Source organism: Taudactylus pleione, unplaced genomic scaffold (assembly GCF_031769625.1).
Source record: "Taudactylus pleione unplaced genomic scaffold, aTauple2 ptg000115l, whole genome shotgun sequence".
Taxonomy (NCBI): domain Eukaryota; kingdom Metazoa; phylum Chordata; class Amphibia; order Anura; family Myobatrachidae; genus Taudactylus; species Taudactylus pleione.
Window position 1 is genome coordinate 1,847,137 of NW_028284517.1, and position 72,089 is coordinate 1,919,225.

Below are 72,089 nucleotides of genomic sequence, written 5' to 3' on the forward strand. Positions count from 1 at the left end.
AGGTCTTATACAATGCCCACAGTAGTAGTTACCCTAAAACACTAAATGCCCACTTATAATGGTGCCCCTTATGCAATGCCCACTATAATTATGCCCCTTATGCAGTGCCCCCAGTAGTAATAATGCCCCTGTAGTAGTGCCCCTAAACGTAGTGCCCCCTGCAGTGTCCCCAGTAGTATAGGCCCCTGTAGTGCCCCAGTAGTATAGGCCCCTTGAAGTGCCCCCAGTAGTAAGGGCCATTTAGTGCCCCAAGTTGTAGTGCTCCCAATAGTGCCCCCAGTTGTAGTGCTCCCAATAGTGCCCCCAGTAGTAAGGCCCTTGTAGTAAGACCTCTGTAGTAAGGCCCCTGTAGTGCCCCCAGTAGTAAGACCCCTGTAGTAAGGCCCGCAATAGTAAGGCCCCTGTAATGCCCCAATAGTAAGGTCCTCTGTAGTGCCCCCAGTAGTAAGGCCCCTGTAGTCCCCCCTAATAGTAAGGGCCCTGTAGTGCCCCCATTAGTAAGGCCCCTGTAGTCCCCAATAGTAAGGGCCCTGTAGTGCCCCCATTAGTAAGGACCCTGTAGTAAGGCCCCCGTGTAGTGACCCCAATAGTAAGGCCCCCTGTAGTGACAATAGTAAGGCCCCCATAGTGGCCCCTATAGTAAGGCCCCCTTTAGTGCTCCCAATAGTAAGGCCCCCATAGTGGCCCCAATAGTAAGGCCCCCTTTAGTTCCCCCAATAGTAAGGCCCCCCTAGTAGCCCCAATAGTAAGGCCCCCTGTAGTGCCCCCAATAGTAAGGCCCCCTGTAGTGCCCAAAATAGTAAGGTCCCCTGTAGTAACCACCCCTCCCCCCTGCGCACCCACATATACACATTAAAAAAAATTAAATAAAAATAACACTTACAAAAACCTAATCTACAATCATAGATCAACAAAGTAGCGCTCAAAACCTGTTGAAAAATGGGATGCGTTGTTTGTAGGTGTAATAAAAGCTGACGGGTACAAAGAGGATCTAGTATTTTAAAGCTTTATTTCCGAAATAGGTAATCAAGGGCTAAAAATTGCTAAATATAAATAGAATTCGGTGTGTGACCATTAGAAAAAGAAAAAAAGATAAAAGGAAACACTAGGGTTAAAAGTTAATTGATGAGGAAGCAGGAACCGGAGACCATGAAGCTCGCAGTTAAATGGCAGATCTTTTGAATAATGTCAGTGTTGGTGCGGCGTCCCGCACTTAGAGTGTGGATAAGGCTGCTGATAGATGTAGACAGCAGATAATGTTGCTTGCGTGTTCCCGGGGTAAGTAGTACGGACCCTTGCCTAAGTATACAGAGGTGTGTGTCCAAACCCGTGTGTGACCACGGAATACGTCCGCAGACCCCCGCCAGTGCTAGGTGGTCTACGGTGCGTCCCGCCGGCCTGCAACCTGGTATGCAGTAGGAGGGGGAGAAACGGCTTTGGTGCTGTTTGCCGACCGCCGTAATCCCTGCCTCCACTGTGGACTCACCTCTCAGAGACTCGGCAGAGTCCGCTCTTCCCCTTGCCGGCGTCTTGTATTCACGTCCTCTCTTCTTCAGGTTTCTCTCGTCAAGTACAGCCGCTTCTGGATTCCTCGTCGGGCGCCGTGTAGTTAAGTACTGGACGGCTGCGGTGTTCGGTTCCTTCCTCCGTGGGTATGTGTGGCCAACGCGTTTCGACCCACGTGGGGTCTTCCTCTGGGCGTGATTGGTTGTTTGTTTATGTCTCTGGTTCGTTTATATCCGCAAGTTCTGGGTGTACCTCATACCTGATTGGTTTTCAGGAGGTGGGGTGTGTTTCAGAGGTAATGAGCTTTAAGAATCCACAGGTTGGATAAGCTGTCAGTCTATCAAATTCTTGTCTCCATATAATAATAGCATGTCCGTGTTTAGCAAGATTTCTAGATGGTCCTTTAGGTAGTGTTCGGTTAGGGGGTGAATACTGCACATATGTGGTGATGGAATCTATACCTAATGGAACAATATGTTTAACGGGCATGGTCACATATTAAAGTGACAGTTACATAACTAATTGTCCCTATATCATTTAGATCCATATATAGGTGTCAGTATATTGATGCATTACCTTTATTATGGATCTATTTGTCCAAAGTTTGTTTTCTCTAGTGAGCCCTGGAATGTTATGTTGTTGGACTGAGAAGTGTATTCATAGTGGGGCTCAACCTAATTCCTAGCATCATGGATAATGGTGATATGGACATATTAAGCATCTGAGTCAAGTAGTTGGTGGGGTCGTGATGAAATTCATTCCTCTAGGGTAATGTGTAACTAGTGTCTTCAGGTGTGGTCACTTTTCAGTTTGTCCTCATGTATTCAATTGTGCCAGCAAATTTAATTGCATTCAAAAAATTGCCCCTTATAGCCATTAGTCACATACAATGGACTTAATTTCATTATCCAAGTTAAGTCCCTTGGGATGAAGCGTACCCATCTGGATCATTGTTTTCAGTTCCTCTTTATTTATGTACTTGATAAAGTCACCTCCCCGCCAGTTGTGCCTCACTAATTTTAGTGCGCAGAACTCCAAATTAGTTGGGTCTGACTGATGGAATTTGTTAAAGTAATTGCTCTTGGTTATGTTATAGAGATGTTCCTGTAGTCGCGTTTTAAGTGGACGAATGGTCTTACCGATATATTGCTTACCGCACGGACACTGTAGTAAATATATGACCCCTTTACTATTACACATCATCCTGTCCTTAATTTTCCACAATGTGTTGTTACTTGTCGATTTCACAGTCAATTTTGGTTTAGTGCTTCTCTGTTTAGTTACCGTACATGCTTTGCATCTACCACAAAAGAAAAAACCTTTCGATCCCCCTAGTTGTTTCTGATGCCATATGTTTGTCAGCGTGTTATTTCCAAATTCTGTATTTTGGGGGGGGTATGTGGTTGTTGGTAATTTCCATCTTGATGTCAGATGATTTCCGGAATATTACCTTGGGTCTCGATGGCAATGTTTTGCTCAGAATCTCATCACCGAGTAGGATGGGCCAGTGTTTGAGTACCAATTTTTAAATTTGGTTGGCTTGACTACTATATTCGGTAATAAAATAAATGTCATTGTCTCCCTTTCTGTCTGGCTTTTGTTTGTATGTTAACAGAGGATCTCTGTCACATTCCAGTACTGTCTGGAAGGCTGACTCTACTTTCTTTGTGTTATATTTCTTCTCTAGAAATTGTGATTTGAGTTGGTCACTTTGTAGTATGAAGTCTTCTGGTCTAGAGCAATTACGTCTGAGTCTTTTGAATTGGCCTGTTGGTATATTATCGAGCCAGCTTGGGTTGTGATTACTAGTGGCTAAGATAAAACTATTAACATCAACTTTCTTGTGATGCATACTGGTATGTATGTCATTGTTATCTATAAAGATGTTCAGATCCAAGAACTCGATCTTGGTTTTACTGTACTTAGTTGTGAATTGTAAATTGTAACTGTTGTTATTGATATATTGGGTAAATTCTATGAGTGATTCTTCATTCCCCTGCCAGATGAATATTATATCGTCAATGTAACGAGCCCAGAGGACGAGGTTTGCGCCAAAGTCACTGTTTGCCCAAATATATTGGTCCTCCCAGTGACTCATAAAAAGGTTTGCGTAACTTGGCGCAAACCTCGTCCCCATCGCCGTGCCCATGGTTTGTAGATAGAATTGATCCCCAAACCATAGGTAGTTATGTGATAAAATAAATTATATGCCGGCCAAAATGAAATCAGCTTGTATTGGGTTCATTTCAGGATCGTTTTGGAGGAAATATTTAATGCTGTCTACACCCTGGGTGTGTCTAATCACAGAGTACAGAGATGTGACGTCGCTAGTCGCCAGCCACAGATTGTCATTCCAGTTTACAGTTTTTAATATATTGAGAATACTTGTGGTGTCCTTCAGGTGAGATTTCTGGAGTTTTACATAGGGTTGTAAAAATGTATCCAGATATTGTGAAAGGTTTGATGTTAGTGATTTAATCCCTGATATTATCGGTCGACCAGGTGGGTTAATGGGGTCTTTATGGACTTTTGGGAGATGGTAAAATACTGGAATGATGGGATGTTTACTGTCTATAAAATCATGTTCCTTCTGATTCAGGATTCCTCTGTCCAGACCTTCCTTCAGAAGTGCCCTAAGTTCATATTGATATTCTGCGGACGTATTCCGTGGTCACACACGGGTTTGGACACACACCTCTGTATACTTAGGCAAGGGTCCGTACTACTTACCCCGGGAACACGCAAGCAACATTATCTGCTGTCTACATCTATCAGCAGCCTTATCCACACTCTAAGTGCGGGACGCCGCACCAACACTGACATTATTCAAAAGATCTGCCATTTAACTGCGAGCTTCATGGTCTCCGGTTCCTGCTTCCTCATCAATTAACTTTTAACCCTAGTGTTTCCTTTTATCTTTTTTTCTTTTTCTAATGGTCACACACCGAATTCTATTTATATTTAGCAATTTTTAGCCCTTGATTACCTATTTCGGAAATAAAGCTTTAAAATACTAGATCCTCTTTGTACCCATCAGCTTTTATTACACCTACAAACAACGCATCCCATTTTTCAACAGGTTTTGAGCGCTACTTTGTTGATCTATGATTGTAGATTAGGTTTTTGTATTTAACTCAGGAGGAAAGGCACCCATCCTGAAAGTGCGGCTCACCTCTAGTAATCACCCTTTATCCGGTGCGCAATATTTATTTACCATTTTTTACGTAAAAATAACACTTACCTTAAACCTCGTTCCGGTGCCTGCTGCTGTCCGTCCCCGGCGCCCGCTCCTCGGCACTATGGCAGTGACGTCATGATGTCACTCCCATAGTGCACTGCGGAACCTGGAAGACGAGCTCACTCTTGAGCTCCGTCCCCGGCATCCGCTCCTCGGCACTATGGGAGTGACGTCATGATGTCACTCCCATAGTGCACTGAGGGAGCCGGAAAACGGAGCTCAGGAGTGAGCTCCGTCCTCCGGCTGCCGCCAGCATAGGGGGCGGCGGAGTAGAGGGGTAAAGAAGAAGCCGGGTGCCCGCTGGTAACACAATCTCAGCAGGCACCCGGCAAATGGGGGGAGAAGGGGTGATCGGATGGACGGGCGCCCTCTAGTGGCCGGCACCCCTAGGAAGATGCCTAAACTTGCCTAGTGGAAGCACTGGCCATGGTTGCACCATGGAAACTTGCAGCAGCTCTAGGGCAGGTGCAGTGTCTCCGCCTGACCATGGCCTCTTATGCCTGCGGCTGTGCGTCTGGGTACGCAGCCACTTGCACTGACACGCCCCCGACACATTCCCATAACACACCTACTGAATCTGAATGGATAATTTTTGCATGCACTAGTACTAGCCACCTCCCATCACTTTTCCACAACACTTCTGATACCATCTGTCCCAATTTCAACATCATCGTTTTCACTACACCCTGTGTAACGCATGCACCTTGGGGGTTATCGGAAATTTTCATATACGTTTCGAAACACGGTGCTGACAATACAATCTGCTGTAACTCCTAGTTAAGATATGTCATCTAAACCGGTAGGCAGTAGGGAAGCCGGCGGAACTAATCCCGACAGCCGGCTTCCCGACTGCTTAATCTTGGCGTCTAAATCTAGACGCCTGTCATTTTACCGACGCCGGGAGACCGGCGCCAGGCATCCCGATCGAAGGGACGGCAGGCGCGGATAGCCACGCGCGGGAGGTAACACTGTTAGATTTAGGGCTCCAGGGGGGGGGACAAGGTTAGGCACCCCCCCGGGAGGTTAGGTTTAGGCTAGGGAGAGGGGGGGTTAGAGTTAGGCACCCCCAGGGGGAGGTTAGGGTTAGGCACCCCCCCGGGGGACTTAGTTTTAGGCGATGGGGAGGGAGGGGTTAGGTTTAGGCACTTAGAGGGGGGATTAGGGTTAGGCGCTGGGGAGGGAAGGTTAGGTAACCCTAAGGGAGGGTTAGGGGGTAGAATTAGGTTAGACAATACTTACCTTAGGGACATTCCTCCTCTGCCGGGATGCCGTTGTCAGGATTCCATGACCGGCGGTAATTCATACCGATTCCTCTAAACCTCTCCAGCATGACCTCCACAATAGCTGGAGATCCTGCTATCCTCACATAAATAGTACTAGAACACATAAATAATAATAATAATAATAATAATGAGTAAACATAGGATTACCATACTATCCCTTTAAACCGAGACACTCGTGAATTACATAGGATCTGTGGCTGGCTGACTTCAAGCCTACATTTCACCTGGTTTTAATGAGCCACAGAACACGTAAAATCCATGAGTATCCCGGTTTAAAGGGATGATATGGTAAGCCTAAGTATACAGGTAACTATAATAAAGTGCAAACCTGTGTGAAGGCATGAGGCAGCGTAGCCAGGGAGGGATCAGAGCGAGTAATAACGGGGGAAAGGAGTAGAGGGGTGCAGCAGTCAGTATTCCCCCAGGACCAGACAACCTTGGCCCTCCAGCTGCTGTGGAACTACATATCCCAGCATGCACTGCCACCTTTTTGATATAACAGCATGCTAAAACTATGGTAGTGCATGCTGGGACGTGTAGTTCCACAGCAGCTGGAGGGCCAAGGTTGAAGACCCCTGCCTTAAGGAGCACCCACAGCCTGTGACCCTTACTCCAGGAGGAGAATACAAATGAATAATAATCTCATCCACTGAGGTCAGAGCCTGGCGCCCTGTCATACTCTACACAGCTGGCATGTTGGGACTTGTAGTTCCCCACCACCACGACCTGGATGATGCCAGACTCCAGGTAAATTAGCGCCCCCTAGGCGTGGCTGCTGCGCCTGCTGGTCGTCACATCATGCTCTTCTTTTGGAGTCGGCGGCGCGCACTGGCTGTGTCACTTGTGTACGTGCTCGGCCCCGCCGCCTGTGAGAGACGATGATGATGGTTGTGGGCGCCGGTAGCAGCTGCAAAGACACGTCCGGCTGCGGGTTAGCAACGGGTGAGTCCAGTACCCAACCGAGTCTCCGCCCCCACCGACGTGACGTCACCGGGTGACTGACGGGGGTCAGCTTCTTCTGTTAGGGACAGGCAACAGCTCAGGCCCCGCTCCCTAGTTGTGGGGACCTCCTGAGATACCTGTGGTCATTATTCCAATTCACAGGGTCATATACTTACAGGGACAGTGCAGCACTGGCTGTGGGGGTCCTATAGTTACAGGGACTGGCTGTGGGGTCCTATAATTCCAGGGACAGTGCAGCACTGGCTGTGGGGGTCCTATAGTTACAGGACTGGCTGTGGGGTCCTATGATTCCAGGGACAGTGCAGAACTGGCTGTGGGGGTCCTATAGTTACAGGGACAGTGCTGGGACAGGCTGTAGGGGTCCCATAATTATAGGGATTGGCTGTGGGGGGTCCTATACCTACTAAGGCAGTACAGGAGCTTTATTTGCAAATGCCATGCCTATAACCCCATTCCATTGATCCTGAAAAGGACCCCACTCTTTGCTAACATGCATGCAAATAGTGACGTAACTACTGTAGGTGTAAGGGGATGTGGCTTCTGTGGTGCCCGAGCTGCCTCTTTGGACCAGCGCTTCCCCTGCACCCAGTCTCACACACATAAGGTGGGCAAGTCCAGTCAGGGCCCCGAGGGGGCATGATTGTCGGCAGTGTTGATATGTTGGCAGGCAGACATGGAGAGACAGGGGCTGCCGGTGGCAGGCAGACATGGAGAGACATTATCGCCGGTTGCAAGGCAATCGGAGCCGGCAGCCAAAACAGCAATGGCGGCTGCTGGTCCGCGAGCTTCAATTGGCTCGCGTTCAGCGCCAGATGCAATTGTGCCAGTGCTGCCTGCCGCTGCGCCAGCTGTAATTAGCTGGTGGCCCAGGCGCCAAATCCACACCTGCTGATTGCACACAGGTAAAGGCTGTTGGAGGGACATGTGGATGTAAGTTTCAGGGGGTGTATAATGTGTAAGGGGCATTACTATGTGGCATAATGTTATAAGGGGCATTACAGTGTGGCATAATGTAAGGGGTACTACTATTGTGTGGAAAAATTTTATGTAGGGGAATACTATTACTATGTGGCATAATCTGTAAAGGGCATTACTGTGTGGTATAATGTGTACGGGACATTACTGTGTAGTGTAAGGGACATTACTCCGTGGCATAATATTTTATAAGGGGCTCTACTACTCTGTGGCATAATGTTTATAAGGAGTACTACAGTGTGGCATAACGTGACTGGGCTTTACTGTGTAGAGTAAAGTGAAAGGGATACTACCGTGTAGTGTAAATGTAACTAAGGGACAATACTGTGTGGCATAATTTGAGTTGGGGTACTATTATGTCGTCCCGCCCCTTCCCAGCGAGACCACACCTGTTTGTTGTGAGGCCAACCCCCTTTCTCACAGGCAGTGCCCCTTTTTGCAGGTAGTATAATCATCTTCCGATGTCCATCCCTAATTTGTAAGAGCATAGACTAAGAAGTGGGAGGAGTCAGGAATAGTAAGGGGAGGAGTCTATGCTAGGAGTCAGATGCTGACTTGAGGTGAGCTTGTGTGTTTTAAATGCCAGGGCCTATTTTTAGTGTGTGGCATTAGCTGAATGGGCTCTGGGTGGGGGCAAATGTATGGGTTTTTTTTTACCTCTGGTGGGTGGCCTTTTAAAATATTGTGGCCAACAAAGTTCTAGTTACACCCTTGCATGCAAACACAGATTGCTGACTAATATAATATAATGTGTGTCCTGACGAAGGGTCGCTGGACCCCGAAACGTAGCAATAAAGCACCGTTGAGTTGACAAAGATACAAGTCTTGGAGTGCCACCTAATTTTTTGATTCCTGCATCAGAGGGGTGTGTCCCACTTGGGGAAGGCACCCAAGCAAGGAGATATAGGCTACAGCGGCCGACTGAGTGTCGGATATTGGGATTTATATATATATATATATATATATATAATTTTAAAAAGGACTAAAGGGCCCCATACACGATACGATGTGTACCCACCGATGCGGCCGACATATCAGGTGATCCCCACACAATGGGCGATCCGGCGCCCAACCTGCATGTTATTGTTCAGCACTTCTACAGATCTCTTGTGCATGCAGAAAGATCTGGAGGAGCAATGGATGACCCCATGGGAGCGCGCAATTAGTGTTTATTTTCCGATGCCGGACCTAGAGAGAGGGCACATCTGCGCGCGCCGAAGGCGCCCAAAAAGGGGCTTGGCCAATGAAAAGAGGGTGTGTCTTTAAGACGCGTCCCCTTTTCATCACTCTTGGGGGCGTGCCCGGGACTTACGGACATGCTTGGCTGCCCCCAAGCACTGCTGTCAGTGTGAATGGATGCTGGGTGCATGCGCCCAGCATCCATCCACCGGTTGAGACCCCTACATCGCAGTTTTCCTCCCCCCGCAGGAAACTGCGACCCGCGTGTGGGGACGGCACCCGCAGGCTGTTCAGCGCCAGAGGACAGGGTGCTTTTTTGCCCTTTAAAAATAAAGCGCGGCGCCGCGCCCTGCTAAAACAGCCTAGTGAGAACGCTAGATTTTGTGCCTACACTCGGAACGATATATAGCTGCTATATTGTTCCAATCCGTTGGATCAGCAGCTATATCGCTCCGTGTATGGGGCCCTTTACTCTGGATTTAATATGAACTTGCATGAGTCAAAAAGTCTGAAGCCGTGTATCCACTTGCCAATTAAACAAAGCGATTGAGCGATTCCGACATCGTAATCATTCAATCGCTCATTAATCGTGCATGAATCGGCCAGTATAATGTCGGAAACGACCAGCGATGCTCGCTCCCGCTGGTCGTTTCCGACATCAATCATCGCCTGAACATGACGGTCAATCTGCCAATAACGACAGATTGGCCATATTCAGGGATGAGGGAGGGTGCCTGCACTGAATGTCATATCGCTCAGTATAGGCACTACAGGGGATGAGGAACGACTGTACGATTATAATGTAATCGTACTGTTGTTCCAAGATCTACAAGTGGATACGCAGACTGTGAAGTTAAAAGGATACTTTTCTAGTTTTCACACAGGTTTTTTGGCAGACTGCCAATTTCCATTGGAGCCAGCCCTAGGACCTGTGTAACTTGAGAGAGTGTCCCTATTTTTAGGGATTGTGTGACAGTGTGTGGCCCTGACAAAGTTCAATCCTAGGCAAAAACCTAATCTTGGTCAAACTACACCACCCTGCCAAATTTGGAGGAACTAGGTCCAAAACTGGCCATGCATAAAAGACAGACATGTTTATTATATAGATAAAGTTCTGATCTTTAGTCCTGGGTTTTATCTGCCCTGTGCTTACTTATTACAGAGTTGTCGTTCCATCTATCTTTGGCTAGAACTGGGTAAAGTTACTGTATTTTATCCAGAATGAGTCTAGTAGTAAAGATTATATAAACTGTTGTTTGTGTCATTCACTTTATGTTTAAATAAAGACTAAATAAAAACAAGAAAGTAATCTGGCCTGTCCTAATATGACCAACATACAGTCCTCTAATATGTCTGACTTCCACATTATTTTCCTGCTTGGCTAGAATTCCCGTTATTTGGATATTCTGTGATGTAGGTGTGAGATAACGGATAGACGTATGGTTGCTGCACTGTATCTCGGATACTGTTGCTATTTTACTGTCTTTCTTTGTGACCCTTCAGATTTCATGCTGCCATTTAAGAGCACGGGGCACCACAGATGCCCATGACTAGAGGAAACAGACAGATGCCTCCTGGTCCTCCGGGCCCTCCACCCAGCCCAGAAACCATGGATAAACCCCCTCTGCCGCATAAGAAGCGCAGCTGGTACCTGGCCTGGAAATATAAACTGAGCAACCAGCGGGCAGTGCGACGAATGTGTCAGGTAAATGATGGTGGCAATAAGCGCAGGGTGGGTGGTATATAATAAATATTTTACAGTGGTCCTTACATACAAAGCAAGAACATAAACTGTCCTGGAATGATATGCCATAGGAAGTGTCTCTCCCTGGAGACCAGAGGTGGTTGTGTGACATGATGCATGATTGATAATAATCCCCTCATACACTGTACCTGTCACATATATGACTCCTCTATCCTAGACTGCAGCTGTTCTCTTCCTGCTCGTCACTGTTATTGTCAACATCAAGCTGATCCTGGACACCCGGCGCGCTGTAAATGAAGAGGAAATTGACCAAGATTATGGTTAGTGTAGAACGCAGCCAGCGCGGTGCTGTGTATTCCTATTTCCATCCCATTTACCCAAACTTTCTTGTTGTGTTTTTTTTGCACAGATGACAACTCTGAAAATGTAGATTTCCCTCGTCGAGCTGTCAGTGGTAAAAAGATATTAGATGTTGAGGTTTACTCCAGTAGATCGAAGGTCTATATCGCAGTGGATGGTACAACGGTGAGTGTGGAGATAAAGGGATACTACAGAGAGACAGTCACCATCTCTGCAAATGCATTTATTAACACGGTTAATTTTATTGCAGACTATAAACTCCACACTTGATTAGTATCTATATTATATTTTAATAAAGATACTGTATATTATGTTTAAAAGGTCACTAAAGGCTAATCACATATTATATATAAAATTCATTGGTCTGTTTGTTGTTGTTGTCCGGTTATGCACTCGGACACCCCTGCACCGTTTGGGATGAAACCAACGCGAGTTGGTCCAGTTGGATCCTGGCCAGGTTTTAGGGGGGTTATGGTCCTGGTCGGACCTCCCAATGGTCTACGCTGGGCAGAACTTTGACCCGGGGAGCCTGTTCTGGGCCTTCCACTGGATGGATTTGGATGAAAACCTCACAAGAGGGGTGGGAATTGGTCTGGGATGCCTAATGGAGTGGTTGGGGTCCCGGTCGGACCTCACCACGCGTTGGGTAGAACTTTGACACAACGAGCCTGTTCTAGGCATTCAACTGGATGGATTTGGATGACATCACATAATAAAACTTAATAACTTGAAGATTTAAACCCAGGCAACGCCGGGTACTTCAGCTAGTATTTCATATATGTACACAAACCTTATTATGCAAGCAGTAAAACAGAAGAAGCATGTAATTATATGCATATGTTGAGATTAAAACACAAAAATATTACTCACAGAAGAATGTTATTGGTGAGCAATATTCATATTACAGATGTGTCCTCATACACTATTGCTGCAGTCGTCCCAAACAGCCCTTCATGGCGCATCAGGTCCAGTGTGACCAGGCTTGCACCAAATTTCTTTTTTGCCTGAAAATGCATCTTGGACATAATCGGATGTGACAACCCGCTTCATGAGGCTTCACTCATTGTTGTGATATGCGACACTTGTTCATCTGTGTACGACTGAGTCTGAATCTGTACACAAACTGCTATGATGCAGCTGCCACGCTTTTTTCCTTGCCAAGTTCCGTTGTGCTTCATATACAGACTCAGTCGCACACAGATATACAAGTGTCGCATATCTCCTCTAACCCCCTTCATCCCATCTAGTACTCTCCACTGCATCTCCCATAACTCATAAGCCCTGCATCCTCCCTTTTCTCCAAGTTACACCTCTTCTTCTCAACCCACACCACACCAAACCTCCACCTTGCACACCACCTGCTGTCACCCTTCCTCGTTCAGAAGCCTACCACATACACACTCTCTCCTTATCCCCCTGCTCTAAATCATTCTCAACCCCACACTACAGCAACCCTAACAATCTCCTTCTCTCTCCTCCCAACTGTGTCCCTCTCTCCTGTCTCCTCTGGAATGCCAGTCCTGTCTATAATCAATTGGCCCCTGTCTATGACAGCTTCATATTCAACTCCTTCAATCTCCTAGCCATCACCAAATCCTGGACTTACCCATCTGACACCACTTCTCCTGAAGCTATCTCCTTTGGGGGCCTCACATTCTTTCACACTCCCTGGCCTCGTGGTTGCAACAGTGTTTGGGTACTTCTATCATTGGTCACTCCCACCAACTCTTACCTTCTAAACTCTCCACTTCATTATTTGCATTCAATGCTCATATCAATTGCCTTTTCCAAGTTCCTCGAGTAGCTGACTTTCCTCGTCTCCCGGGCCTTAATTCAAAATTCCAGGTTAACTTTGCTTCTTGGCTCCTAATCTTCAAATGGGCTCTCAAGACCCCTTTCTTCCTCAAAGCTTTCCAGCTCTCCTCCTAACCCACCACTCCATGTTCCTTCCTCACAATCCAGCCCATCTGTGTCATCCCTGTTTGTCTGCCCCCTCCCCTTTAGAATGTAAGCTATCACGAGCAGGGCCCTCTTCCCTCACGTGCTTCTCCTTCACTTACTCCTACTTTAATTTACAACAGCACCTAATCCTTGGTTGCTGACGCCATGCTGCTTATTTAAGTGTTATGCAGCAATGTATAAATCGTGTATTTGTCTTGCATTGTTTGTACTGTTAACTGTTTTTCTTGTGTGCTCATTTGTTTATGTACTTGTCTTTTGTGTGCTCATTTGTTTATGTACTCTGTAAGGCGCTGCGGAACCCTTATGGCGCCATATAAATAAAGGATAATCATATAAAATTTTAACTGGTTGACCATATCTAACTAAGACGCATTTCGGATGAAAAAGACACAAAAAAGATGCTTGACGCAAGCCAAGTCGCACAAGACCTGGTGGCTCATTTGCGCCAGGCGTCTCTCGCCTCATGATGTATTGAGGCTAGGTATAGGAGGACACATTTGTAGTTTTCAGAAATTGGCATCAGTTTTTCCGGGAAAGTACATTAATTGTAGCAGCTTTATATTTGTCTCTATTTCCTGTCACATGTCCTATGTTTCAGGTGCTGGAAGATGAAGCCAGGGAGCAGGGAAGAGGGATGCACGTCATTGTCCTGAATCAGGCGACGGTAAGGTGCAGCCTGATGCTGGTATTGTGTGATGTGGGTGTTACTTTTATCATAGTAATTGTAGTACTGTAAGATAGTGATGCTGGGTGGTGCCTGGGCTCACACAAATCATCATATGATCATGTCTGGTTCTGTGTTACTTTTTCGCAGTATATCCCAGAGCACTTTTACATACATGTTTGAAACAGAGGTGCATCTATAGTGGGTGCAGGGAACACGGGCCCCTGGGTCCAGGGGTGCCCGGCACCGCACACCCTGCACCCATAATATTACTTACCTCTCCGGAGTCCCAAGTTGGTGCGGGCGTCCAGCGCTGTAAAACGACTGGAAAATGGCCTCAGCAGCCATTTTCCCATTGTTTGCGCATGCGCAGTACAGGGTAAATGGCCGCCGCGGCCATTTTCCCGGTGACCTGTGCATACATTATAGATTCTGGGCACCCTCTAGTGTCCAGAGTTTATAACTCTGGCGCTGGCCGCGCACAGCTCAGGGCGCTGCTGGCCGCCGGGCGGAGAGGAGGGGTCCCGTGTCGGAGACTGCTGTACACGGACCCCCTCCTCTCTAGAAACGCCCCTGGTTTGAAATACAGACATCTCTCTCTCCCTCCCCCTCCTCACCCCCTCTCTCTCTCACATGCCATGTCTGATCTCATGTACAACATGTGATATAACTGTAGATATCCATCAGATGGGATGTAGTCAGCATCCCGGCAGACGGGATGCCGACTGTCTAAATAGACTCCAGAATACCGACTGCTGGCATCCCAAAGGTAAGTATTGGGGGTTAGGGGAGGGTTAAGTTTAGGGTTAGGCACTAGGGAGAGTGTTAGAGTTAGGCACTAGGGAGAGTGTTAGGGTTAGGTACTAAGGGACGGGATCAGGTTTAGGGTGCAGGGAGGGGGAGATTAGGTTTAAGCACCACCAGGGAGGGAGGATCAGGAGTAAGGGTAGCGTTAGAAAACTTACCTATTAATGTCGGGATTGTGACTGTCAGGATGCTGCCGTCTGTAGATGAGAGGGGCATGAGTCCAGGTTGTATAACATTGTTGTAATTTTCTCTTTGCAGGGTCACGTCATGGCAAAGAGAGTGTTTGACACGTACTCGCCCCATGAAGATGAAGCAATGGTTCTCTTCCTTAATATGGTCGCTCGAGGTCGTATTCTCATCTTCACCGTCAAGGTAAATTCTGTGGACTATTCTTTCAGGAATACCCCAATTTAAAATGTTGATACTGTATTATGAACAGGCCGATAAGTCTTGTACAACATATACTGAAGATTGTGTGACGTGGTGCTGTACATTTGTCTACACGATGGAAACGGAATCTGCATACAAAAGTGCTACTGTGCGTTTTCCAGGCACACACAATAAGAATACATTTCTACTAGCTATTGTGTCTCTCTAAATCTTGACATTTTGGTGGTTGTTGCATATGTTTATTGCGGTAGTAGCACTATTCCTATTGGCCATCACTAAAATATTCTTTGTTGTTGCTTTAATTAATTAAAGAACCAACCTGCCTGCTTTCCTTTCCAAAATACGCTGCACAGAGTGCTGAATGCTATTCCCGATGGGCATTTGCAGTACCCTGACACTGAGCCACTTCCACCAACGTGGACTGTATATGGTGTCTTAAATGGAATCGCCGCACACTTTGTAAATATGGATGGTGTTAGGTACTCTGTAATAGAGACTGTGTTTTGAAATTGAGAACAGTCAGGTAGTGTTTAACAATAACCTTTTATTTCCCAATGTGTATAATCTGCTATAAGTGAAATCATCCTTCAGTTCCAAAAGTGATGTTGCCAATATCAACCAATCAGATTCTACTTAACATTTAACTAGCACCTTCTAGAAGACACTAGCTATAATCTGATTGGTTGCTATGGGCAACATCACTTCTAAAACTCACTTTTAAAAACTCTCACTTTAGTAAATTTACTCCATATAGTAAACCATAATTATTGCACGCTGACATGTTTCCTAATGCTTTTTGAACCATGAAACCTACTTGATTTATATCTGACCATATCCTCTAATGTTGGTTATAATTTCGATTCCCTTCAGTGACCCTTTGAAAATTGTTCACAATCAGTCCCTCAATAGCTTTATAATTAGACCTACTAAACGTCTCTCTATCTGAACTAATCTCTCTCAGCAGTCAGGGGATTAGGTCCTGGTTCCTCTGTGCTCTATCCACCATAAACAAATCACTCAGTGCTTGATGTTGGTGAAGATGTGGAAACCTGTATATGGGGCAGCATCATTTGCATTTTTCATATAATTTTTTTTTTTTTTTTGGGGGGGGGGGGGGTCTTTTTTTCTGTTCTGTGTCATTTCTTTTTCACAGAGTGATAGATGCTCTTTGTTCCTATATTCTCCGTGGGATCAATACCTCTAATCCCACACGTTGTGCCCCTGTTTTACAGGATGAGGGTTCCTTCCATCTGAAAGATACAGCCAAGAACTTGCTGAAGAGCCTGGGCAGCCAGATTGCAGCGACTCTAGGCTGGAGAGACATGTGGACATTTGTGGTGAAGAAAGGAGGTAATTTCACGTCACTTTCCCGTAGCTTGCCCTATGCATGCCAACATGCCGTTCTTGGTACTTAGTGATGTGTTCTTTCTTTTCTGTAGGACACATTTATGGTGAAAAACACTCCAAGTCCCCAGCTCTTTCCACATGGGGTGATCCGGTTCTTCTGAAGACGGACATCCAGCTGGTTCCCCCAGAAGGTGAGATCTTGCATCCCTGAACCCCCTCTTTACAAAGACCCCTGCTATTATTATAGCCAATTAACTGCTGAATCTATTTATTACCCTATATACCATATATAGCTATTCCTCCATGCAGGCTCTGACCGGGGAGGTATATATATACCAGATATAGTTATTTCTCTGTATGACTGTCAGGGTTGCTCATTAACAGCAATGAACAAGACGAGTTGATGATGTCCATGGACATGAAGGACGCATAATTGGGTGTTCCAATCTGGGAGGTATATTAGTTTTTCATGCAGTCCCATCACATTCAGTGTCGGACCTTTCCTTTCAGCTTGGCTACAGCAGCAAGAGTTAGCAGAAAGATCATGCTGTCATTCTCAGATCCAGAACAGTCAACTCTTATCTTGTTGACCCGCTTTTGGCTCATCTACCCCAGATTGTGGACAGGTGGACTCAGCCATGCATCGACATGTTTGATGCGGCAGTGAGGATGCCCTCAGTTTATGTGCGTATTTCTGTTCTGGCTTTTTTCTCTGGTCTCCTAGTTAGGACTTTTGTCTCCTTTGGTGTTGGAGAATCTCGTTCTCACGTCTCCCTCTTGCTCTGTGCCCCTGGTTCTGTCCTAAGGGCTTAGTTAGAACCATACTGAACTTCCCTACATGCTTCCGGGGTACAGAGATGGAGTAGCTTGAGTTTATGGTGGTTAATTTAGAAGCGCTCAAGCTGTGACGTTGCATTGTATGCCCATATGGTGTCTCCCAATGGGCTCAGAGAAAAATATTTCATATAGTTTGTGATTATTGGGAGCAGTGTAACTGTGAAGGTAATGAGACCAGTTCATGAACAGAGTACAAGGATCTTAGGGCCTGATTCAGACCCGGTCGCAAGCGCTAAGCGCGCGCAACCGGGTCGATGTTGGCCCAGAGCGCATGCGCACAACGGAGCCGGCTCCGTCGTGCGCAAGCGCGAAACCCGGATAGCGACGGGCAAGCCGTCGCTCCGAGTCTCGCACCAAAGGGGGCGTGCTGTCGATGTTGAGTGACAGCACACCCCCTTTGGTGGGCAGGCCGGCGGCGTGGCTGCCCAGACGGAGGCGTTCCCTTGAGAACACCTACCGTCTGTGGACGGCCCCACTGACATCACAAGCGATGTCAGTGGGAGAGCTTTCGGCTCTGTTTGAGCTGAAAGCTCTCTGGGGCTTGCGGCAACGAGACCCTACCACAAGGGTCTCGTCGCAAGCCCGATGGTCTTGACCATCGCGACCATCTTCCTGGTCGCTCGCTATAGCTGTGGTTTCTGTCAGAGCGACCAGCTCTGAATCAGGGCCTTAGTTTTTGTTCCGCTGAATTTACATCTGATTGGTATTATAGATGCAGAATGTCACTGGCCGGACACCGAGCTAAACAGGAGGAGGAAACGCTTCTGCAGTAAAGTGGAAGGTTACGGCAGTGTCTGTAGCTGTAAGGATCCGACTCCTATTGAATTTAATCCCATGCCTGTAAGTATGACCCTACTGTCTCTATTCAGTGCAGAATCCAAGGACACCACCATTTTCCTGAATACCTACATCCATAGATTATAATATGTCACGAGCAGGGCCCCCCCTCATTTTGCTTGTTGGATATCTACATTTTGCGTACTATGCTCTATTTTCACACTGTGCAATGCTGCAGAATGTCTAGAAGTCTTGTTTATATAGGATAATAGTAGTACTGTCTTAGTAGTAATAATAATGCTGTCTTTGTGACTTATTTTTCATGTGCCATGTTCAATACCATCTGCATAATCATGTGAATACCACCTCCAAAAAATCTCCCACATCTGCTACACAGTTTCTCACTGCATTTTATTTCCGTACAAAACTATCTGGCTGACCAGTGCACGCAGCATTAGTTACCACTGTGATTCACGTGACTGGTCCCCTGTTCAAATCTAGCATGTAACTCAGTGATCCCACGTGACTTGTCCACAAAACCAGCTAGGTGACTGGTGCATGCAGCATTATTTGGCACTGTGATCCCACTTGACTTGTTCCACTGTACAAGACTAGCTAGGTGATTGGTGGGTGCAGTATTATTTAGCACTACGATCCCACGTGACTGGTCCCCTTTACAAAACTTCTATCCACTGTCTCATTTCCTGTAATACACCTTTGCTGTTGCTTCTTATGTGGATTTTTATGGTGCCTTCGAAACGCAGCATTGGATACTTAGCGGGACATCGGCTACTTAAAGTGACCCATGGGGTCACGCAGTTGGCTGCCGCAGTTGAGATAAATTAACCAGGAAATCTCCATTAGCCGACGGAGAACCTGGCTTCTTCCGTCCCCCCTAATGGCGGCGATATACGCCGCCATTTCGTGGAACGGAGGGCATCGCCGCTCCCCTCCCCACCCACAAACGGCAGCAGACTGTCAATCACTGACAGTCTGCGTGCGGGATCGCATATCTGTGCTGCACTAAGGTGCACTGCTGAATCAGGCCCTGTATCCACAATTACTACTCTCCACCTCAACTTTAGAATGTCCTGAAAATGTGTTCTATATGATGATGCTGTCAGGGCAATGTTTTTACATACTGCAGGGGTGGTGCTCAGTTATTTTTATTTTTCTTTAGCTAAAAGAAAACCGTGTGTCCAATGTGCCAGTGGCAGTGATTGCTGGGAACAGACCCAATTACTTGTACAGGTGAGCTGAGCTTTGTAGTGGAGAGTCCCATGAAATAATGACTTAGGAACTGTTTCCTGTTTCCAGTTAATGTTTTAATGCCCAGGAGTCTGTGTGATACAGAGTGCGCTGAGTGTTGTGTAATCTTATCTGCTGGTGTATTGTGTGGCTAAGAGGAGATCAGAGATTTGGGGGGGGGGGGGGGGTTCAGAGGATGGTGAGGATAGCGGGTGGTGAGAGGGAGGCCTTTGGCGGGTGGTGAGAGGGAGGCATTTGGCGGGTGGCAAGAGGGGGAGGCCTTTGGCGGGTGGCAAGAGGGGGAGGCCTTTGGCGGGTGGCAAGAGGGGGAGGCCTTTGGCGGGTGGCAAGAGGGGGAGGCCTTTGGCGGGTGGCAAGAGGGGGAGGCCTTTGGCGGGTGGCAAGAGGGGGAGGCCTTTGGCGGGTGGCAAGAGGGGGAGGCCTTTGGCGGGTGGCAAGAGGGGGAGGCCTTTGGCGGGTGGCAAGAGGGGGAGGCCTTTGGCGGGTGGCAAGAGGGGGAGGCCTTAAGTGGGAGGCAAGGGGGAAGGGTCAGTGGGTGGCGAGAGGGTCTTTATACAGCACACTGACTCACTGATCATCTGTTTTCTAGGATGCTGCGGTCTTTGCTGTCAGCACAGGGTGTCACCCCACAGATGATCACAGTCTTTATTGATGGTTACTATGAGGTAACAGACTGGTTCAGATAATTATATATGTGCTGCCATCTGCACAAAGTCTGACACATACCAATCTCCTCTATATGTGATTTGCCGCTTGTCTAGGTCTCCTGTATAACTGATCTGGCCGCATATACTGTATGATCGTGATCTGTTGCATGTCATTGTCTCCTATATAACAGTGATCCGTTACATGTCAGTGTCTCCTATCTATGATCTGTCACCTGCCTGTCGGCTATATTGATGTGTTCTGTATAAGAATATTTTTGTATCACTGGGGCCTTATACACACTGGAGATGGATCAGGCCTGCGGTGCCAATCAGCAAAGCCTAGTAAACACACTCAGATGCGACTAAATCTAATGTAACAAATTGGCCTACATACACTCTTGTGTGTTTCATGAATGTTCACGTTGCCTTCAGCGTTCATTATTATTAATACTCGGTAAAATTGAATCCTGTGGCTATGCCCGCCAAGCACTATGCAAAGTACGTACGATACATTGCTGGGTGCGTCTTTTGAAACGATGTCAGATTACCCTTAATTCATCAGACGTAGTTTCTCTGTGACTGTGTGTATGTGAGCCCCCTTACCTGTAAACATCCGCCTTTCATCCTTCGTACTGAATGTTCTCTGTGACTGTGTGTATGTGAGCCCCCTTACCTGTAAACATCCGCCTTTCATCCTTCGTACTGAATGTTCTCTGTGTCTAACTTCCCTTCCACGTCTCACTGTGCTTTGTCATCTTCTCCCACAGGAACCAATGGATGTGGTAGAGCTATATGGACTGAAAGGCATCCAGCACACCCCAATAAGCATTAAAAATGCTCGTGTAGCCCAGGTAACACAGCAGATACATTTATCAATGTGGCAGAGAGCCCTCAGACATACAGGGAACATGCTTACCCCACCAGTCAGTGCGCTGTGTGTGACAGGTGCTACATATGGGCGCTGCATTGTTCTTTCCCTATAACGTTATTTGTATTAAAATGTACTCTGATCATTCACAGCATTATAAAGCCAGCCTGACCGCCACATTTAACCTGCATCCGGTGAGTGTTATTATTAATACATACTACTATTGTATTCTGTGAATATGTGGTTTTGTTTGTATTGTATTTCTAATGCTAATGTTTTGGATATATCAATCTAATACATCATGTTGCACATATGTAGCTCTATAGTACGTAATTCTCGCATCACAAGTCCAGATAATGACCAGAGTCGCAGTGTTTTACGCCAGGGGCGGACAAAACAATCTGGATCCATTCAGTCTGTTTTGGGAATCAGAGCTTTAAAGAAATGCGGGATGATAAGAATCCACTGACGGGATGTAGTTTGGAAGCCGACTGTCTAAATCCCGACTGCTGGCTTCCAGACGTTCTAATCCCGGTGTGGTACTAATGACAGGCGTCTAAATCTAGACGCCTGTCATTAACCAGACGCCGGAAGACCGACGCCCAGCATCCCAATGAAGGGATGCCGGGCGCGGACAGCCGCGGGATTAGGTTTAGGGCTCCCGGGGGGGATTTAGGGTTAGGCAAGGGGAAAGGGGGGGTTAGGGTTAGGCACCCCCAGGGGGAGGTTAGGGTTAGGCACCCCCCCGGGGGACTTGGGTTTAGGCACTTAGAGGGGGGATTAGGGTTAGGCACTTGAGGGGGAGGTTAGGCACCCCTAAGTGAGGGTTAGGGTTGGGAGGGGGATTAGGTTAGCGATACTTACCTTAGGGACGATCGGGATTTTCACCCTTGCCGGACTGCCACTGTCTGGATTTGAACCTACTACACCCTCACTGACGTGTACTGCAAAGGGAAAGGACTCCTAGAGTCGGGCACCAGCAGTAATGTAAGGGCAAATGGTCTCCCTGGCTATTGGATGGGGCTTAAGCTAACCACACACATGCAGACATCCCACCATTGCTCAGTATGTGACACTCTCTTGTGTCTGCAGTGCTTGTCTCCTGTACGGTTTGGACTGGGGTCGACGCAGAGCAGACTAGTAGAGGGGAGCCCCGGTTGGGATCCTTCTTCCGGCGGGGGTGACTCCATGTAGTGAGCCCTCAGCTGGCTGGTGCTAGTGTACTCTTGTCAGGTCAAGTAAGGCCAGTCCTGGGTGCCTGATGTCAGCTGGGGCAGTGAGCGAAAAATGCCAGGTGGTGCGTCTGCGAAAAAGTCCCTGGGGAGAGCACTGTAGATAGGACATGTTTTATACAGTGCAGGTAAAGTGATCACACATCTGGCCCGATCACCGCTATGTGACTGTCAGGTGTATTCGTACCGTAATGCGCCACCATGTTAGCAATTAGGCCAGTGCTCTGTATTGTATCGTGGCCAGGATAATACTGGTTAAATTGTTTTTTTTTTTGTTTGTTTTTTCTAAATATTCTGGATTGGGTGATTTGTAGCAGAGACAGTTGCTCATTACAGCTTCCATGTTTACAGCCATTCTATGTCTTAGAGACTTTTATATAAATATATGCTTATAAATAGTGAATATACATCTTTATCTGTGTTTAAATGTATAGAACAGTCATGTGTTACATATTACTGTGGTTTAGACTGTACATCAGGGATCTGTTGCTTGTGAATGTCGCCTGTAGAATGTTCCTGATGCGTGTCTGTCACCTACATTACAGTGTCGGAATGTACATTGATATATTATGATCTCTCTTTCCTTTTAGGATGCCAAGTTCGTCATCGTTCTAGAAGAAGACCTAGATATCTCTGTAGATTTCTTCAGGTAGAGTCCTGAATCTAATTATAAACGTATATTTAATGTTTTTCTTGTATACTGTCCGCTATTGCCTTCTTGTGACACTTCTTAACATCACTATAGAGCTTGGTGCAATCATCTGGTTCATAGGATTGTGTATAGAAGGACACATTGCCAATTTCATAGTTTGTGCCAGACACTGTGCCCATTATGCCAGTAGCTTGTTTAGTGTGAGGCAGTGGCCGCTTCTGTGTCTGGGCTGGGGGGGCACCTGCTGCTCTTAGGTGACTCATTGAGAGATTTATTTATCTGTGCAGTTTCCTGAGTCAGACGATCCATCTGCTGGAGGAGGACGAGAGCTTGTATTGTATCTCTGCCTGGAACGATCAGGTACGCAGCCTGTATAAATGACTAACTCTATAGCTTGCACCAGGAGATTCGCCTTTACCATAGTCTGCTCCTCTTCTCCAATGTATGACAGAGGTGCAGTGTTTGGGCAGGAGAGTATTGGGAAGTGGTATCTGTAACCAGTACTGTGACCAATACATTATGCTGTCTGTCTCTCTCAGGGGTATGAACACACAGCTGAAGACCCCTCACTGCTCTATAGAGTGGAGACCATGCCAGGCCTGGGCTGGGTGCTCAATAAAAATCTTTACAAGAATGAGCTGGAACCAAAGTGGCCGACTCCAGAGAAGGTCAGTGGCTGTCTGTGGGCTATTTGTCTTGTGTTTGTCTCAGGGGGAGTGACTGACACTTTCTCTTTGCTAGTTGTGGGACTGGGATATGTGGATGCGAATGCCGGAGCAGAGAAAGGGAAGGGAGTGTCTGATTCCAGATGTGTCCAGATCGTATCATTTCGGCATCGTAGGCCTCAACATGAACGGATATTTCCATGTAAGTCCTATTTCATACTGTTATTCTAGCAACTCTTCTACAGCCTGACATTACCAGCCAGAGACCTCCTCTTTCCTTATTCTGGTTCTGTACTCTGGTATAATGCCAGAACTGTCCTCATAGACATAGACCCTTCATCTACCTAGTTTATATATAATATCACAACTGTCTTACTAGGCCTAGTCCTCTTCCCCTGGGTGTAATATCAGAACTGTCCTACTGTGTTTATACACTCTGGGTGTAATACCAGGACTGTGCTTTCCAACCCCTCATCTCCTGTGTAATTTATGTAGTCTTGGTGTAATGGCGGAACTGACCTGTCTGATCCATTTGGAACCCTGGATCTTGTATACCTCCTCTGCAATGCATCCCTTTGTGCATACTTTATTATTCTCCAGTGACCGCAAGGTATATAGAGTACAGGCTTACAGTGTAGTGTAATGCTACTTGGGTCTTCCCATTATAAATTAGCAACTCCTGTGTATATGTACAGTTTCGTTGTTACTGATCCTTCTACAGAATGCTGATTCAGCCACATTAAGGGTGTGAAATGCATGTACGTGACACAAAATTACATATTTTCTCCACACAATACGGTTACAGTTCAATTGGTGTAGCGTATACATCTGTGTATAATACTCAGGACTGTACTGTCAGACACCCTTTACTACAGAATATTTATATACTCTGGTGTAATACACAAGTATTCATTGAAGAGGCTGATTTAGAAGTCCCTTATCTGAGCCTACTAACACCAATCTATGATCTCTGATCAGAATGTTGTCTAGGAAAACAAGCCATCGCTGATTATATGTAGGAAAGCAGTCCATTGCTGATTACATCTAGGAAAGCAATCCCTTGCTGATTACATCTAGGAAAGCAATCCCTTGCTGATTACATCTAGGAAAGCAATCCTATTGCAGATTACATCTAGGAAAAAGCAAACCATTGCTGATTACATCTAGGAAAGCAATCCTATTGCTGATTACATCTAGGAAAGCAATCCCTTGCTGATTACATCTAGGAAAGCAGTCCCTTGCTGATTACATCTAGGAAAGCAGTCCCTTGCTGATTACATCTAGGAAAGCAATCCCTTGCTGATTACATCTAGGAAAGCAATCCTATTGCTGATTACATCTAGGAAAACAATCCCTTGTGATTACATCTAGGAAAGCAATCCCTTGTGATTACATCTAGGAAAACAGTCCATTGCTGATTTACATCTAGGAAAAAGCAATCCATTGCTGATTTACATCTAGGAAAAAGCAATTCATTGCTGATTGCATCTAGGAAAGCAATATATTGCTGATTATATCTACAGTAGGAATACAGTCCATTGCTGATTTACATCTAGGAAAACAGTCCATTGCTGATTTACATCTAGGAAAAAGCAATCCATTGTTGATTTGCATCTAGGAAAAAGCAATTCATTGCTGATTGCATCTAGGAAAGCAGTCCATTGATTGCATCTAGAAAAGCAATCCATTGCTGATTATATCTACAGTAGGAAAGCAGTCCATTGCTGTTAAAAGCACAGGCATTCTAGCCTTTACATGTTACAGGGTTATGTTTCCCTCTTTGTGGACCTATACACTTCCTTATTATAGGTTGTCTTAACCTGTAATATCTGATACTTGTTTTATGCAGGAAGCTTATTTTAAAAAACACAAGTTCAACACTGTTCCAAATGTGCAGCTATCAAACGTGGAAAGGTGAGACTTTTTTTTTTTATTGATTATGTATATTTTATTTACTGTAAATATGGTTGTGGTAAACTTTAGAGGGAGGAGTGTGTATTTGTAAAGGGATAATGTGACCTGTTTGGGGAGCAGTGCAGAAGGGAGGGAGTGAAGCAGGAATAGATGCGTGGGCAAAGGAGGGCTTTAGGGATGAAAGGGAGGGCTGAAGTAGGGCCGCATGGATGGGGTAGGAGAGTGGGATGAGGGGTGGGAGGAAGAGTGGAAGTAAGGTTGTAGGGATGAGAGGGAGGGCTAAAGTTAGGCTATATGGATGGGGAGGAGAGTGGGATGAGGGATGGGAGGGAGAGTGTATGTAAGACTACAGGGATGAGAGGGAAGGCTGATATGGATAGGGGAGGAGAACGGGATGAGGGATGGGAGAGAGAGTGGAAGTAAGGCTGTAGGGATGAGAGGGAGGGCTGAAGTAAGGCTATATATATGGATGAGGGAGGGGAGCGGGATGAGGGATGGGAGGGAGAGTGGAAGTAAGGCTGTAGGGATGAGAGGGAGGGCTGAAGTAAGGCTATATGGATAGGGGAGGAGAGCGGGATGGGAGGGCTGAAGTAAGGCTATATGGATGAGGGAGGGGAGCGGGATGAGGGATGGGAGGGAGAGTGGAAGTAAGGCTGTAGGGATGAGAGGGAGGGCTGAAGTAAGGCTGTAGGGATAGGGGAGGAGAGCAGGATGAGGGATGGGAGGGAGAGTGGAAGTAAGGCTGTAGGGATGAGAGGGAAGGCTGAAGTAAGGCTATATGGATGGGGGAGGAGAGTGGGATGGGAGGGCTGAAGTAAGGCTATATATGGATGAGGGAGAGTGGAAGTAAGGCTGTAGGGATGAGAGGGAGGGCTGAAGTAAGGCTATATGGATAGGGGAGGAGAGCGGGATGGGAGTGCTGAAGTAAGGCTATATATGGATGAGGGAGGGGAGCGGGATTAGGGATGGGAGGGAGAGTGGAAGTAAGGCTGTAGGGATGAGAGGGAAGGCTGAAGTAAGGCTATATGGATGGGGGAGGAGAGCAGGATGAGGGATGGGAGGGAGAGTGGAAGTAAGGCTGTAGGGATGAGAGGGAAGGCTGAAGTTAAGGCTATATGGATGGGGGAGGAGAGCGGGATGAGGGATGGGAGGGAGAGTGGAAGTAAGGCTGTAGGGATGAGAGGGAAGGCTGAAGTAAGGCTATATGGATGGGGGAGGAGAGTGGGATGGGAGGGCTGAAGTAAGGCTATATATATGGATGAGGGAGGGGAGCGGGATGAGGAATGGGAGGGAGAGTGGAAGTAAGGCTGTAGGGATGAGAGGGAGGGCTGAAGTAAGGCTATATGGATGGGGGAGGAGAGTGGGATGGGAGGGCTGAAGTAAGGCTGTATATATGGATGAGGGAGGGGAGCGGGATGAGGGATGGGAGGGAGAGTGGAAGTAAGGCTGTAGGGATGAGAGGGAAGGCTGAAGTAAGGCTATATGGATGGGGGAGGAGAGCGGGATGAGGGATGGGAGGGAGAGTGGAAGTAAGGCTGTAGGGATGAGAGGGAGGGCTGAAGTAAGGCTATATGGATAGGGGAGGAGAGCGGGATGGGAGGGCTGAAGTAAGGCTATATATGGATGAGGGAGGGGAGCGGGATGAGGGATGGGAGGGAGAGTGGAAGTAAGGCTGTAGGGATGAGAGGGAAGGCTGAAGTAAGGCTATATGGATGGGGGAGGAGAGTGGGATGGGAGGGCTGAAGTTAGGCTATATATGGATGAGGGATGGGAGGGAGAGTGGAATTAAGGCTGTAGGGATGAGAGGGAGGGCTGAAGTAAGGCTATATGGATAGGGGAGGAGAGTGGGATGGGAGGGCTGAAGTAAGGCTATATATATGGATGAGGGAGGGGAGCGGGATGAGGGATGGGAGGGAGAGTGGAAGTAAGGCTGTAGGGATGAGAGGGAAGGCTGAATTAAGGCTATATGGATGGGGGAGGAGAGCGGGATGACGGATGGGAGGGAGAGTGGAAGTAAGGCTGTAGGGATGAGAGGGAAGGCTGAAGTAAGGCTATATGGATGGGGGAGGAGAGCGGGATGAGGGATGGGAGGGAGAGTGGAAGTAAGGCTGTAGGGATGAGAGGGAAGGCTGAAGTAAGGCTATATGGATGGGGGAGGAGAGCGGGATGAGGGATGGGAGGGAGAGTGGAAGTAAGGCTGTAGGGATGAGAGGGAGGGCTGAAGTAAGGCAATATGAATAGGGGAGGAGAGTGGGATGATAGAGAGTGGAAGTAAGGCTGTAGGGATGAGAGGGAGGGCTGAAGTAAGGCAATATGAATAGGGGAGGAGAGTGGGATGATAGAGAGTGGAAGTAAGGCTGTAGGGATGAGAGGGAGGGCTGAAGTAAGGCCATATGAATAGGGGAGGAGAGTGGGATGATAGAGAGTGGAAGTAAGGCTGTAGGGATGAGAGGGAGGGCTGAAGTAAGGCCATATGAATAGGGGAGGAGAGTGGGATGATAGAGAGTGGAAGTAAGGCTGTAGGGTTGAGAGGGAGGGCTGAAGTAAGGCCATATGAATAGGGGAGGAGAGTGGGATGATGGAGAGTGGAAGTAAGGCTGTAGGGATGAGAGGGAGGGCTGAAGTAAGGCAATATGAATAGGGGAGGAGAGTGGGATGATAGAGAGTGGAAGTAAGGCTGTAGGGATGAGAGGGAGGGCTGAAGTAAGGCCATATGGATAGGGGAGGAGAGCGGGATAAAGAGAGTGGAAGGAAGGCTGTAGGGATGTGAGTGCGGCAGATGGGTTGTAGGGATGGGAGGGAGTGTGGAAGGTGGGCCGTAGAGATAGGGGAGAGTGTGGCGGAAAAAGGGAATATGGAAGGGAGAGATGAAGTAGGGCTGTTGTGATGGGGGGGGGGGGGGGGGGGTTGCCGAAGGGGGTGCCACGCCGATAGGAGGGAGAGCTGCAGGGGTGATTGTGCAAAAAGGACCTTAGTGATGGGAGGGAGCGTGGAATAAGTGCCAAATGGATTGGTGGGGGTGGGGGTTAATGGAAGGAGAGCTTGTAGGTAGTGCAGAAATAGGGCATTACAGGAATATGGTAACAGGAATTACTTTGATATAAAACTTTCTATGCACTTAATAAATTGTTTCTTTTTGCAGCCTGAGGAAGGACGCTTATGAGATAGAGATACACCAAATCCTGAGGTACGTTCTTTTCAGATGGCTCAGTGTTACTAATATAGTTACTGTCAGCTTGATGAGGTTTCTTCTTCCAGTGATGCGGAGGTGCTGGATCACAATAGAGATCCTTGTGAGGATTCATTTATCCCAGACACAGAGGGGAAAACCTACGTAATGTACATCCGGATGGAGCAGGAGGCCGACTTCACCACCTGGTCTCAGCTTGCAAAGGTGATTTCTTTGGCTGTTTATAGCTATAGATGATCAGTTCTCCAGAATAAACATGTTCCCGCTGCTGAAATCCTCATTTGAAATATTTAAACATAGATTGTTCTGTACATACTTAATTCTCTGCCTGTGTTTATAGTACTAGGAGCTGCCATACCACATGGCTAAGATAATGTGTCTTTCCTAGTGCCTACACGTGTGGGACCTTGATGTCCGTGGGAACCACAAGGGGCTTTGGCGTCTATTCCGTAAAAAGAACCATTTCTTAGTGGTTGGGTTCCCTTCTTCTCCATATTCGTGAGTAAGACGTCCACATGACATGTACATGCATAGAAATTGCCACAAGTCTCTATATTCTACACCGTAGTATCTTCCTTGTATAAAACTTGGAATAAAATACCATTAAATGAACCATTATATATTACGACACCTAACACTTAGGTGTTTTTAACAAGATTTAAGACATAAATAAAAGACACAGAGGTTATTTGAATTTATTCAATTTTATACCACTTTATTTCTAATCTTTATCACCATTCTATTCAGTGTATTTTTTAATAAATTTTTGTTAAAATAAATTCTAAAGCTGCATACACACGTAACGATTTTGTTACCAACGATTTTCTAAACGATTTTATGAACGGTTGTCTGTCAGATTTTTTTAAAGTGTAATGAACGATTTTTGTAACTTCCCTCAATGAAAATCGTTCAGTTGGTCAGTCAGAATAAACCACAAACGGGAACATGCATGAATGATAATCGTTCATCGATATAACTCAGAAACTGAACGATTTTTTCAACGATTGAACGATAAAGATGTCGTTATAGTTAAATCATTCAAAAAATCGTTACGTGTGTATGCACCTTTTGAAGCAATTAAAGGTTAAGTTTTAATTTTAAGCATCAAAGCCTTACACAACAGTTCCTAGAGTGCACCAATAGTTCTCTTCATTTTTCTTTCTTTCTTAATAGAGGTATATGTATGTATACAGTGAGATAGGTAGCACCTGAGTGTCTCGTATGAGAGAACATACAACAATAATAAAAATTAATGACTGGAATAGAAATCAGTGTATCCCAATAAAGGGGTTCTATAAGAGACAAGGGAGTGTTTTTCTTGTAAATATAAGGTGTGAAATACATCATAAACTAATAAAATTCTGTGCGAAACTATGATAATCTTAATTGGATTTTCTAAACATGTAAACATTTTCATTGTTGACGTCCTGACTATAGCCTGTGCAGGGAAGGCTGTACGGGTTCCTTATACCATTGTCAGCATAACTATAGCCTGTGCAGGGAAGGCTGTACGGGTTCCTTATACCATTGTCAGCATAACTATAGCCTGTGCAGGGAAGGCTGTACGGGTTCCTTATACCATTATCACCATAACTATAGCCTGTGCAGGGAAGGCTGTGCGGGGTCCTAATACCACTATCCGCATAACTATAGCCTGTGCAGGAAAGGCTGTGCGGGTTCCTTGTACCATTATCAGCATAACTATAGCCTGTGCAGGGAAGGTTGTGCGGGTTCCTTATACCATTATCAGCATAACTATAGCCTGTGCAGGGAAGGTTGTGCGGGTTCCTTATACCATTATCAGCATATGCGGAGATGCAACATTCCCTTCAAAAACAGTTATCGGTTAGCCCAGACCTATTGTTAATTGCTGCCCTCTATTACAGGACTAAGAAACCTCCATCGGTGACCCCCATTTACCTGGAGCCTCCCCCCAAAGAGGAAGCTGCTGTGGCAGCAGTAGACCAGTCCTGACATCTAGCTGAGACGTCCTGACAAACCGTCCTGTTGCCCTGTGCGTATATCTCTGCTGCCGACTGGTTCTCCCATACAATGCGTCCGTCTTGTCGGCTGCAGGAACGCACAGCTTCTGGCTGTAGCATTTTGTACAGTGACCACTTTGTTTTACCTTGTGAATGGATTGATCCACTGATGTTACTGGAACTTCTCATGTATGGAGGCGTCAGGATTTTCCTGTACTCTGCCCTCATAGTTTGCACAGGTTACACTAATGTCCGATAACAGAAATGGAGGAAGGGTCTGACCTCAACAATGGTTTCAAAGGATTTTTGTTTTCTTGCTGTTTACGGGACATATCGATGTGTGACTTCTGGTTCTTATTTATTGACAGACATCATGAATGTCTTTTTTTTTTTTTTTTTTTTCAGTTTTGCGATTATGGTGTGAACTGTCCAGTGTTAATATATAGGATTATATTGTTAGTTTCCAGCTTGTTAAGAGATGGATTCTGACATTATCCAAGATCGTAATCCAAGATCTTTTTAATAAGGATGGTTGTTCTCCTTCTGATGATATGGGAGTTCTTACAGTGCCTTATTTCTGTTAGACGGTCTGTCAGTATAGTGATCTGGACCATTTTACTTGTCATTTATACTTCACAAAGTCTACTGACTAATGAGTCTCTAATAGGCCACCACCATTGGTTCATTATTTCCCCATTCATTTGCTAAGTTCCCTACAAGAAAGTTTGCAACAGCCTTACGATAACATGCTCTAGGGTCACACCAACCAGCAAACTGACTTTTCTGCTGATTTTAGGCCTTAAAGCTTAGTGACCGCGATTATTTATTTTCCTCCACATAAAAGCCTGCACGCTAAACCTTTCCTTGGGTTAGTTTGGGTTTGTAGTGGGAGTCCTGTACTGTATTGGATCTAAGGGTAAATCTGAAGAAGGTTTAGTGTTCGGCTTGATATGTAAATAAGTGCGTTTTAAAATAGTTTCTCTCTTTCTGGAATCTGTGGTTCTCTGTAATTTTACAGAGCGCTCCTTTCTTCCCGATTGCGGTGATGCGCAGACTTTATAGCCTCACGGTGGGATAATGTTACGGATCTGTAGCAGAGTCGCCGTTCCATGCTCTGCTCTTGGCGGCGGAGTCTTAGTTACCTCTGATACTAGTGTGTCATGGCGGGTACCAGGGTCTGTATTGCACTAGTGGGAAAGCTGTGGTCGATGTTTTTGCGTATTAGTAGATGGATGATGTACATACCTCTCACTTCTCTGATACGGTAACGGAACATTTCATCACGTGTCCCAGTGTGCATGTTGTGCGATGTCATCGAATTGTTCCTATTCACTTACTGGGCGCTATTTAATGTGCACTAAATAAGTAACCCCAAACAATAAAACATTTTTATTTACCTCACTGACCACAGTCGAACATTAAATAAATAAATGTTAATTCTGATTTAATATGTCCTGTGTCACTAGTGGTGCTTCACTCTCTCAACCTCTGAGATCATCCTAGGGCAGCACAGACGGTGTAATGGCTAGTATTACTGCCTCACAACACTGAGGTCGTGGGTTCGATTCCCACCACGGCCCTAACTGTGTGGAGTTTGTATATTCTCCCTGTGCTTGCATGGGTTTCCTCCGACACCCTATAAATATACTGGTAGGTTAATTGACTCCCAACAGAAATTAACCCTAATGTGTATGTGTGTGACCATGTGGTAGGAAATATAGATTGTAAGCTCCACTGGGGCAGGGACAGATGTGAATGGCCAAATATTCTCTGTAAAGTGCTGGGGAATATGTGTTCGCTATATAAATAACTGGTAATAAATAAAAATAAATCATCCTGGTAGCGTTAGGCTAAACAATACACTTTTAATGAGTCGTAGGCTTTACTCATGTATGCATTTTAAAGGGAATCTCTAAGCTCATATTTAAATCTACGCTGCTCTCTGCTCCAGCTAAGGGATGACAGTGGTCTGAGAGATAAGAGCACTGCAGATTTTTCCCTGTGGTTGTGGTGTGTATATCCAAGCATGGGGACATTGTGGTTCTACTAGTTGAGTGGTAAAGGCTGAAATATTGGGACTTCCTCCTAGTAACGCTATAATAAAGTACATGGACATCTGTTTAGTTTGATAGATTTCTGTCCTCTCTTCATATACTGTATCTCAGCTGAGATCTATACACAAAGCAACAGTCAATCTGCTATGTCTCACCCCCTGAGAGGTGGACCCTTGAGCTTTAGCTACGGTCAATGCCTGGAAGGTGCAAGACAAATGTGCCTTGTCCTGAGCACAGAAACAGGGAGACCTTTCCCTTTACTGTGGGAGCTATGTGCTTGTATAGAAAGGTGAACTCCGCAGTAGAGGCCTCGCTACATCCTGTTTTCCCGTCTCTGTGCTTCAGTGGTCCGGTTGGCTTGGTGTCCGCTAATGCCAGGTTCTTGATCCAGCTCATTGGTGACTTCATTAGGGGGGCAACATATCGGGCATCTTCAGTAGACCCTTTTTCTGCAACTATTTAGATTAGGCCTCCACAATGAACTCTGCCACCCAGTAGTAATATGAGTAATTTTCGGGGGGGAGATGCTGGTAAGTGGATTATCAGGCCAGTAGTGTTTGTTAACATGACGTTAGAGGGAGAAGATCAGCTGTTAGGTTTTGCCAATTAGCATACAGAATAATCTGCATCATTGGCTCGTTATATCACAAATAACTTTAGCTGACATAGCGGCCGCACATAATTGACCTTCCTGCAGATCTGACTTGTTGCTGAGGGAATATATGTGAATGCTAGAGCCATGTACATGACGGAGTGCTAGCTGCAGCATTGTGTGGACATTGGGTACACACGCAGGCCCCCCTGCTGGTTTACTGCACGTGCAGGAATTTTTGACGATACACAGAGAGAGGGCCGTGGATTACTCAAATTCTAACTGGCAAATGGGGAAATCCATTCTCTGCATGAGTACATACAACCGGACCCATCCCTTGCACTCCTTATTGCTGCAACCGGACCCATCCCTTGCACTCCTTATTGCTGCAACTGGACCCATCCCTTGCACTCCTTATTGCTGCAACTGGACCCATCCCTTGCACTCCTTATTACTGCAACCGGACCCATCCCTTGCACTCCTTATTGCTGCAACTGGACCCATCCCTTGCACTCCTTATTGCTGCAACCGGACCCATCCCTTGCACTCCTTATTGCTGCCCTGGAACAATCCTCCGTCATATTATTATCCTGCTTTTATATGGTGACACAAGGGGTCCGCTGTGCCTTACAAAGTATATAAACAAGGAAATAAAATACTAAAGACTTGCAGTAAAAAACATTGCAGAACATGGGATACAAGCTATATAATCATTGTTGCATATGCAGTCATGATACCCACAGAGGTAGTGCCGGCTGTTGAAACCAAAGGTTTGGTGGTGCTGCTGTTAGCAGTGGGGAGGAGTCGTGATCTGATAGTGCCAGGTGTGTTTACCATTTGACGTAATACTTTAGCCTCCTGCAATATTTGAATGCTGCCACTAGATGGCAGGCTCAGCTGTATGACTATTGTCTGAGATCAAGTCCACATTTTACATTATTCTATGTTTGAAGTGTAGCCCTGTATAGAATATTTACCTGTTTCTGCAGATATTCCTGTATTATTTTTGTCCCATTCATGAATATATCTTATTCCTTACCTAAAATCTCGATGGCAGATGGGGTTAAATGTGGGGTTCTAGGCTCTAAATGATATTGTTCTCATTGAGTCCTTCACAGGTGATATGCTTTTCTCTGTTAGCTTGAAAGAGTAACTGAATAACCAAACCCCCCTCCAATCCCCCATGCTCTCTTCTGCTCCTCCAGCAGGTTCCCATGTAAGGTGATAAAAGGGCACTGTATTAAAGATGAGAGAGGAGCCTGGAATGTCTGTAATTTGGGGGAGGGTAGCTTTCGTGGAATAGGGGGGTAACATTGATCAGTACATTCTAACTTGAATCATATCTGAAATTGTCACTTGGGCCTAATGATCCCAGTAACATTAGAGCTTGAGAAGGAGAATCTGGAAGTAGGCTGCACTTGAGGCCATGTTGTTCTGGGTGTAGTCATTGTTGCCAGAGAGGATTCATCCTGAACTGTCCCTGTACAATCCCTCAGCACTTCCCTTTCTCTCCACATGACCGCTATGTAGCAGACTTTCCTGTCACAGCTGCCTCTGAACGTCTCTGTATATTTTATCCTGTTTTAAGGTTTCTCCGAAAAGACAAGTGATTTGAACTTCGGGATCCTTAAGCTTCTCACATGGGACCCTTGAAATTGTGTTTTCTGCATATTCCTAACGTCCCCCTCTCACCTCACGTTTCAGTTTTGTGCATCTGGCAAGTGATGCCAGGGTAGAGTGTCCAGTCTGTTTCAGGCTTTAGCCAAGTTTATGTTTGACCAGTAATTGGGTGAGTGAGGTCTTATTACCGGCTGGAGGCGTGCTTCGGGTACTAGAGTATCTGACACTGACGGTACGAGCATGCGAGGTGCTTTATACGAGGAATGAGGTTCCCTATCACCTCATTCAAGCTCACTATTGTGTCACTATAGGTTGACACCGGATTTTATGTCTTACAATGTGCTGCCTGACAGTAACCCAAGCTCACAACACTCAATGGGTGATACGCCCGCCACGTCATCTCACAATTATTGTCTGCACCTTACATTATTCTGTAAACTTTTATTTATAGGTTTGTCTGACTGTAGGTCTCATGGCCACAGGTGTAGGGTGACCTTGGGGTATAGCTGGATCCTGGATCCTCGGGCACCACGGAGTTAAAGCTTTTAGCTGCTTCCAGGATGCACTTGGGTCCATCCTCCTCTATACCCCGCCCCCGAGCCACAGGCACCTCAGTACAGACACCCACGCTGCCGCTCCTTCTCCCTGCTGGCGCCGCGACGCCAGCACTGAACTGGGGATCGCGACGGGGGAAGCCAGAGTCTGTACTAGCCGGACTCTGGTTTCCCCCAGGACTGCTGCCGGAGACGCCGGGGAGATCAAGGTAAGCCGCGCACTGCTGATTAGCGGCGGTGCGCGGGTTCCTTTTAAATGCAGTCCCATGCCCCCCGGTCTAGGGGACAGACCAGGGGTGCTAGCGGTGGCGGCGGGCCCCCCCTCCATTGGAGGCATACCCCGCCAGACCACTAGACCACCAGGGTGAATAACGCGGCAAGCGGGATGCCGGCAACCCGGGGGTTAAATATGCTAGGCAGGGGAGGAAGCCTTCCCTGTCTAGCGGCTCCTCCCCTCAGCTCAGCGCGCCTTTCAGCTAGTAGTCTGGCGTCGCTGAGCTGCAGTTACTCGGCCACTCCTCCTCTGAGGTCTCTGGGGGCCATTTTCTTGTGGCAGCGCAGATACTCTCAGGGAGCACGCGGACCGGTCCCCCTGTGTACCTCTCCCCTGCAAAAGGACAGTGTACACAGCACTATAGCCCTCTCAGACACTGAATCTGGGCAAGTTGATTGTAGTGGAAAGGTGCAGTGAGTATATCTTCCTGCATGGTATGTGACTTTTGCTAGTGCTGCCTGTCTGTGCTAATTTCTACTTACTGTCAGCCTATAACCTATCCCTTTCCTTCTCCTACAAGCCCTACAGGTGTGCGGGGGAAGGGTGTTTCTACTGACCTCACTTATATAGATAACGTATTTGTGAGGTCCGTCACATACAGTTGTGTGCTACACATGGCCATATTGTGGGCTGTTGTCCAGCACACTGGTGAGTGCGCACGTTTTCTTCCTAAGTCATGTCTGAGGAGGAGATTGAGCACTCCGTGGCTCCGGTATTGTTCTCCTGCAGGTGCTGTTCTGCAGGAGTGGATAGGGAGGATTTGTCACAGGACGGCCTGTGCGGATGGTGCCAGGCGGTCTCTGGTACATCTAAACCTCCTATGTCGCAGGAGCCACCATGGGCGATGTTTTCCCAGGTGCTGGTGTCCATCGCGGACCGTCTGTCGGTCCCGACTGCCGTCCCTACTAGGGGGTTGCCACAGCCTACCATCTCCCATTCCACGGGTGTCCCACAATTATTGCAGACTCCCCCGGGGTCTCAGCCTGTTGGTCCTTATGCGGGGTTGCCAATGTATATACAGTCCACCCCTCTGGCGCAGCAGGCTGTGGTGCTGTTTCAGGCTCCTGTGGCAGCTCCTCCACCCTGGGTGGATGCGCTTTCCCACACTGTCCAAGATTTGGCGGCAGCATCTTCGGCTTTTCAGTCGATGTTGCGCAGTGACGTGCCCTCCAGGGCGTCTAAACGCACAGTTATGGTGCAGGCGGCGCATTTTTCGTACTCTGAGGGGTCCTCGGATGATGGTGTGGTGCAGGATGACTCAGCCTCAGATACCTCAGTCCAGGAGGTAGACACTAAGTCTTGCATTAATGTGCGGGCTCTGGTTAGGGCGGTGCGGGCCATTCTTCTGATTGAGGATGAGGCACCCGCTCCCAAGTCGAGGTATACTAGTTTTAAAAAAGCTAAGGTTACTTCTGCAGCGTTCCCCTTGTCTGATCAGTTGACGGATCACATGGCGGTGGCCTGGCAGACGCCCAGTAAGCGATTCCTGCCACAGAAACGGTTGCCGTCCAATTATCCGTTTCCGGAGGCGCATTGTAAGAAATGGGAAACTCCGCCTGCGGTCGATTCCCATGTAACATGTCTCATCAGGAGTGCTACTTTGCCATTGCCGTCTATATCCTCGCTGAAGGATCCTACGGACAGGAAGGTGGAGACTTGTCTAAAGTCTATTTACTCTCTCTCAGGGGCTGTAGCCCGGCCGTCCATGGCCATCTCCTGGGTGGCCAAGGCCATTGAGGGTTGGGCCAACGCCTTGGAGGATACGTTTACGGATGAAGCTCCGGATGTCCAGAGGGCGTTGTTAGGACAGATGAGAGATGCCGCTTCCTACATTGTAGAAGCATCTTTGGATGCTAGCCTGCTGACCTATAGGGTTTCGGGGGCAGCAGTTTCTGCTCGCAGTTCCTTGTGGTTGAGGTCTTGGAGAGCAGACGCTGATTCAAAGAAAGTCTTGGAGGCCTTACCTTTTAATGGAGAGTTACTATTTGGTCCGGACCTGGACAAAATAGTAGATACCCTGGCAAAATCCAAGTCAGCCTTCCTCTCTTCAGCTACGACACCTGCTAAGGTCCGGAGCTCGGCCTTTCGTTCCTTTCGGGTTCAGGGCAAGGCAAAGGGTCAATCCTTCCCGAGGCAGTCCGCAACCAAGACCGCCTCAAAGCCAAAGAAGCAAGCCTGGAGTGCTAGGCGCCCTTCTTCCAAGCAAGAAGATAAGCCTTCTGCATGATGGGACGGGCCTCCCTCTGTGGAACCCCAGAGTGGGAGGCCGACTTCTTCAATTCGCCCAGTGCTGGCACAATACCACCACGGATGCCTGGGTGCGAGAAGTGGTCTCCCAGGGGTACGCCCTGTCTTTTCGGCACAGGCCGCCTCGCCAGTTTTTTTGCACGAGTCCTTCTTCCTTCTCAGGACAAAACCAAGGCCTTGCAGGTTCAGGAAGCCATAGAGGCCTTGCTGACGGCGGGGGTCATTATACCCGTACCACAATCTCAACGTGGGATGGGGTATTACTCTACGCTGTTTCTGGTGCAGAAACCCAATGGCTCTCATCGCCCCATCCTCAATTTGAAGTCCCTGAACAGGTTTCTCAGGGTTCCCAAATTCAGGATGGAAACTTTACGTTCCATCATTCTGGCGATGGAACCGGGGGATTATATGGTCTCCCTGGATATCCAGGACGCCTACCTCCATGTGCCTATAGCAACATCGCTCCAACGGTTTCTGCGGTTTGCTATTCTCCACAACCACTACCAATTCAGGGCTCTACCCTTTGGCCTCTCCACGGCACCAAGGGTATTTACCAAGGTGATGGCGGTCATGGCGGCTCACCTTCGGAGCCAGGGATACGGTTGCTACTGTATCTAGACGACCTCCTCTTGCTGGCAAGCTCCCCGAAGGTACTGATCCAGCATCTCCACCTGACGGTCGCTTGTCTACAGGCGCACGGGTGGTTGATCAACTGGAAGAAGTCCTCCCTCATCCCATCACAGCGGATGGTTCATTTGGGGGCCCTGCTGGACTCTCGTCAGCAACGGATTTTTCTGACTCCAGAGAAGGTCTCCTCCTTACAGCTGCGGATTCACAGTTGTCTGAGCAGTGGCAGAGTGTCGGTGAACTCAGCGATGAGAGTTTTGGGGTCCATGGTGTCGGCATTCGACATGGTGGAGTTTGCCCAGTTCCATTCCAGGCCCCTGCAGAGGCTGATTCTTTCGGGATGGAACGGATTGCCACACAGGATCCGCTCTCAGATGCTGGTGTTGTCCTCGGAGGTGCGTCTGTCCCTGGCCTGGTGGCTACAGATGGCTCATCTCCTCGAGGGGCGCCCCTTTTGGATCCCGGAATGGGTTTTGCTCACGACAGATGCCAGTCTCCGGGGTTGGGGGGCAGTGACAGGCTCCTTGTCACATCAGGGTCGTTGGTCGGCGGAGGAAGCGATTCTTCCCATCAACATCCTGGAACTGCTGGCAGTGTACAGAGCCCTGCAGTCGTCCGGCACCGCTTTTCACGGAAGGGCCGTTCAGGTGCAGTCAGACAACGCCACCACGGTGGCGTACATCAATCGCCAGGGAGGGACTCGCAGTCGAGCTGCGATGTCGGACGTGCCCCGCGTCCTGGCTTGGGCGAAGCGCTATCTTCCAGCTCTCTCGGCAGTCTTCATCCCGGGAGTCCTCAATTGGGAGGCAGACTTCCTCAGCCGTTACGACGTGCATCCCGGGGAATGGTCGCTTCATCCAGAGGTATTCCAACTACTCGTGGGCAAAGTGGGGGCTGCCAGAGCTGGACCTGATGGCGTCCCGTCACAATCACAAGCTGCCCGTGTACGGGTCAAGGACAAGGGACGCAGGCGCAAGTCTGATAGACGCGCTTTCGGTGAAATGGCTTTCACCTGGCTTACTTGTTCCCTCCGATATCTCTGCTGCCTCGGGTCCTGCGCAGGTTCAAGCAGGACGGAGGCACACTGATCCTGGTGGCCCAGAAGGCCGTGGTACTCCGATCTGCGGAGCCTGTCCATCGACGCTCCGTACCTCCTACCTCAACGGCGGGACCTGTTGTCTCAGGGGCCCTGTCTTCACCCGGATCTGGGTCGACTATCTTTGACGGCATGGCTCTTGAGACAGCCGTCCTGAGGTCTCGGGGCTTCTCTAGCTCCGTTATTACCACCATGCTGAGGGCGCGCAAGCCTGCTTCCGCGAGGATCTACCACAGAGTGTGGCACACTTACTTTCAGTGGTGCGAGGCCAGAAAATATGATCCCCAGGTGTTCCGGGTTTCGCGTATTCTGGCTTTCCTTCAGTCGGGTTTGGACTTAGGATTACGTCTTTCCTCACTGAAGGTGCACGTGTCTGCTCTGTCGGTGTGGTTCCAGCGCAGGATTGCTGCTATGCCGGACGTACACACCTTTTTCCAGGGTGTTTTAAGAATCCAGCCTCCCTTTGTGCCACCTGTGGCCCCGTGGGATTTGGCGGGGGTTCTTCGGGCCTTACAGGGTCCTCCTTTTGAGCCCTTGGAGTCAGTGGAGCTCAAGTGGCTAACTTTTAAGACTGTTTTCCTCTTGGCAATTGCTTCTGCCAGGAGGGTTTCGGATTTGGGGGCGCTTTCCTGTCATCCCCCTTTTCTGGTTTATCATCAGGACAGAGCGGTGCTTCGCACTCGTCCTGATTTCCTGCCTAAGGTGGTTTCCAGGTTCCACATTAATCAGGAAATTATTGTACCAGCCTTTCAGTCGCCTAATCTTTCGGCTGGAGAGGCTTCCTTAGACGTTGTCCGTGCACTCCAGGTTTATGTGGACCGGACTAGTTCTGTGAGGAAGTCGGATTCTTTGTTTATCCTCTTTGGTTTTCACAAGAGGGGTTGGCCTGCCAACAAACAGACTCTAGCCCGTTGGCTTCGTTCTGTTATTATTGAGGCTTATATGCAGGAGGGTTTACCTGTTCCAGCCTCTGTTAAGGCTCATTCCACCCGGTCTGTGGGCCCTTCTTGGGCTGCTAGCCGTGGCGCCTCTGCTGTTCAGCTGTGTAAGGCGGCTACCTGGTCTTCCATTCAGACCTTTTTGGGGTTCTATGCGTTTGACACCTTTGCCTCTCAGGATGCATCCTTTGGGCGCCGGGTTCTCCTATCAGCACAGGAGCGTCCCCGCCCTTAGTTGGACTGCTTTGGATCATCCCCAAGGTCACCCCGTGGACCCATATGGACCCTGAAGTAGAAAACAAGAGATATGGTAAGAACTTACCTTTGTTATCTCTGTTTCTACGAAGTCCACAGGGCACCCGACCTGACGCACCTGGCTTCATATGGGCTCTGTATGGTTCTTGTGTGTTCCAGTCTTCCTTCTCTCTGTTTCGTCTCCTCCTCCGGCCTTGGCTGCTTACCAACTGAGGTGCCTGTGGCTCGGGGGCGGGGTATAGAGGAGGATGGACCCAAGTGCATCCTGGGAGCAGCTAAAAGCTTTAACTCCGTGGTGCCCGAGGATCCAGGATCCAGCTATACCCCAAGGTAACCCTGTGGACCCTATGGACTTCGTAGAAACAGAGATAACAAAGGTAAGTTCTTACCATATCTCTTGTTATCGCAGGCGCTTACATTGACATGGCTATGAATTACACAACACCTTTTCCAAACCTTTTTCATTTCCTTGTATATTTGCTGATATCGGTGTCATTATTTACATTGTGAAGTAAGATAAATACAATTGAATCCAAATTCCTCCCAACAAGCTGCACAGATCAACACCATCGCTTGGCAATTATTGTGTAAGAAAACCAAATGATTTACTGCTCATACTTCAGGGGTGAATATTTCACCAAATGCGTCTATCGCGTTCTAACACTGTATGTAGGTGCAGCCTATCAGACGCTTCCATTGTTTAACGTGCACTAGACAGCAAAAAGCTAATTGGGTGACGGGGTTCAACTGCAGTGCATCATTCCTGTAGGACCACACCCACTTTTCACTAGGATACTCCTGCTGTCTTAGAAACTGGTAACTCACCATGTTATATGGGTCTGTTGTGTAAGCCCTTTTCCTCATGGGTGGTATGGATGTAATGGGTTCTGGCTGTTGCAGCAGCATCCCCCATTGGGCACTAGTTTGCACTGTAGCACTGGGCAGCTCACACACTTCCTGTGTTGTCATTTGGAAAAGGGTACTTACCCATGACAAGTTTGCAATAAGTTAAAGTTGGGACATCATCTCTGCAGCTGGCAGTCAGACCATCTATGGTTACACCATATAGGTTATTACCCAGGAGCTGACATTTCATTCCTTGGACAAATCAAGCATGTTCTCTTACACTCTCAGTCCAGCCATTTGCACTCCTTGGTGCTGTCCCACGGTCCCCACACCTTACCGCTGGTACCATGTCCTTGGTTGAGAGGTTACTGGGTACACATTTGGCGCTGATTTACCAGGTTTTTAAAATGACACCCACCCAGATTTACCTAAAATGCTGTAAAAGTCTCTGCATCACCTACTACCCCTCACCCAATTCCCTGGCAGCTCTGTCTGGTGAAGCGACTGTCTGTACATGTATTATCAGCTCCCCTTCTGCTCACCTTCCAACAAGGTCACCGTTCTACCAAAGCTTAAACCTACAGCTTCCTCTCCTCCCATAGACTGCAGACCTCAGAGTCTTTACATTTACAGTGACTAACATCAGCAATGAGGTGTCTGGCTTTGCTCGGTGGAACCCTCACGGTTCTGGTGGGCCGAACTGTGCTGTATCTGTGGAATAATACATGTAGTGTATGTTGCTGCTAACCGGGCTATTTAGTCATTAATCCAAGTCAGTGGCTTGGATTGTCATAGAAATATGGCATCAGCAGTAAACAACTTCCAAATTATATTCTTGTCTGACCTGTTCTAATATACAATGGAATGAAAGAAAATGTACATTCTACTGCACTGCCACATAAAATATGTCTTGCTTTAATGCTAAATGACCTGTATAAGGAGTGTTAGGGTGATACAAGGTGATTAGTAGAACTCAGAATTATTTTCATAAGCGTCTGAGCTCAATATAAGACTAGATTTATGTATATACTGTACATTTCAGCAGCATTGAACAATTCAGGCTGGTGGGGTCAATTTGTAGAAACAGAAAAAGATTTTTCTACTTCAGGGTCCATAGGGGGTCCACAGGGTTGACCTTGGGGTATAGCTGGATCTGGATCCACGGGCACCACGCAGTTAAAGCTTTGCTGCTCCCAGGATGCACTTGGGTCCGTCCTCCTCTATACCCCGCCCCGGCCACAAGCACCTCAGTTTTAGTTGGTGCCCGGCCGGAGTCGGGTCACCCTGTCGCAGTGGGGCTGCAGGAGCAGCCCCTAAGCTTTATTTTAAAAGAGAAATTTTTTATTTTTTTCTTCTTTTTTTTACACTTTTAGAGCGGCAGCATCAGACTGTCCTTTAGGACGTCCACGCTGCCGCTCCTTCTCCCCGCTGGCGCCGCGACGCCAGTACAGCTCTGGGGATCGCGGCGGGACCCCAGAGCCTGTACTAGCCGGGCTCTGGGGACTCCCTTGACTGCTGCTGGGGATCAGGTAAGCCGCGGGTCGCCGCGTGCGGCGGCCCGCGGATACTTCAATGCAGTCAGGAGCCTCCGGTCTCTGGGGACAGACCGGAGGCGCTAGCGGCGGCGGCGGGCTCCCCCTCAATTGAGGAATACCCCGCGTGTCCGCTAGACCACCAGGGTATCAGGCTGGTAGCGGGACCGGCAACCCGGGGGTTAATTGCTAGCCAGGGGAGGCAGCCTTCCCTGTCTAGCGGCTCCTCCCCTCAGCTCAGCGCGCCTTTCAACAAGCAGTCTGGCGTCGCTGAGCTGCTCTTATCTTACGGCCACTCCTCCTCTGAGGTCTCCGGCGGCCATCTTTACTGGCACAAAGCAGACTCCCAGGCGGTATCAAGTGGACCGGTCCCCCTGTGTACCTCTCCCCTGCTAAAGGACAGTGTACACAGCGCTATAGCCCTCCCAGACACTGAATCTGGGCGGTTGATTGTAGCGGAAGGTGCAGTGAGTATAACTTTTCTGCATTGTATGTGACTATTGCTAGTGCTGCCTGTCTGTGACTTATTCTCCTTACTGTCAGCTTATAACTATCCCTTTCCTTCTCCTACGGCCCGGCAGGTGTGTGGGGGAAGGGCGTTTTTCTGAGACCCTCACATATATAAAACACGTATTTGTGGGGTCAGTCACATACTGTTGTGTGCTACACAGTACCATATCTGGGCTGTTGTTTCGCATACTGGTGAGTGCGCGGGTGTTAAAACCGTAATTCCTCTGGTGATACCTATTTCTTGTGTATTTACGGTATCATGTCGGATGAGGAGACTGAGCGCTCTGTGGCTCCTGTGCTATTTTCCTGCAGACGCTGTGCTGCTGGAGTTGATGGGGAGGACTTATCTCAGGATGGTCTGTGCGGGCGGTGCCAGCTGGTACCGGGCCCCTCCAACCCCCCTGTATCACAGGACCCTCCTTGGGCGATGTTTTCACAGGTGCTGGCGTCTATTGCGGACCGGTTATCGGTCCCATCAGCGGTCCCTTCTAGGGCGTTACCGCAGCCCACCATCCCCCATTCCCCGAGGGTTCCACAAATGTTGCGGTCTTCCCCCGGGGCCCAGACTGTGGGTCCTTACTCGGGACTGCCTGTGTATGTGCAGTCTTCCCCAGGGACGTGTCAGTCTGTAGTGCCTTTGCAGAGTGTTGCTCCGACGGCTCCTCCGCCTTGGGTGGATGTTCTATCCAGCTCCGTACAGAGTCTGGCGGCTTCATCCTCGGCGTTTCAGTCTATGTTGCAAGGTGATGTGCCACCAAGGGTGTCTAAACGTCCGGTTGTGAGTTCACTAGCTGCGCAGTTGTCGGACTCGGAAGTGTCCTCAGATGATGGAGAAATCCATGAGGACTCTGACTCTGATGTCATGGGGCAGGAGGTGGAAGCTAAGTCCTCCATTAATGTTCCAGCCTTAGTTAGGGCGGTGCGGGCTATCCTACATGTTGAGGATGATGCGCCGGCTCCTAGGTCGAAGTTTCCTAATTTTAAAAAGGCCAAGGTGACCTCAACTGTGTTCCCCCTGTCTGATCAATTATCGGATCATATGGCGGCGGCCTGGCAATTACCTAGTAAGAGGTTCCATCCACAGAAGAGGTTGGCGGCGAACTATCCTTTTCCTGAAGCTCATTGCAGGAAATGGGAAACTCCGCCGGCGGTGGATTCCCACGTTACCTGCTTGATCAAAAGCGCGACGTTGCCATTGCCGTCTATCTCCTCTTTGAAGGATCCCACGGACAGGAAGGTGGAGACTTGTTTAAAGTCCATTTATTCTCTTTCCGGGGCGGTGGCTCGCCCGTCCATGGCTATCTCCTGGGTGGCTAAAGCCATTGAGGCATGGGCCAATGCCTTGGAGGATACCTTTCCTGATGAGGCTCCGGATATCCAGAGAGCGTTAGTGGGACAGATGCGGGATGCAGCTTCCTATATTGGGGAAGCGTCTTTGGATGCCAGCCTACTCACTTCTAGGGTGTCGTCTGCAGCGGTATCTGCTCGGCGCTCCCTGTGGCTGAGGTCCTGGAGGGCTGATGCAGATTCAAAAAAGGGTCTGGAGGCCTTGCCTTTTAATGGTGATTTACTATTTGGTCCGGATTTGGACAGAATAGTGGATACTTTGGCTAAGTCCAAGTCGGCTTTTCTCCCTTCGGCCTCTGCGCCGGCTAAAGTGAGGAGCTCTGCCTTTCGGTCCTTTCGGGTTCAGGGTAAGGCCAAGGGCCAGTCCTTCCCGAGACATTCGGCGACCAAGGCCGCACCCAAGCCCAAGAAGCAGGCATGGAGTGCTCGGCGCCCTTCTTCCAAGCAGGAGGATAAGCCTGCTGCCTGATGGGACGGGCCTCTCTCTGGGGGACCCCAGAGTGGGAGGCCGACTTCTCCAATTCGCCCAGTGTTGGCACAATACCACCACGGATGCCTGGGTTCGAGAAGTAGTCTCTCAGGGGTACGCCCTGTCTTTTCGGTTCAGGCCGCCCCACCAGTTTTTCTGTACGAGTCCTTCTCTGGACAAGACCAAAGCTGGTCAGATTCAGGTAGCTATAGAATCCTTGCTACAAGCAGGGGTCATTGTTCCCGTTCCGCAGTCTCAGCGCGGGACGGGGTACTATTCTACTCTGTTTCTGGTACAGAAACCCAATGGTTCTCATCGCCCTATCCTGAATTTGAAGTCTCTGAACAGATACCTCAGAGTTCCCAGGTTCAGGATGGAAACGTTACGTTCCATCATTCTGGCGATGGAACCCGGGGATTATATGGTCTCCCTCGATATCCAGGACGCCTATCTCCATGTGCCCATAGCACCGGCACATCAGCGGTATCTGAGGTTTGCTATCCTGAACCATCACTACCAATTTCGGGCGTTGCCTTTTGGCCTTTCCACGGCTCCGAGGGTGTTCACCAAGGTGATGGCGGTTATGGCTGCCCACCTTCGGGGTCAGGGTCTACGTCTGTTGCCGTACCTGGACGATCTTCTGCTGCTGGCGAGCTCCCCGGAGGTGCTTCTTCGACATCTCCACCTGACCATTGCTTGTCTTCAAGCACACGGGTGGTTGATAAACTGGAAGAAGTCCTCCCTGATTCCATCACTGCGGATGGTTCATTTGGGAGCCCTGCTGGATTCTCGTCAGCAGCGGATTTTCCTGACTCCAGAGAAGGTCTCCTCCCTGCAGCTGCGGATACACAGTTGCCTGAGCAGTTGCCGCCTGTCGGTCCATTCAGCTATGAGAGTTCTGGGGTCCATGGTGTCGACATTCGACATGGTGGAATTTGCCCAGTTCCATTCCCGGCCCCTGCAGGGGCTGATTCTATCGGAATGGAACGGGTTACCTCACCGGATCCGCTCTCAGATGCTGGTGTTGTCCGCGGAGGTTCGGCAGTCTTTGGCTTGGTGGCTTCAGACGGTGCATCTGGTCGAGGGGCGCCCCTTTTGGATCCCGGACTGGGTCCTGCTCACGACGGATGCCAGTCTTCGGGGTTGGGGGGCAGTGACCGGCTCATTATCGCTTCAGGGTCGTTGGTCCGCGGAAGAAGCACTTCTCCCCATCAACATCCTGGAACTGCGGGCTGTGTACAGGGCCCTGCAGTCGTCCGGCCCCGCTCTTCACGGAAGGGCGGTTCAGGTGCAGTCCGACAACGCCACCACGGTGGCGTACATCAACCACCAAGGGGGAACTCGCAGTCGGGCAGCAATGTCGGAGGTGTCTCGCATTCTTGCTTGGGCGGAGTGTCACGTTCCAGCGATCTCGGCAGTCTTCATTCCCGGAGTCCTCAATTGGGAGGCGGACTTCCTCAGCCGTCACGATGTGCATCCCGGGGAATGGTCGCTTCACCCAGAGGTGTTTCAGCTACTCGTGGACAGGTGGGGGCTGCCGGAGCTGGACTTGATGGCCTCCCGTCACAATCACAAGTTGCCCGTTTACGGGTCAAGGACAAGAGACGCAGGCGCCTGTCTGGTAGACGCTCTGTCGGTGAAATGGACGTTTCACCTGGCGTATCTGTTTCCTCCGATATCCTTACTTCCTCGGGTTCTGCGGAAATTCAAGCAGGACGGCGGCACGCTCGTGCTGGTGGCTCCGGCGTGGCCCAGACGTCCTTGGTACTCCGATCTGAGGTGCCTCTCCATCGACGCTCCGTACCTTCTTCCTCAGCGTCGGGACCTGTTGTCTCAGGGGCCCTGCCTTTACCCGGATCTGGGTCGGCTGTCTTTGACGGCGTGGCTCTTGAGACAGCCGTCTTGAGGTCTAGGGGTTTCTCCAGTTCAGTGATTGGTACCATGCTTAGGGCACGCAAGCCTGCCTCCGCGCGGATTTACCACAGGGTGTGGCGCACTTATTTTCAATGGTGTGAATCCAGAAACTATGATCCGCAGGTGTTCCGGGTTTCCAGAATCTTGGAATTTCTTCAATCGGGTTTGGACCTCGGCTTACGCCTGGCCTCTCTGAAGGTTCATGTGTCTGCTTTGTCCGTGTGGTTTCAGCGACGGATTGCTACACTGCCAGATGTTTACACCTTTTTCCAAGGTGTTCTCAGGATCCAGCCTCCCTTCGTGCCTCCGGTGGCTCCGTGGGACTTGACGGTGGTACTGAGGGTCTTGCAGGGTCCTCCTTTTGAGCCGCTTGAGTCGGTGGAGCTCAAGTGGCTGACGTTTAAGACCATTTTTCTCCTGGCAATTGCTTCGGCCAGGAGGGTTTCAGAATTGGGGGCGCTTTCCTGTCGCCCTCCTTTTCTGATTTTTCACCAGGACAGGACAGTGCTCCGCACGCGTCCTGAGTTTTTGCCCAAAGTGGTTTCAAAGTTCCACATTAATCAGGAACTTGTTGTGCCAGCTTTTCAGTCACCTGATCTTTCGGCTGGTGAGGCTTCCTTGGATGTGGTCCGGGCACTTAGAATCTATGTGGACCGGACTGCTTCGGTTAGGAAGTCGGATTCTTTGTTTGTCCTCTTTGGTTTTCACAAGAGGGGTTGGCCTGCCAACAAGCAAACGTTAGCCCGTTGGCTTCGTTCAGTTATTTGTGAGGCTTATGCGCAGGAGGGTTTACCTGTGCCAGCCTCTGTTAAGGCTCATTCCACTCGTTCTGTGGGTCCCTCTTGGGCTGCTAGACGTGGCGCCTCCGCTGTTCAGCTGTGTAAGGCGGCTACTTGGTCTTCAATTCAGACGTTTTTGAGGTTCTATGCGTTTGACACCTTCGCCTCTCAGGATGCATCCTTTGGGCGCCGGGTACTCCTTTCAGCACAGGAGCGTCCCCGCCCTTAGTTGAACTGCTTTGGGACATCCCCAAGGTCAACCCTGTGGACCCCCTATGGACCCTGAAGTAGAAAACAAGAGATATGGTAAGAACTTACCTTTGTTATCTCTGTTTCTACGAAGTCCATAGGGTCCACAGGGCGCCCGCCCTGACGCACCTGGCTTCAAATGGGCTGTGTGGCTGGTCACCGGTTTTCCGTCTCCCATTTCTGTGAGTATGGTTTCTTGTGTGTTCCAGTCTTCCTTCTCTCTGTTTAGTCTCCTCCTCCGGCCTTAGCTGCTTACCAACTGAGGTGCCTGTGGCCGGGGCGGGGTATAGAGGAGGACGGACCCAAGTGCATCCTGGGAGCAGCAAAGCTTTAACTGCGTGGTGCCCGTGGATCCAGATCCAGCTATACCCCAAGGTCAACCCTGTGGACCCTATGGACTTCGTAGAAACAGAGATAACAAAGGTAAGTTCTTACCATATCTCTTGTTATTCAGTGGATTACAGGTCTATTTCCTGATCGGTGAGTATTAAAGGCAAAAATCAACTTGTAAATGACCCGCTTTCTAAGCCTCTGAAATCGCCAGACATCGCTCAATCACTGAAATTAGTGACGTATCTACCCATTGGCGAGGATGGCACTCGCCAGGGGTCCCGGCCAAAGGGGGGTGCCACCAGCAGCCAAGGGATGGACTACCTCAGGGGCGAAACAAGCGGCGGAGCAGGGGCCCAGAGCCGCCGCTACACCCACCTCTAGTCCCTCGGGCTCCACAAGTGTAGGGCAGAACGCAGGGAAAGCGGTCTGCCCTATAACAAACACACAGCCGCCAGCAGCCCCCCATAAAGTGCCGCTACTGGGGGGCACTTTATGGGGGGTGGTGGCTGCTACTCGGGGCTCTTAATGGGGGGGCGCTACTGAGGGCACTGTATAAGGGGAACTACTACTGGGGGCACTGTATGGGGGGTCGGGCCACTACTGGGGCACTGCATAGGGGGGACTACTGCTGGGGGCAATGCAGCATAGGGGGGACTACTGCTGGGGGCAATGCAGCTTAGGGGGGATTACTGCTGGGAGCAATGCAGCATAGGGGGGACTACTACTGGGGGCTCTGTATGGGGGGTCGGGGCACTGCATAGGGGGGGGACTACTACTGGTGGCACTGCATTGGCGGGAGCACTGTATGGGGGGGCCGCATAGGGGGGACTACTACTGGGGGGGTAGCTGGGGAATCATTTTAAGTACTTATCTAATGTATTGTGTAATTATTCAGAAATTATGGGGGGAGAGGGGGTGCCAGTCTATTAGTTTGCAAGGGGCGCTCGGATCCCTAGATACACCCCTGACTGAAATCTCTGATTTCTCAATAGAACTAGATCATCTATGAAAAATCGAGTTAGTAAATCAGTCTTGGAAAAACAACAAAAAATAATCTTGCTAGCGGCAATCAAGATGATTTCAAAGTCTGTTAGATAACAAAAAAAAAAAAGTCCTGTTTTTTTGCATATGCTGCATTGAAATTAACGGCCCATTCATTTCAGTGTTCTATCCACAGGTGTGCTATAACCCTATAAAAAGGAATGCATAAAGCGCAACCTATTTAGTTTTCCATTATAGGCAAACCAATCTCTTAATTTAATAGTCTGACTTTAGGGAAACTCTTCTGGAGTTGATGGGTAACTTCCAAATGATCCTGCATTTGTGTGTTTCCATGTGCCTGCAGCCAGCAGTGTCTGCGGTTTTCCCCCCTCATCAGTAGATATTCAGAAGTCTTTAATTATTTCATTCATTTAGAAGTCCATTCACTTAATACCACTTTAATATTGCTCAATATTGAAAGTGTATTGCCATTTTACTAATATAATGGAAATATATGAACATGGGAGAAATACAGGTTTATTTGGAATTCACCAGACGTCCCCAGGAAGGTTTTTTGAGTTGTCAGACTGTATTATAACTAGCCCAAAAAACAAATCATACAGCATGCTGATGTATACCTATTCTCTATGCAGCACTATGTAATAGGAATGGCACCATATAAATAGAGATGATAATGAAATGAATGGGAGCATCTCTGAGAGTTTTAAATATTGCAGGAGAATTTACTTTTTAATTAATGGAAGTCTGTTTAATCACTGCTTCAATTAGAGACTTTGGGCAAACTAAACACTTTCCGATTTTGCTCAGTTTAAGGGCTGCCATGCTGAGCAGACGTGTTCTTTCACAGCTCAGAGTCTGATCCCTTGCCATAAGTGACTATCAGATTTTACCTACCAACTTCTGAGACGATGAATTCATAAAAGGTTGTTGTGCATCCATACGGGTCTTTCCATAGGGCTCTGTGCACAGAGATCTTCCCGTAGGGGTCAGTCTATAGATATCTACCCATAGAGCAATTTCCATAGACATTTTCCCATAGCGCTCTACCCATTAGGATCTGTGTATAGGGATCTGTCCATATAGATCTGCACATAGTGGCCTGACTACTGGGCTCTGGCCCTGATTCAGAGCCGAACGCTCTGACAGAGCGCTCGCTCTGAATCAGGGCCGTCCTTCTCTTTTTTTAGAGCGGCCTCCTGGTCGCTCGCATATCTGCGGGTGACCACCCACAGCTATAGCAAGCGGCCAAAAAGATGGTCGCAATGGTCAAGACCATCGCGACCTTCGGGCTTGCGACAAGACCCTTGTGGTAGGGTCTCGTTGCCGCAAGCCCTGGAGTGCTTTCGCCTCTATCAGAGCCGAGAGCACTCCCACTGACATCACTTGTGATGTCAGTGGGGCCGCCCCCAGACGGAGGCGTTCCCCACTCACCATCGACAGCACGCCCCCTTTGTAGCGAGACCGGGAGCGACGGCTTGGCCGTCGCTATCCGGGTTTCGCGCATGCGCACAATGGAGCCGGCTCTCTCGTGTGCTTGCGCACTGGGCCAACATCGCCCCGGTTGCAAGCGCTCAGCGCTCGTGAGCGGGTCTGAATCAGGCCCTCTGTCCATGGAGATTTGCAGTCTTTCTCCATAGAGATCTGCGTATAGGGATCTGTCCATATAGATCTGCACCATAGTGGTCTGACCACTGGGCTCTGTCCATTGAGCTTTGTGTATAAAGATATTTATACGGCTCTGTCCATAAAGATTTACCCATAGGTAATTTCCATAGAGATCTTCCCTTAGGGCTCTGGGCCTGCTTCAGAGCCGGACGCTATTTGCGGACGGTCGTTCCAAAAAAGGGGCTGGCTATTTAAATTGAGCGCTCACTCTTTGTGGTTTGTTGACGCCTCTATGTCTGAGCGAGCGAACTAAAAATTTGCTAGCTATTTTGTAAAGACGCCCCTTTGCCGTTCGCATCACACGTCATCTCTGGTATTTATTAGATTGATCAGGTGCATCGAAAGGCATCTGAACTGCTCGCAGTGCTTGTGGTAGGTTTTTCTTACCGCAATCACTGCGAGCATTTCAGGCTAAAAGATAACCAAGTGACGTGGTCGATGACGCTCCTTTACTAATTATGCACTCCCATTAAACGCCCTTTTGACCGTTTGGCACGCCAGCGTTCGGATCTCCACTTCCCCGTTTTCAAGCACCTTCCCCTGTTACCACCCACAAACAGTACATTCTGTCAATCAAATTAGCAGCCCCTCGCTGTTTTGCGAGCGCACGATTTCCGACCGCAATGACTGGTTTGCGCATGCGCATTACAACCCATACGCATGCGCAGTTGAACGAACATCGCTCAGAGCAAACAAGCGGCCGCTTACGAGCGGCTCTGAATCAGGCCCTCTGTCCATTGAGATTTACCTATAGGGCTTTGTCTATAGAGAACTACCCATTAGGCTTTATGAATAGGGGTCTGTCCATATAGATCTGACCATAGGGTTCTGTAAATAGATATCTGCCCATACGGGTCTGTGCCTAGAGCTCTGCCAATAGGGGTCTGTGCCTAGAGCTCTGCCAATAGGGGTCTGTGCCTAGAGCTCTGCCAATAGGGGTCTGTGCCTAGAGATCTGCCAATAGGGGTCTGTGCCTAGAGATCTGGCCATTGGGGTCCGTGCCTAGAGATCTGCCCATAGGGCTTTGTCCACAGAGATCTGCCCATAGGGCTCTGTGCCTAGGAATTTGCCCATTGGAGTTTGTGACTAGAGATCTGACCGTATGGCTCCTGTGTCTAGAGATCTGCCCATAGGGGCTCTGTGCCTAGAGTACTGCCCATAGGGTTCTTTGGCTAGAGATCTGCCCATAGTGGTCTGTCCATAGACATTGACCGTTGGGGTCTGTGAATATAGGGCCTGATTCAGAGCTGGACGCTCTGACCAGAGCGCTCGCTCTGAATCAGGGCCCTCTTACCTCAACTTGGAGCGGCCTCTTGGATGCTCGCATAGCTGTGGGTTACCACCCACAGCTATAGCGAGCGTCCATGATGATGGTCGCAAGACCCGGATAGCGACGGGCAATCCGTCGCTCCAGGTCTCATACCAAACGGGGCGTGCTGTCGATGTTGAGTGACAGCACGCCCCCCTTTGGTGGGCGGGCCAGGGGAGTGGCTGCCCAAACGGAGACGTTCCCATGTGAGTGATGTCACGAGTGATGTCAGTGGGAGAGATTTCGGCTCTGTTAGAGCCGAAATCTCTCTGGGGCTTGCGGCAACGAGACCCTACCACAAGAGTCTCGTCGCAAGCCCGATGGTCGCGATGGCCTTGACCATCACGACCATCTTCCTGGCCGCTCGCTATAGCTGTGGGTGGTCACCCACAGCTATGCGTGCGGCCAGAAAACTGAATATAAAGAAAACTGAATATAGAGAAAACAAGAAATGACACCCTGCTAAAGTAGGAAAGGACAGAAGAACAATGTGCTATCCTTAAATCTCACTGTACCCCCATGCTGAGAATGATGCAGACACCCCTCATGTTTCTCAGCAGATGCAAGGACTCTCTGACCTGGTTTATCCGCTCATTGTTTACTAACCGCTCTGATTACCATACCCACGTGGAAGTGTTTGTCTGCCCTTCCTCCAGTTGCAGTTCCTCTGCTGCCTCCGTGGTACTTGTTATTTATCGTTTTAGCAAAAATCATTAATAATTAACATTTGTCACCAGCCACATAAAGTGGATTTTCTTGCATGCCAAAAAATTTGGCAAATTAGTATAAGAAGAATGAAACGGAAAGATATACTTGTGGTGAATTGTTATCTGGCAGTGACACATGAAACCTGGGGCAGAGCCAAGTTACACACATTAAACTAGTCAGACAGGTGCTGCTCACTGCACTTGCCACATGAAATGTAATTAAAGTTAACCCTGTTTTAATGGGCATTCCCAGGCAGAAAACTACGGCAGAGGAAGGTTATGTTTTGAGGGGGCACCAGGGGGCGGTAGCGCTCATGTCAGAAGAAAGTACAAGGGTGAAGGGTCATATTTATCAATGAGTGCAGAGCGTTTGGGTTTATCTGCATTGCCCACTATACAGAGATTGGCCTAGCAAAGGTATCCATTACCACTCGGGCCAGTATTACCTGGCAGCCAAGTAACGTTCCTCTGACTCAATGTCTGTATAAGTTGCAGCAATAAGGGATTTTGGGGGAGATGTGTCAAACCTTCTAAAGGGGACAGGCTGAAAAGGTTGTCATAGCAGCCAGTCAGTTTCTAGCTGTCATTTATATCAAGAGTGGGGAACCTTTTTTCTGCCGAGGGCCATTTTGATATATATAACGTTATTCGCAGCCCTGGTGTATGCCACGCCCCCTCCGTGTGACACAGGGCGGGGCCACAATCGATGGTGATCACAGCAATGCCCGAGGCATCCTGAGGATGCTCCGGGAAGCTGTAAGGGCAGCGGTGTGATCGTCCTAAGGACGCTTCAGGTGGCACTGCTGCATAGATTCTGGCTGCAGGGCGCCATGCTAGGCACCCTGGTAGCCAGATGAGGCTAGCAGAAAAAAGCTCAGAGGGCCAGACCAAATGACTCTTCGGGCCTTATACGGCCTCCCGGGCAGGAGGTTCCTCATCTCTGATTTATATAGTAAAGTGTATCAAATAACACCTAGATTTTGATTGGTTGCTATGGGTGATTTCTCCACTTGTCCTCATGAAGGATTGATGCATCTCCTTGTCACTGAGGGGTTCCTAATAAAACTAGCTCCCTATGCCTGTCACTAAATAGAAACAAAGGAACACACAAGTCCCAACAGCCCCTCATTTCTAGAGTCAGTCCCAGCTTTTAAAAATGTGTCCCTAAACGATTTATCCTTGCAATGTCCCTTCTTTTACCAATCATGATTTGCACAGTACCACTTCTTCTATATGCTAGGTTTCATTCTCAGTATATGTTCTGTATGTATGTATGTATGTATCACTGCACAGTATAATTTCCCATGTTTTTTATGCTGGGTGTAATACTCCATATCTGTTCCTGTTCTACTTTTTTTTTATGTCTAACTGCACAGCATCATTTCCTATTTTCCATATGCTGGGTGAAGTTCTCAGTATCTGTTCCTGTCCTCTATATATCTATGACTGCATAGTATAATATCCCATGTTCTAAATGCTGGGTATAATTCCTCAGTATCTGTTCTGTACACGAGTTGGGTATGAGATGCCGGCGCTCAAGGTCCTGGCGGCCAAATCCAGAAGCCGGCATCTCGACATGGTTAGGATACCAACACTTATAGGTAGGTATCCTAAACCTACCCCTCTCCCTACCCTAACCCTCCCCCCCCAATGCCTGAACTTAACCTCCTCCCCTAGTGCCTAAACCTAAACTCCCCACACCCTGAACCTAACCCTCCCCACTTAGTGCCTAACCTTCCACCTAGTGCCTAACCATAACCACAGTACTTACCGTCCGGATTCCGGCACCAGAATCCCAACACCTGTCAGCATTCTAAGCGCAGGCATCCCGAATGTTGGGATATTGACCGGATCCCCCTGTAAATGTATCACAGCGCCTATCATATAATTGTCAGACTTTGTGAACAATAAATATATTTTGGGGTAGATTCAAGTAGCTGCAGGGTGAACCCCACGGCGAATTGTTAACCCGGACCTATTCAATTAGGTTACGCATCCCCACCTGTTAAACCCCACAGGGTGCACTTAACGTGGATTGTTCCTCGGCACCTCAGGAGCTGCGTGGAAAAATCAGCATTAAATGCACCCTCTGGGACTTAAAGCGCAGGATAACCCATAGATGCCAGCACTTAATGCGGAATCATGGGTTAGCACGTGCTACCCGCAGGTTTACAGCAGGAGGAAAGGTCAGAATAATTGAATACTTGGGAGAACCAGGTGATATTCTTTGGGGTTATTTTCTGTGGTGGCGCAAATTGCTTAGTTCTATTGTCCATAAAATATATTTAATCCAGTGTCGCCAAATAGTCATGTCTACCATAATATGTTTTCTCTCTACAAAAGGTAAAGTAATTTGTTTTATCATGAAGTAGATTCATGATCTATGATACTTACAAGGTGGACAATTACAGGTGTGCAAGCAGAAATGTGCTGCACCCCCACACACTATTGTTCTCAGTCATCCTGGGGACAATCTTTTTCAAGCTTGTAAATCCCTCTAGTAGAAATAAATAAACATATTAGATGCAGAAGGCCGCAATACAATTGACATGGCTGTGCCTGTCCCACTAATCACTGCAAAATGGCTGCATTGGTTGATTGTTCAGAGTATGGGAAAGTCACTCTGTATTGGTTAGCTTTAAGTTACCACGTGGAATAGCAGATGGGCACACCCCCCTTTCCTCTCCCCAACCCTTGAGAGAACTTATACACCATACTTGTTGGTAGTCCTGGCCATTGAAGGCTGTACCATTAATGGTTTTGAACCATGAGCAGACTTCAGCCATTGGACCCGCTGCCACTGATGTGTTCTCCACATTGGCTGCTGCCATCAATGATGCGGCATCAGCGCTGTATGGTCGTTCGAGATCCACTTGCCATCAGTTATGGACCATCGATAGTTGCACAACCATCATTGGTCGATGGCCATGCCTACTTGTTGGTCTTCATGTCTCTAGTGAACCCACTGGCTGGAGTTGGGAAAAACTGTGCTCTACCCAGGGCATTGCACTAACCCTGGTACCCCAGGCCCCTCCTACATACACATTATCATGTCTCGGCTGGACTTATTACTTCCCCTTGGGTTTGTCCATCCATGGGTTAACAATCATTGGTTGATGGTGTTTTTGGTTTGCTTTGTAACATCTTGTTATTGACCAATAGTAAGAGTAGACAAGAAGCATACAAAGCAGATATTAGAAGAACATAGAAAAGGAACCACCACACATACGAGGGTGGTTCAATAAGTAAGGTAAACAGACCTCTCACATGTGTAATGTTCTCTATTTCATTGTAATTTCCCACCTTGCCAGAGCAGGTAGACCACTGCTTCCCCTCACGGCCATCAGACTGCGCCCCATGTCAGTCATACTGTCCCAACATCAGGTGTAAGGTGCTGGCAGAAACATGGTCACATATTGAGGTGTGTAGTTAGATCAGTTTAAAGTGCACATCAGCAGCTAAAATGAATCGCAAACTTGTGAAGGTGTACGGTGATAAGGTCTTGTCACAAAAACAGCTTTGGGTTTGGTGTACTGCTGTTGCTAATGGCAGAACAGACGTTCAAGATGAGCAGCAATCTGGCCGGTCCAGCACGTCCACCACAGATGACAATTTGTCTGATTGAGGAGGACAGACGCATTCCGGTGATATTGCTGACGTACTGAACATCTCAGTGGGTACTGTGCACAACATTGTTCATGAGCAACTGGGGTACAGGAAAAAATGTTCATGTTTGGTACCGAAGCAACTCACAGAAGTTCACAAAACCAATAGGATGGGATTGTCGCTCGTGCACTTGACGCAGTACCATGAGGAGGGAGAGCAGCTTATTTTTTTACAGGCGATGAAACTAGGGTGCATCATGTGACACACGGAAATGAAGCAAGCATCCATGACATGGAAACACACATCGTCCCTACCTTCAATGAAATTCAAAACTCCATCAGCAAAGACGGTCATGGCGAGCGTGTTTTGGAATCACAAGGACATGATTCTTGTTGATTTCCTTACCAAGGAACATACCATGAATTCTGTCCACTTTTGTGACACATTGAGCCAGTTGCAGAGGTTAATTCGTCGAAAATGATCTGGGTTGCTGCGAATAGGCGTCATATTGCTTCACGGCCCTGCCAGGCCACAATCCGTTAACTGCATGTGTGAGTTGTTACGGTGATACCATTGGGAAGTAACGGACCTTCCTCCCTACAGCCCTGAAGTGACACCGTGATTTCCATCTCTTTGGACTATACATGTGCAAGATTCGTTCGGATTTTCCAACCAAATTCAGATTTATTTTTTTTCCCGCCCAAAATCAGGTGTCAGTAAGAGGCATAATGTCATCTTTTATGGACAAACATCGTCTTTCCAGACCATGAAAGATGATGTTTTGCATCTTTTTGAGACCCGATTTTTGGCGAGAAAATCCAAACTAATCCGGGCCAGCACATCTATACTTTGGACCATTAAAGAAGCACCTGGATGGAAGGCAATTTGCAACCGACTGTGAAATTCAGCAAGCCGTCATGTCCTGGCTTCAGGCGCTTGACTATGATTTCTTCTATGCTGCGATAGATGCCTTGGTGTAACAAACGCTTAGACAAGTATGGGGACTATGTGGAAAAATTATTTGTTCCAAGGCCATAATATTGATTATATGTCTATGTGTGAGTTGAATACATTTACACCACGGGTTCTCAAATTCGGTCATCAGGACCCCAAACAGTGCATGTTTTCCTGGTCTCACAGAATCACAAGTGAAATAATTAGCTCCACCTGCGAATCTTTTAAAATGTGTCAGTGAGTAATGAACACACCTGTGCACCAGCTGGTTGACCTGGAAAACGTGACCTGTGTGGGGTCCTGAGGACAGAGTTTGGGAACCACTGATTTACACGATGAGAGGTCTTGTTACCTTACTTATTGAACCACCCTTGTACATGGGTGGTATGAAAGATCACCAGAATACAAAGCATAGAATGACCAATAGAATCAGGCCCTTGGTGAGCTCAGATGAAGGAGAAGACGTGGACAATACATCCCACATAAAGGGACATAATATGGGTAAGTCCATTGTCCACCTCATAGACGTACTGTAGATAGGACCATTAAGAGAAGGGATGGAGCACCATCATCATCATCTAACTTCTCTAGATAAAGAACCCATTTTTTTTTTATATAATCAGACAATACCATTCTCAATATCTGGTAAAGTGGCTTTTCTGTCAAAATAAAATAAAATGGTTTTCACGGTACTTAGAAAAGGAGGGGTTGCAATGGTTGATGGTTTTTAACCATGTAGGGGAAACCATTAATGGTTAAACAAACAATGGTTTGCAGCCGTGCATGCCCAGATTAAAGGATACGTGGCCAGGCATAGGCAATACAGTAAAGCAATTGGCTTTTATCGCCATCGGACCATCTTCATCAATGGTAAAATCATTGATGGTTAAAGGCCATCCCTGCTTCCGCCTCCCTTCGGCAGGGGCAGGGGATAAGTGAATAGAAGGTGGGTGGAGCTTTTCCAAGGAAGCCTCTGTTTACATCATCAAACTGTTACTTCATGTTCACTAATACCCTGGGATATGAGGCAGCTCTGAGCATCAGATAGAGGGCCTGATTCAGCAAGGATCGCTGTTGCGATTACACATGCAATCAGCCGATTGTTGCGTTCTGCACATGCGTATGAATCGCAGTGTGCGAACACCCCACTGCGATCGGGACAGCGCTGACAGTGACTACGCAGTCTCATGGCAGAGTAATTTGACAGGAAGTTCCGTTTGGGGGTGGTGATGGGGGAGTGGTTGGTGAAACGCAGGCGTGCCAGTGCATTTGTACACCGTTACAGGGGCGTGCATAAATCATCCACAGCGATGCCGTACGCAGCCTGAGCTTTCATTGCGTGCGATGAGGTTAGCAATTCCTGAGTAAGGTCATAGTTTGTGCAAGTGTGGGTGAGGCTGCGATTGTACTCGATGTTCCTGATGGTTTTGCAGTCTTGCTAAGTATTACGAATGTGTGTAAGGTAAAAGGGGCGTCCTTATGTTAGACTGCGTATGGCATTGCAATTGCAATCATTAGCATATCTTCGCAGTGAGACTGCGTGCGTAATCACAATAGCGATTCTTGCTGAATCAGGCCAAGACGGCAGCTCTGACGCATGATGGAAATATATAGCTTATCCCACAGGAGTAAGCTACAAAGAAGGAGCAATATGTTTCATAAAATCTGTAGCCGGAGACCTACATGTCATGGATTAAAGCAGTGCTTAAAGTGATCCTAGAGAAGTGGTGGAACTCACCACCCCCCTCAGAGCTTTTTTTTTTAAAAAAGGGGAAAGCATGCGTTGTAGCCGTGAGCCTAAAAAGGGGCGTGGGCTCTCAGGAAAGAGGCGTGGTCACACAGTATTCCTAATCAAAATTACGCCACACAGTAGCACAATCTTGATTCACCCCTGATTCACATTACACTACATAGCAGTGTCCCTTATTCATGTATGTCACACAGCAGTGCCCCTTTTACACAATGCCCACATTTGAGCCCCTTATACACAATGCCCACAGTAGTAGTGCCCCCTATACATAATGCCCCTTATGCAATGCCCATTGTAGTGGTGCCCCTTATGCAGTGCTCCCAGTAGTGGCAGTGCCCCTTATGCAGTGCCCTCAGTAGTGGTGCCCCTTATGCAGTGCCCACAGTGGTAGTGCCCCATATGCAGTGCTCCCAGTAGTGGTGCCCCTTATTCAGTGCCCCTAGGAGTGGTGCCCCTTATACAATGCCCCCATTAGTAATGATCCCTATAGTAGTGCCCCCAGTAGTACTGCCTCCAGAAGCTTACGCAAAAAAAAACCAAAAACCTATACTTACCTTAAGCCCCGCTCCTGCGTCCGCTGCCTCCGATCCGCCTGGCTGCTCCTCTGAACTATGGGAGAGACGTCATGACACCTCTCCCATAGTGCACTGCGGGAGCCGGAAGCTGGAGTTCAGGAGTGAGCTCCAACCTTGGCTGCCGCTGGCAATGCAGGGAGGGAGGCGGGCACCCGCTGGTAACAAATTCTCAGCGGGTGCCCGGCAAATGGAGCCTCCCTGCGGCGCCGGGATGAGGTGGGTCGGAGGAGGTGGAACTGGTTCCTTCTCCAAATAGAAGTGACGGAACGCAGTTCCGCCCCGTTCCTGCCCACTTTAACCCCTGGATTAAAGTCATCTGAAGGTTGCAATACCATTTAATTTACCCAGGAAGGGCTATGTGCAGCCATTGTAATGGTCCACACACAATATCATATTTACTGTACTCTGTGCTATTTATGTAATGGTACTTAGTGGTACGCAGTACTGACACTTATGGGGGGGGGGGGGGGGTTTGACTAATTTTAAATTCTTAGAACAAGTTCCAGAAACAGGAAGAAATCTGTGAAATCATACAGTATAAGAAATGAGTAAAATAAGCATCTGTACACCTATCGAAGTGTAGAAGGTACTATAACTCTTGGAACAACTTGTAACTTTAGGTGAGTGCTGACACCTCTTTTCACATAGATAAAAGCACTGTATACACGTCATGTTCTATAGAACACAAATCACTCCACAATCCACCGGAGCTGCTTCTGTGCTCAGGCTCCATGAGTTCCGTCCTGTGCACTACGCAGTCCTGCGTGTCCTTTACAGTTGCTGATAGCAGCCCCATAATCACAGGCAATCAGATAATGAACGAGTCAGGTGTTACTTTTAGTTAATAATAAATAAGCGTCCTTTGAGCTGGGAGGTGTAGCAGTAAGTATTTGCTAAGCTTTATCTCTCCAATTTGCTGCACTCTGATATTGGCAGGAAACACATAGAAATTGCCAAACAACAGCTTTGTAAAGTACCCGGTGTCCAGCAATATACTGAGCGCAGTCAGGCCTGGCCCTGCTGTTGGCGTATGTAGTTCCACATAGTGGTATGATGCAGGAGATGTGGAATGACAGCCTATAGAGTCACAGAGCAGTGTATAGTGGCACAAGCCAGCATATAATGCCACATATTAGTACAGTACAGTAGATGTGATGTGACAGCCTGGAACATCACAAATTAGTATATAGTGGTACAAGCCCACATATTGGACCTGATTCAATAATAGGCAGATTCAAAACATTGGGCACACGCGTCTGGGATGCACTGTACATGGGTCCCGATTGTTATCGCCGGTGGACGTATATCGGAATTGCATGGATCATGCAGCTTCAATAGGCATTCCTGGGCAGTGACTGGAGTGGTAGGTTTTGTCCGCGGACGTGTCGGTGGTTGTGCCGGTGTCAGGTAATGCATCTAAAGACGCGGTTCCACTGGCACTGGCGGCTTTGTACAGTTGGACATCCTGAGCATTGAACTGCTCTAATGTCCGATGGAGCGGCTGATGTTTGCTCTATGCTGCGACTTTCATTGCACCACAGATGATTAAAGCCGCAGGAGGTGGGTGCCTCAGTAGGTTGCTGCATTAGTATAAGTTTATTGTAGCTGCTGCACCTTAGTCCACCCTTGAATAAGGCCTATAATTCCATAAGCAGGGCCGCCATCAGGGGGGGACCGCCGGACCTCGAGTACAGGGCCCAGAGGAAGGAAGAGACAGGGGTGGCCGGGTAGCAGCGGCGCCGCAGCCAGGGATGGCAGGGAGAAAGATACAAGCAGGGCGGCCGCAAGCCAGCCTGAGTTCGTGGAACGGCAGCCAAATAGCTATGGCCGCTCGTGATTGGCTACCGGTCCGCGAGCTGTGATTGGCTTGCAGCCCAGCGCAATAAGCGGCAATATTTGAAATGCCGTTAGGCTCAGCAAAAGTCAGCACTCCATATGAAACCTCTCCCTGCCATCCTGACTGCCGCTGCCACACGGGGCCCCATCTCTATCCATATTTCAAGAGCAGCCAGCGCGGATTCTACCTGGCTGGCTGCACCAGCGCAGCCAGCTGAACACACCACTAACCAGGTACTCCCTGACCTTGACATGTGCTACCCCCCCTAGTTTAGCCAGCCTTCCCTGTCCACCCCCCTGTTCCAGGCAGCCTTCACTGCCCTATACCTCCCCCCCTTGTCCAGTCAGCCTTCTCTGCCCTCCTTACAGCCTTCTCTGCCCTGTGCCTCCCCCATAGTTCAGCCAGCCTTCCATGCTCTCCCAGTCCAGCTATCCTTCCCTACCCAGTCCCCCCCCCCCCCCCAATCCAGCCAGCCTTCTCTGTCCTGTGCCTCCCCCCTAGTTCAGCCAGCCTTTCCTGTCCAGCCAAAGGGCCACAGCCGCCTGCATCCTCTTGTGCTGAATTTAGGTGATAATTTGGAAAACATTCAATACTGTAAATGGAGGAATCACAGGGAGACCTGTGTCAGAATATGGGGATAGTGGGAGTGAGACCTTCCAGCAAATATCTCCCAGTTCATCAAACTTCTATATATACATTGGACTGGCTGAAGCTGTGAGAAGCAAATGGTATAGAAGCGATTTTGTGATCCACAAAACCAGGGTGCAGGGTACGCAGTGCACACGGGCCTCTGGATCCAATAGAAGAGGGCCCCAGGGGGAGACTGCACAGGAGTCTCCAAACTCTCTTATTACGCCCCTGCACAAAACCCACATGTCTGGAGATCCTGTCCAGCGTTATATCTTCATCGGATCCTGCTGAATGAACCTGGATAAGGAATATCTCTCACTACATACAGCACGTGAGCCTCTAGGTTCTTCATACTGTATGTAAGATCCTATGATCTGGATATAAACTTATTGTTTTCTACACCTTCATTCATCACCGGTCAATGATCGGCAGCCTCGAAAGCAGGTTATACAAAAAATTCACCTGGAGGAGAAAATCCCACCTGCAACATTCTTCACGGTAATGAGAAACATTTCCTCATACTTCAATGTGTTCCTGTGGCACCAAGCCTTCTTAGTGTTGTGTCAGATATTCTAGTGTTTTTCTCAGCCAATCCCAAGTATTGTTATTATCACTATCTATATAGCACCGCCATATAACTAATAGCTCCACGGTCAAGTAAAGGCATACCAATCTCTCCCCCTGTAACAACACATAATTTACATTGACAGTGGACATAGTCAACAACAATCATCTAATAATGGAGAGATATGCAATACAAAACTTATATTACATAAGCAACTAAATAAAAAGACAATGAAGTTAGATAAAATCAAATAAAAATAAACAAATTAACAGAGTAGTTTATAGAAGATGTGTCACTATTTATAATCCAGACTCTAAAGTATATTATTAAACTTGGCTACAGTGTATGCTAAGTAATTACAAAGAAATCCCTGTTATATTTGATGTCCTTAAGCTTTCACCTGCACTGTTACAAATCGTGTTATGTGTACAGATAATTATTTTATTAGATTTTGCTTGTGTTCTAACAATCTGATGTTGAAAGAACATATTGTTCGACCCACATTTTGCACTCTATAAAATAGATTATATTTGTGGACCAGCAATTCACAAGAATGGAATCTTGTACTTTTCCTATGTAATATATAAAGTGAATTAAATTGGCAAGTGATGCATTGTCTATCAGGCAAACACGGAGACTGTACTTGGTCACTGCTACGTTTATCAGTCTTTTTAACACACACAAAAAAAAGTATGATTGTTTTTAGGACTATTTGTAAAGATTCCCTGGTGCTTCAGCAACATTTTTTAAGGGGTCTATTCATCATCACTTAAATAGCTCGTTAAACATGCAGAAACACTAGTTTCCGTATATTTTATGCAATGGGCCATTCATTATTAGGGGTCCGATAGGACTGCCTAATATTCAGCAAACTCCAAAAACGTTAATTTTTCGAAGTTTGCTTGCGAGAAAAAAACGCCATCTTCAGGTAGCGCTGGTTTACGGAGCCCAGCTCTTTCCTATGGAAAGGAGGTCCGGGGTTGCGAAGATCGATCCGAGCATTGTGTACCCAACGGCTTTGCGCAGAAGCCGGCTACGAGTGTGGTAAGTAGTAGCAGTGTTACTAATTGCAGGGGCAGCTGATTTTTTGGAGCAGCTGTCCCTGCATTGGAACAATACTGAATTGCTCCGGTGATAAGTATCCCCCGCCGCAAGTTGGATACTTAATCATCGGGGGCCATATGACTTTATTATTAATAATAATACTGAGGTGGTTTACGGAGCCCAGCTCTTTCCTATGGAAAGGAGGTCCGGGGTTGCGAAGAGGGATCCGAGCATTGTGTACCCAGCGGCTTTGCGCAGAAGCTGGCTACAAGTGTGGTGAGTAGTAGCGGTGTTACTAATTGCAGGGGCAGCTGGGGTTTTTTAGCAGCTGTCCCTGCATTGGAACAATACTGAATTGCTCCGGTGATAAGTATCCCCTGCCGCAAATTGGATACTTAATCATCGGAGGCCATATGACTTTATTATTAATAATACTTGATGCTTAGACAATGGGCAAAATTTACTAAGCAGCGGGTTCTAAACCCCGGCGGTTTGACGGCAGGTTCTATTCTGTACTAAACCCCGTGGGTTTGGTGGCGGTTTTGCAGTGGTTTCTAAGTGACAGCCCTGTTCTATTCTATTCTAAAATGTGTTTTGACTGCGGTTTTGACCTTAGTAAATCTGCAGATAGCAAAACCGCCGGGGTTTAGAACCCGCCGCTTAGTAAATTTTGCCCAATGTATCTATCCTATCATTCATTTTCATTGTGATTTTAGACACAGACAACATAAGAGATTCTGTTTTACGGTATGTAGTAAATAGACCGGCGGACTAAATGCCACTGGTCTATATCCCAACTGTGGAAGCCCAACATTGGCGAAATGCAGACGCCTACCTTAATCTCGACGCCTAAATGCCGAAGGACGCCGGACAGAACGAGGTAAGTTCGGGCGTCCTTAGCAGTTAACCCCGGGGAGGGTTAGGGTTAGGCTAGGGGAAGGGGGGGGGTTAGGGTTAGGCGCCACTGGGGGGAGGCTAGGGATAGGCACCCCACCGGGAAGGTTAGGTTTAGGGGGCGGAAAGAGGGGCTTAGGTTTAGGCATTCCCGGGGAGACTTAGGGTTAGGCACCACCCCGGGAGTTTTAGGGTTAGGCACCCCCAAGGGAGGGTTAGGGTTAGGGGGGGATAAGGGTAGGGTTAGGTGACTTACCTGCGCCGTCAGGATTCTCCTGCTGTCGGGCTTCCACTGTCGGGATTTCATACCCAGCCCTCTTTTACAATTAAAAACCTTTTACAGCAGTTACCCAACCAGTATGAACACAGGGTTACAACATCATACATCCTCCACACACAGTAACCAGATGGCATATACCTATGTGTTAATACTTATTCTGGTGACAGACCCATAGTCCATATATTTCTGGGCTTCCTCATATCACGTGACTGGCTTCAGTTTCACATCAACTGTAGATAAAATATTTGCAGAAATTCTAAACGATAAATTGTCGGCCTGGTTTTATGACCAATTTCATTCGCCTGTCTGAGAAGGTAAGTTGGAAAGTGGATCTGGGTAATTCAGTGTCATTAAGGCCGTAGCAACTCATGAGGCTGCATCAGGGCCCAGAAGTGTTGGGGAGGCTATGGCAAAGTAAGTGTTTCCTCTCTATCCCTCTCTTAGACACTGACATAAATACAGTCTTTATGACCTTCCTGCTCGGCTTACCCCATGCCAATGGTGAGAATGCACTTGATCACTCACTGGCACAACTCTGAGGTGACTCTCACGACATCACTCTCCACAAACCTTGGGTTCAAGCGGTACATAATCCTTCCCCAAGCAGACTGCCTTAAGTCAGAGTCCTCTATTTGAATATCTACCAGCAGTTTACATTGTATCTGTGTTCATAGACTTTATGTGAGGTATCTCCCTTGTATTGTATCTTTTTATGGGATGGCCGGAGAGGATGCTCCAAAGGTTTTGCTCTGGCCTGGTCAGCTGTAGCACCTTACTGCTCTGTAGGGAGGCAATAACCTATGTAATGCATATTTATCCCTTACGCCCCCTGGCTCACCTCAATGTCTTGTGGGTGAACAGCAAACAGGTGCCCCAGCATGTGCAGGTTTATTAATAGTAGGGTAAGTGTAGTGTAGACACAGCAGATGTACAGTAGAAGTGTCTAGTTGCCAGTGATGCAGTGAATTGAGTCATAACAATACCAACTCCTCATGGCACCACTGGCTTCCCTCTCCTTTCTGGAGCCTGACTCTTAGAAGTCAGGCACACTTGAGCATCCTCAGCATGTCAACAGTGCCGACACAAGCGGCAGGCCATATAAGAGTTGGGTTCATTTAGCATCAATATGTAACCCCCCCAACTTCCTTAACTTCTAGGATGTACCCACCCGTAACACCCTGTTAAGTGGTATACCCTTATATCAGATCAGTGCCTCCACTCAAGTATTTGTAGTAAGTATGGACCTTCTTGGGAAAGCCCAAATGCTAATACTGATGAAGTAATGTGGTGTAGATAACACAATGTATGACTTATACCAATATTCCTGCTCACATCCTGTCCTTCTTGGATTTGTGTGGTCTCCAATGCACTGGCGTAAGTTCATCCCAGACGCCCGGAGGTAAGTTATAATTTATTGGCCCCCCCTTCGTTACAGCTGCCGACACTGTAATGTAGCAATTCGCATGCAGACAGGCTATAGATAGATGAAGACGGTAGCTGACAGTCTGACATGGAGCTCTCCACTAGTGTATGGTGGCTTCTCAGGTGCCGGGTAGGGGTGCCATGTATTGGGCTGCCGTGATTGTACACTAAGTGGGGTGAATATATTGTGGACAATGGAGGAGGTGCCCCTTCGGAGCTGGAGCCCAGCGGCAGGCGCCTCCATTGTCTCCCATTGTTCTGCCCCTGCTCCAGTGCCTCTCACCATTCCTCCAGGTAAGTAGACGCCATCAAGTATAGATTAGTTTTAACTCACTTTATATAAGCAATAAGTTTCATACATGTAAGACCAAGAATGTATCTCTTTGCATTACGTCATTTATGATATACAGTTATATACATACACCTGCATATACTTCTTAACTGAACAAATGGGGTAACCTTATACAGAAATAACACCAAAGTACGTGAAACCTTCTATGAGGTCATTTCCAAAAGTCATGTTGTGGCTCCTTAGAGAGGTAAGTATCTAAAGTTCCCGTAGATTTGAGTCATTCGTATAGTCTATAGAACCAAACTGTTCATATCCCTGGTATACTATTCAGTTCCTTAGTAAAAATGTAGACTAGGGGTTTATATTTACTAAAGTTAGGTGTTTAGAAATTGAGATGTTGCCCATAGCAACCAATCAGATTTTACTTAACATTTAAATAGCACCTTCTAGAAGATAAGAGGTAGAATCTGGTTGCTATGGGCAACATCTGCACTTCTAAAAACTATCACCTTAGTAAATATACCCCTAGTTGTAGTAATTGCTGTAGGTGGTGGAACAACAGAGGTCAGAGCCAGAGCTGCTGTAATCCGAAGGAGCCTCCTAAAGCTCTGACTTTAGCTGCCATATAGATCCATGGCAGCATTAGTCCCTCTACAACCCATCTGATTAGGAAATGTTACACAATGTTTCAGTTGTGTTTGTCCTTTTCCTTGAAACTGTACTGAATGACTGTAATAAAACGTGCTGTAGCAATAGCTAGATTTATTGCTGAAAAAGGTGAAAGATCCCTTCTTCTGTGACTTGAATACTCTCCATTAATAGCCCAATCCCATACTATACAGTATTATAGTCATATAGGTATTCTCTGGGCTTTCATTCTCACAGCGTTAATTATCTTTATAGATCTATAGTGTAAAACTCAGCTTAGTTTTCTTTCAGAGTACTTGAAATACTCCCCAGACACTCTCCTTAAAATGGGGGTTATATTAGAGTGCAGTGGTAATGTAATTACTTGTACTAAGCATCCTCTGATAGCTTCAATGTACTGAAACTCTCAAAAAGCTGTCTGTAAATAATACTCCTTCCCCGGCTATAACCTCTACTTTGGTGGTGAGTGCTTAGATGAATGGGGATCTGGTCTAAAGATCTACAGTAAAAAGGTAGACAATGTCTAGATAGACACCAGATGTTAGACAGTCAGTAGGTCGACAGGGACAAAAAGTTGATACACTAAAGGTCGACAAGTACAAATGGTTGACAGGGTCAAAAGGTCGACATGAAAATGGTCGAAACCTGTTTTGTTTTTGTTATGGTTAGACACTTACCGGAGGATAAGGCACTTACTCCGACGGTTAGGGTTAGGCATCAGGAGGGAGGGTTATTGTTCGGCACTAGAAGGGACGGTTAGCGCCAGGCACCTACCCCGATGGTTAGGGTTAGGCACCCGGAGGGAGTGTTAGGGTTAAACATCAAGGGGAAAGTTAGGGTGAAGATTAGGGTTAGAAAAAAATATATATATGTGGACCATATTCGCGTCGACCTTTTGACTCGGTTGACCATTTGTACATGTCGACCTTCGTACATGTCGACCTTTAGTGTGTCGTCATTTTGTCCCAGTCGACCTATTGACTATCTAACACAGGGGTGGGCAATAAGCGGCCCTCCAGCTGTTGTTGAACTACACATCCCATCATACCTTGCAACAGTTTTAGCATGGCCAAATAGCAAAAAATGTGGCAGGGCATGCTGGGATGTGTAGTTCTACAACAGCTGGGGGGCCACTTATTGCCCACCCCTTGTCTAACATCTGGTGTCTGTCTAGACATTGTCCACCTTGTTACTGTAGATCTTTCAATCCACACCCGGTGAATGCAGTGCAAGTGGTTCTACTCAGTGCAGACACAGACTGTCAGAAACTACTACCACCGGCCAAACTCCTTCCAGTGACAGCCCGTGAGCGGTCAGGTTAGGCACCGCTGAGCCACCCACTGCCACATCTTCTCTGACCAGAGGACCTCCGCTGCCAATGCACACCCTGTACCCATTGTAGATACGCCCCTGCCTCCCTTGGTGGTTCCTATCCTCCCAGGGGGGTGCTTAACCCACTCCTTCCCAGGTGGTTCCTACCTCTATCCCCCCTACCTGCACCCTAAACCTAACCCTCCCGGGGTGGTGCCTAACCCTAACCTCCCCCCCCTGGGGTGCCTAACCCTAACTCCACCCTCCCTGCAGTCTAATCCTCCCGCGGGGGGAGGTGCCTAACCCTAATCTCCCCCCAGGGGTGCATAGACCTAACCCCCCCATCCCCGGGCTAACACTAAAGGTAAGCCGGATACTTACCTTCAGGATGTCGGAGGTCGGGATGCCGACGCTGGTATCTTCATCCTGTTCGGGCTTCCGGTTTCAGGATCTTCGTCCTATTCTGGATTCCAGGGTTGGGATATCGGCGGCCGGCTTCCCATCCGCTGGCATCCTGACTACATCCCATATATAGTATCTGACATCCTCAGGATTTGTCACATATATATTTTTATGAATTACAGTGCACGTTTTTAATAACATTTATACATGACTTATTTCACATAAATTATATAAATTACTTTTCAATAATGAATTCCATAGAATGATGTAAATAGATGAATCACCACAATAGTTATAGTTTTGTACATAAATTTTATATTAGCCATACGTCAATATGGCTACAAATAGATCAGACGAGAGGCCACTCAGTATTGTTATTTTCAATCTGGACCTCAATCTTAAAACTGAAAGCTTAGTACATACTTACATCACAAAGGGTGTTACTCTCACTGTGCATTCAATGTCCAATGACTGGAGTATACACTTTGGTGGTCTGCATCTTCAGTACAACATGTGACTCTGGATAGTGCCCCTCTGCGCTTGTATTTGATCAGTCTTCACAGCTGTCATTCTCAACTTCTTGTAAACTAATTAATTATCTTCCCCAGGAGACAAGGTTCTTACAGCTATTAGGGACCTACTTCTCAAAGAATAATTGCGGGATATCCCCTAAAACCACCCGTTTTTGGATATTAAGTATCCCCTGAATGATCCCCTATTTTCTATTGCAAAAGCAGCCCCTTAGGTTTCTATGGGGGCTGCTGTGGAATGCAAAGCATTCCGGAATTTGGCCCTGATAGCTTCTTCAGATGGTGTAACGCTGGGTACACACTGACAGATACATTGGCCGATCAATTGATCGGCCAATATATCTGCTGCACTTCGGCCAGTGTGTACCCGCAGTATGTCGGTCAACGTCGTTGTTCACCGACATATCGCATTGGCTGTGCTGCACAGCCAATGGACAGATATGTCTGCAGACATATCTGTCCATCGGCAGGTGTGTTCGGGCAGTCGGCAGACTGTCCGTACACTTACAGCGGCAGCCGTGAGGAGGGGGCGGGACACCCCCCCAACCCACTGACCTCCGGGACCCAAGGGCACAAGCAGATGATGGCCGTTCAGTGTGTATGAACGACTATCATCTGCAGATATATCTGTCAGGTGTGTACCCACCTTTAGCCGTTGTCGCCTATGGGCTACAGTATGCAATTAGTTACTCTCCGCTCGTGCATGCATAGTCATCAGCCCGCGTATGCGCAGTAGCGCGGCCAGCCCCGGAAAGTGTTAGTTTTACTTTATTTTTACACATCGCAGGGACGATCCCAAACTTATTGCCATCATAAGCGGTGATGAGAAATTATAATTGTCAGGTCTAAAACCCGATAAACTAATAAATGAGCCCCTTACTCTTTCCACCCTAAATGACACTGACATGCTCTAAATCAGTGATTCCCAACCTCGGTCCTCAAGGCACACTAACAGTCCTGGTTTTAGTGATATCCATGTTTCAGCACAGGTGGTTAAATCAAAATAACTGAGGTACTAATTGAGTCACCTGTGCTTCAGTGAGGCTATCCTTAAAACATGGACCGTTAGTGTGCCTTGAGGACCGTGGTTGGGAACCCCTGCTCTAAATTGTAGCCAGTTATTCACTTTCAAACCATCTGGGCCAGCACCATTCATGACCATGTGTGGGAATCTAGCAATCAGTACACAACATTTCTGTTAACAAGGAGACTGCAAGGCAATCAGCCTTCTGCACTGCCTCAGAAAGACTCAGGCAAATGGCACACTGTCCTCCTTAACTATTTCAATGTACCAAATACCCTGAAGGACAGATAATACAATGAAATATTCACTTCCTGGTTCATTAGAATGGGGACCTGTCCTGTATTGTTCAATACTGGGTTCTTCCTCTATTCTTAGGACAATACAGGGTGTGTTTGCGGCATTATCACAGGTAACATGAGATTTTACGGGTATTATGCTTCAAACGTGTTTAAAGAGGAAGCTGTGATCAAAATAGTCAGTTTACATAGAAAACCAGTAAAGTCACTACTGGGGGAAGGGAGGGCTGAGGGCTGCTTCAGTGCTATATGTTCATAAATACCAGTAAAAGATGTTTGTTTAGAGCTAGATATAACAGTGTTCATGTAAACTTTATTTTTCTAAGCTTTTCTTTACAGGGTGTCCCTAAAGTCTGGACGCACAGGAAATCTCATTAAATATTTTTTTTTTACCAACACAGATTAAATATGGCTTTGTCGAAAGAAGAAAGCATTGAAGTGGTACTTCTCAGTGGATGTGAAGGATGGTCATATCGAAAGATAGCAGATGAATTTAATGCACGCCATTTCATTTTTTGAAAATATGTTTTTATGCCTATGTGTCCAGACTTTAGGAACACCCTGTATAAGGGAATCATACACAAATACAGACCTGGCAAACCTGTGGCTCTCCAGCTGTTGTGGAACTACAAGTTACAGCATACCCCCAACAGTTTTAGCATCCCCTAATAGCAAAACTGTAGTAGGGCATGCTGGGA

The 72,089-nt window shown here is 47.8% G+C and overlaps 1 protein-coding gene across 1 annotated transcript; it reads left to right on the top strand.

Moving 5' to 3' along the window:
* Window positions 1-6,836: 6,836 nt before the first annotated feature.
* POMGNT1 (protein O-linked mannose N-acetylglucosaminyltransferase 1 (beta 1,2-)) lies at window positions 6,837-31,862 on the top strand. The gene is made up of 22 exons (XM_088471613.1): window positions 6,837-6,969; window positions 10,648-10,849; window positions 11,067-11,169; window positions 11,259-11,374; window positions 13,770-13,835; window positions 14,901-15,014; window positions 16,265-16,382; window positions 16,472-16,570; window positions 17,929-18,056; window positions 19,174-19,244; window positions 19,852-19,927; window positions 20,677-20,760; window positions 20,930-20,971; window positions 22,600-22,658; window positions 22,949-23,021; window positions 23,201-23,329; window positions 23,403-23,528; window positions 25,176-25,240; window positions 28,383-28,427; window positions 28,499-28,634; window positions 28,819-28,928; window positions 30,317-31,862. The coding sequence occupies exons 2-22, from the start codon at window positions 10,685-10,687 to the stop codon at window positions 30,402-30,404; spliced, it is 2,013 nt and encodes a 670-aa protein (XP_088327739.1). The 5' UTR covers window positions 6,837-6,969; window positions 10,648-10,684; the 3' UTR covers window positions 30,405-31,862.
* The last annotated feature ends 40,227 nt before the right edge of the window (window positions 31,863-72,089 follow it).

Excerpts from the sequence above, each read along its gene's own strand:
- POMGNT1 (XM_088471613.1), top strand. The coding sequence starts at position 10,685 with ATGCCCATGACTAGAGGAAACAGACAGATGCCTCCTGGTCCTCCGGGC. Across the intron at positions 22,659-22,948 it reads ATCTCTGTAGATTTCTTCAG|TTTCCTGAGTCAGACGATCC; the intron begins GTAGAGTCCTGA and ends TTATCTGTGCAG. Across the intron at positions 23,330-23,402 it reads AGTGGCCGACTCCAGAGAAG|TTGTGGGACTGGGATATGTG; the intron begins GTCAGTGGCTGT and ends TCTCTTTGCTAG.